The following is a 72,089-nucleotide window of genomic DNA, read 5'->3' on the forward strand; positions in this document are numbered from 1 at the left end:
CTGAGTATGTTCTCGTGCCTAGATAAAATAAGAGTAACTCCATTTAAGTCAAGAGACTTGCATCCTTGTAAAACATGTGAAAGAGGAAAATCAGACCCTATACACACATGCGCGCACATACACACATATACATAAAAGCAAGCCTAACTTTCCCCATATGTTGATTTTTCTAAAATAGCGCATGAAATCTCACTCTTCCAATATGATTTTCGTTGCAATGCCATTGTATATACAACTGCATTATTACAAAAAACTGTACCTGAAGAGCCATTAGAATAGTATGCAGTTGGGAAAAAATGCAAATACTTCAGCTAAGAAAATGTTCCAAGTAATCATTTCATTCATTTTTTTTAGGAAGGATGAACAAAGAACGTGGTGCCCTTCTCAAAGAGTGTTTTCTCAACCTTATTTAATTTAGATTGGCAAAATGAAACAATTTGTACTGTTTTAGAAGAGAAATAGCTCTACTTATTTAAATTAAAATATAATCATAACTTAATTATTAGCTAGCATAACACAAATGCATTATGGCCTTGATTTGGAAAACACTTAAGCACATTGATGTGGAATCTCTCTCCTATGTAAAGATAACAAATATTTCCCACAAGAGCAGAGCTGGCCTCTCAGTCTTCATAGCTTGAATCCATGTTGTCAGGGTATTTTTCCCCCAGTTTGAACTTTAGCATCCGAAAGTGGGGACCTGCATGGACACTTCTAAGCTTAATTCCTATCTTAGATCTGATAGCGCTGCCACCAGCCAAAATATAGTGTTTGGCACACTTTCTGTTCCCCCAAAACCTTCCCTGGGGAACCCAAGACCCAAACCCCTTGGGTCTTAAAACCAGAAGAAATAAACCATCCCCCCTCCTTTCCCCCTCCCTGGGTTACCCTGAGAGGCTACACTGATCCAAACTCCTTGGATCTTAAAACAGAGAGAAATTAACCTTCCCCTCCCTCCTTTCCCCACACCAATCCCTGTGAGTTCAGACCCAATCCCCTTGGGTCTTAAACAAGGGGAAAAAAATCAATCAGGTTCTTAAAAAAGAAAGCTTTTAATTAAAGAAAGTAAAAATTATCTCTGTAAAATCAGGATGGAAAATGTTTACAGGGTATTCAGCTCATATAGACTAGAGGGACTCCTCCCCAGCCTGAGATTCAAGTTACAGCAAACAGAGGTAAAATCCTTCCAGCAAAATACACATTCACACGTGAAGAAAACAAACATAAGACTAATTCGCCTTTTCTAGCTAGTACTTACTATGTTGACCATGAGAGACTGTTTCAGAAAGATTGGAGAAACCTGGGGTGCAGGTCTGGTCCCTCTTAGTCCCAAGAGCGAACAAGGAGCAAAACAAGCAGCACAAACAAAGACTTCCCTCCACCAAGATTTGAAAGTATCTTGTCCCCCCATTGGTCCTCTGGTCAGGTGTCAGCCAGGTTTACTGAGCTTCTTAACCCTTTACAGGAAAGAGAGACATTAACCCTTAACCATCTGTTTATGACATGTGTCTCAGGGTTTGTTTTCATTAACAAATTAAGTTGTGTCAGAACATGATTTTGAGAGGTTATGGTAATTAACATAATAGTAAACATAACATCACTTAGTGTTGACAGGTATTGTTGTGTTTAACATTGTGTCTACTGGTCATTGTTAGAGTTCTTCCTCGAGTTACCCACTACCTGCTGACACAATAATAAACAGTCTGTGTCTACACTGAGTACTAGTTTGTGTTAACTCTGTGGGCTACAATAGATCATGAGGTAATGATCCAACCTGAGCAAAGGCCAGCATGTTGCTGAGCAACCCAGGAAGGAGACTGTGATTTTGCTAACTGGCTTCTGGCCTCCCCATTGCTTCCAGGAGGTAGTAAACTATCCTGTGTCTATATGTGGTGCAGCATACACCTGCTAGTGTACCAGCACTGCTACACTGCACTGCATAAGGGGTAGCAGAGATGTAGCAGCTTTGCGGAACCTTCTTCCCCTCCTGCATTTTGAGTAGTGGTATGTATAGCTGGCACAAGACAGTATGGGAGTTATCACAACTCCTCAAGGTCATATTCTAAGAGGATGAAAGTTCCCAGCGTAGCCAAGACCGCAATGCTTAACATTCTATTAGTTACCATGACTCCTCAAAGTCCTGCTGTAACAAAACCTAATTTACTAGCAAAGAGATACCCTCAGAGAGATTTTCACCAGCAGAGCTCTCCTCAATCTCCCCAGATGGAAAATCTATGTTCTTCTTAGATGGAATTTTGAATTACTTCCTGATATGGGCTGGTCTCATTAGAGATTTCTTATATGAACTAATCAGTTCAAATCACTATTTATCAAAAACCAGCATTGAACAGATACTGTTTTTTTTACAAAAGTAATACAAATATTTGGAATACATGCTAGACCAAGTTGTTGCGAATGAATCCAATAAGCTATTTGTATCAAACAGCATAAATCAAAATACCATGTTATTTTAACCCTCTTGTTTCCTCTTTAGCTATTTGTCTTTTAATTGACTGTGATTTCTTTAAATGGCAATTCAGCAAAAGAGGACTGGTCTAGTTTCAGCCTTTGTATATATTTGATAAATATTTCAGACACAAATAGTGTAGGCCATATTAATTCCATCTTTAGGTATAGAGGGAATAAAAATTGCTGAAAACCCACTAAAATGGGCGAAAATCTGTCTGAAATTGAGTAGCTGCTATGCTTAGCCTATTACATATATTGCTTCTTGGAGACCCTAAGCTGTAAGGACATATTACCTGAATGTCCCGTGAATCCACCATGTACAATCAGTCCTAGTGATATAAAATACATACAGAAGTTACAGTAAATGTTGCTAAATATTAACCACCACCCTTTGGTTTGTTATGAAATATACTGGCGATTCCAAATACCCATGTCAGACAGGTTCATTAATATGGTACAGAAAAACGTTCTAAAGGACTGGTGCTTCCATCAACCTTAATAATCAGGCAATCTACCACGTGCAGCTGTTTTTACTGAGCGCCACTGTCGGACACCCTTCCCCCACGTCCTTGTGTGCTGCTATTTAGCGTTGCTGACCGAGGGGACCAGCTAAATTAGACCATTAATCGCCTCCTTCTGACATAACCCAGGGGCTGAGGGCGGAACGCAGCACAGAGAACGTGCCAGTTTTCGGTGCATCTGGCGTACGGGGTCACCTTATTTACACACTGACTCTCGCTACGTATTTCTACATCCACCGCAAACACGCACTTCTCAGGTGCACACTCGAAACCCTTCGGGCCCCGAAGGCCTGGGAGAGCGAGCGCTGGATGCAACGGGAGCTCAGCTCCCGCGGGTTACACGGCAGGTGGATTTGCCCCTGAGACAGAGAAAGGCGAGAGGCAGCCGAGCGACTCCCTCTATTTCCCGACGGAGAAAAGAGCAGCAGCAGGAGCTCGCGCACCGCCCGTCAAACCGCTAGGAAGGCGCTCGTGCGCACTGTAGCCCGGCCAGGTTCTAACGGCCGCTGAGGACGCTGATTTGAATACGCAAATAACCGTTCTCATGGGCCCGCCCACTCCGCTGTTTGTATGCAGAGACCGTTCTAAGCAGCCGAGTAACTGCTCGGGCTCGCGGCTGCTTCACAGCGAGGTGCTACAGCGCCAGCCAAGGGGGGCTGTGCCCAGCGACAGGGACAGTGCCACGCGACCCCCGCCCCTCCGCAGGGCGCAGCCCTGACACCCCGGTCCCCGGGGCCGCGAGTAGAACCAGCTGCATCGGTGGGGAGAGCGAGTGACACCCCTACCCACCTCGCCTGTGCCATGCAGGTGAAAGCAGAGCCTGACTCGGGGAGGGCAGCCGCCGACACTGCAGGCGGACTGGGGTGCGGGGTGAGCCCAGCTGGAGGTGGGGTGGGAGAGCTGAGCTGAGCTGGGGGGTGGAAAGGGGAGGAGTGAGCGAGCCGGGCTGGTTGGGATGGGGATGGGGGAGGGGTGAGTGGGGGAGAAGGGGGGAGCTAAGGAGTGGGAGCCAGCTGTATGCAGAAGTGAGAGAGGGAGCTGGGGGAAGGGCAGGCCGCATGCACCCACAGGCAGGGTTGCGGGGAAGGTGTGTAATTTCAGGCCAGGGGGTGTCCCACACGCAGCAGTGCTGTGAAGATGCTGTCAGGGAAGCTGGATGAAAAGGGTGACGCTGGAGGCTGCTGAGCAAGATGTGAAGCTGTACAGCCGTATCAGCGGTGTGGGCGGATTTATAAGAGCAGATGTGTGAAGGTTAGGGTGACCAGATAGCAAGCGTGAAAATTGGGACGGGGGTTGGGGGTAATAGCACCTAAATAAGAAAAAGCCCCATAGTATTGGGACTGTCCCTATAAAATTGGGACATCTGGTCACGCTAGCGAAGGTGTGGAAGCTGCAGCCAGAGGTGGGGGAAGCTGGCACTGGGGAGGGAGTGCCACAAAGATGTGGACACTGGTGGGGAGGGAGCTGTAAGAAGGTGTTGAAGCTATGACGGATGGAGGATTTGGGTGTGCTGGTTTTCAGGATACCCAGGACTATGAGTTAGCTTGTTACCCACTGCCTCTAGTTGTAAGGATTCTTGCCTATGGTGACTGGAGGTTAGCTCCCTGATGCCACTCAGTCGCCCTCCTGCAGGCTCTTCCAGCCATGTCTTTGCCTTGCAGGTTAACAAGAGGTGCACCCCAGTCCCTTTGTCTATCTGAAGCATTCCCCTGTGGTTTCCAGCCCTGGTACTGGCTACTCACAGAAATTCCAGATTCTCTGCTCCCAAAGGAGCATTGTACCCTCAGTTTACGAGTTTTATATTAAATCATCATTCCTGTATAACACACTGAACTTTTGAGCACTTACAATAAAATCAAAGAAGGTTTAAGAAAGAACAGAAGTCCCACTGGAAACATGAGTGTGATGGAAACAAATGGTTGCAATACATAGCAAAATAATAAAACAAGAACTAGGATGTATACTTATAGTTAGTTACCTTTCCTATCTAATAAAGCAGCAGTTCTTAACCAGGAGTCTGAGGCTCCCTGGGGGGCCGTGAGCAGAATAGAAAGCTCACGCTCCAAGCCCCAACCCTGCCACACTGGGCTGAAGCAGAAGCCTGAGCAACTTAGCTTTGCAGAGCCCTCTGGGGCATAGAGCCCTGGCCAACTGTCCTGCTTGCTATCCCTTAATGCCGACCCTGGCTTTTATATGGAGAAAAACTGTGTTATGGAACAAGTCGGGCCTGGAGTTTTTATAGCATGTTGGGAGGGGGACGGACACCTCAGAAAGAAAAAGGTTGAGAACCTCTGTAATAAAGAAGGTGTTTACCCCAAAAGTACGGTCTGTGGCAGAGATAATAGATTGGATCCTAGTTAGCTATGCTTGAAACACCCCTGTACTCAACAAGATGGCTCCTTAGTGAAGGGATACAGAGTGTCTTTCTCCACACTGATATATTGAATCTTTATTCACAGACAGGATGATCCTCTGTCTAACATTCCTGTTTTCCTCCAAGTGGATTTGATTGTAGTTGTCATGCTTTTCCATTGACAGTTCTGGGATGGAGCAAGGACAATTGAAGCTTGTGTTACATCACTGGCTGATCAGAAAGGGGTGACAACTCCCTCCCACTTGAAACATATGATTCCATGATAACCAAGTTGTACTTCAGTATCATAAGGCATAGTTTTCAATATAGTTATATTATTCCTCAAATATTACCCATATGCACATCTTGCAATGATTATGCATATTGGTATGTTTTAAGCTTTCAGCAGAGATCTCACATGCTATCCTTCATGGATATATACTGTGAAAATAGTGTATTAGGTGTAGAGAATTTGTCATCTCAGATAGGAGTTGCTTGTAAAGAACAGTTTGCCTGTTTGCACCAATGGGGCTTCTGTGTCACATTGGGTATGTAGGAGCAGGATTTTATAATGTCCCATAAGAATTAATGTATGATTTGATTTCATCCTGTCAGCCACCCTTTTTGAACAGCAGAAAGGAATGACAGACCAGAACAATCCTTATGACCGATTATGGTCACCTTTTTGTTTTAGGATAAGTTATAATGTTTACTATGGTTTCCTATATGTATTACAAATTAGGCACTCTAGTTACATATACATTTATTTGTTTTAAGGTTTTAGTAAGAGACAGGATCTTGTATTGTATCTATGTTAAGGAGATTAGATGAATGTTGAGGGCCTGAAGCCCCAGTGTGAATTGTTTTAGTTATAAGATTTAGCAAGGCTTGATTTACAATGTATTCTGCTAAATATACAATACTGCTGTCTGTATACCTTTGAAGGTTTCTGTAAGAGATTGTTTGTGTGAATGAGGAATGCATGCATCAGGAAAAGATAAGGTGTGAAAGCCATCACAAATGTCCAGATGGTCAAAAAGAAGTGAGAAACTTGGAAAGACCAGAAGGCAATCAGAATACATCCATTGTATCCGATGCTAAACATATTAGCAGCATTGACGACCTCAGAGGTGAGGCAGGCACCCCCAAAGAAGAGACAACAAATAGGAGATAACGATGGGAAGCCCAACAATAACCATCAAATGATAACACCACTTAAGGACTAATGATTATAGGATAACATTGCAAAATGCATGGACTCGAAAGGGAATTTATAACTATAAAGCTGGGGTGTTTTGCTGTGGAACTCTGGATTCAGTCCTGCAAAGCCTCGGAGCATCGGATTGCGACCAACAAGAGCCCAGGTCCACACTCGTGCTCAATCTAACTGGCCATTAGATTGACTCGAGCTACAACAGACTGGTAACTATAAACATCACTGGCAGAACTGTGTGTGTGTGTGTGTGTGTGTGTGTGTGTGTGTGTGTGTGTGTGTGTGTGTGTGTGTGTGTGTGTGTGTGTGTGTGTGTGTGTGTGTGACTGAAAAGCATATGCTAACTGTTGTATTTTCAATAAATGCTGTGTATTTCCCTTCCTCTATAAAGACCCTGTGTGCTTTGTGTAAGCATAACAGGTGAAAGTGTCAACACTGTGGAGTGTGGGAATCCATACAAATGAATCAAACCTGCAGATTGTTTTGTGGGGTGTGAGAGTAGAGGGAGCTGCCTGTATCATGATTAAGGTTAATATTTTGTCATAGGTATTTTTAGTAAAGGTAAGGAACAGATTGCAGGCAATAAACAAAAATTCACAGAAGTGCATGACCCTGACTTTTACTAAAAATACCCAATGGGGGGGGGAAACAAATAGAGTGCTGCTTGGGTGCTTACAGCTGCTCCAGCCCAACTGCTGCTGTTCCTGCAGCAGAGGCTGATCACTGCTGCTCCAGCCCCAGAGGGGCTGACCCAACCCTGGCCAGCTGCTCTGTCGGGCCACCAGCTAGTTGCTCTGTTGGCAGCAGCTCCTGCTCTGCCACTTCTTCTGTGGCAGAGGCTGACCACTACTGCTCCAGCCCCAAAGAGTGCTGACCCAATGTCAACCACTGCTTCAGCCCTGGGGCCACGGCTTCAGTGACCCTGGGGCTGACATCTGCTTCCGCCCTGCCCCAAAAGCAGTCATAGAGTTCCTGGAAAGTCACAGAATCTGTGAACTCTGTGACAGAATCGTATCCTTAATCATGATCAATAGAACTGGAGTCAGAGGGTCAATGTTCCCTGGGGTCAACTGTTGATGGGACACCAGGGGAACTACTGGAGTTAGGCTGGAAGCAACTCAACGACGTGGACAGAGCAGTCCACAGAGTTTAATAAAATTGCACTTATTCAACTTAACCTGCATTCAGCTTCAGTCTTTGGAAATGAAACATGGTGGCAGCACCTGACCAGTGAGTACTCTGAAGTGCAGCAGCTGACCATGTCTGCCCCGGTCGGTCTGAAGCCCTCTGGATTTTGAAGATACAAACCTGCCCCAGCGGTAGGCCCAGTGGATGGAGGAGTTCCAGATGTAGTCCTCCCACATGACCAGCTCTGTGTACAACAGCAGGAAAAGTATAACTAATAAGTTACTTTATTGGGCAAAGAAATCTGCAGCATTCTGAAGCTCACCATTCTTCAAACCTCACAGCAGTCCTATGAACCCTGGGAATCTATTGCTCCACAAAGCAGAAGAAAACTGTGGAGTGACACAAGTTTTTCACTAGAGACCAATCTGAAAGAGTAGGGATAGACCTTCATGTACAGCCTTATGCACACTGACTGCTGCGTGCAGTTTCGGGGGCTTGGCAGACTCTCAGTTTGGAATGTGATAGTGAGTTATGATACTTTTTTGGTCTCTTTTTGATTATATGGTTTAGTAATGTACAGGCCAGACAAGATGATTTAATGGTCCCTTCTGGCTTTACATTTTATGACTTGGAATCATCACCTGTGGGAATGGCTGCACTGGTAAGGGGATCTCACATTAGACAGAAGCTTAGACAATACACATGGTGTTGGAATTATTATCGTCAGTGATACAGGTTATCTCTGACACCAGTATAACCATAAATTAATTTATTACACTTAAAGGCCAAATGATATTCATACAGTTGCTCCAGACGTGCCTCAGCTACCTAAGCAATCATCAGACCCATACAATAAAATGCAGTTATTAGTATTGAGCAGGTACTGACAACAAGACTAGTCCTTGAGTCCTCCAAATATATGTTGACTAGCTGTAAGTTGAACAGGCAGGCAGACACTAGCAAGTGACCCCACCTATTCTTTCCCCTTTTATACCTTTATAATACACCTATGTATCTAACATCAATCAGTTTTAGGTCTCCACTTTTGTCAAAACCAGTCTGAACCATCCCTGACTATTTGGTTGGCAAGTGTCCAGGGACTTCAAAGATTCCTTTCACAATAGTTTACTTATCTTTATCATAGCTGCAGTTGTCCTAGGAACTTTTTCTCCATTATTCATTCCTTTTAATTAGTCCTTGCTAATAAAGGCTCCAAATTTAATTTCTTATTTTACCTAACAAAGCACTCTTTCAAGGTTTCATTTTTTTATTTTTAGCAAAGCAAATTAAACCTGTATATTCCTACACACGGGTGTGCAGTTGAAGCCTCAGAAGAAAGGATGAAAGCTCCAGGAGGGGCAGCACTCTCAGAAATATGTACAGTGAGACAATAGCAAAGGAGAGCAGGTGGCCAGGATTGCATATCCACAGTGAGATGCATTTACTGTGGGAGGCAGTATGAGCAGGTAAAGGAAAAAGGCCCAGCACTAGGACACCACTGCAAGGAATATGGCAGGTTGAACAATATTAGCAGTGCGTGCAAGAACAGACAAAGGTCTCAGAAAGCTTTAGTCAGACTGCACAAGAGGGGAATAACTCATCACAGTGGTGATCGCATCATAACTCTTTCCTTGAGTCCAAGAACATCTGAAGTTCAGTCTTTTGGGCCAGGAAAGCAACAAGGGACAATACCAACCGCTATGTATGCAACAATGTTGATGGGGAAAGGGTCTCTGCGATAGCAGCTGGATAGCGCACCTTCCTGCAGCGTGATTCATTGGGGTTAATTGGCCTTGAACACACCGTTTACAAAGAGCAAGAACAATCTAATAATGTACAATGAGGACACATTGCAGCCCATAGGAAAATGTGATCTCCTGGTGACTAACCTGAAAAATAACAGGTGGTAGGTACCAGCTGAAGTTTGTTGTAGTGGATCATACACACCATGGACCCTTGGCGCATACAGTGGTACAAGCCATGAATGTGATCATGGTGCAGTGTCAGAATTTTATAGTCTGTCTATGGGAAGTGTCCCATAGACAATGGAAACAATTTTAAAAGTAAATGGGATGGTAACAGGTACTTCAAAGGAAAGCTGTGACTGAAAGTAGACCTCACAATGGAACCATAGTGCTTACCATGAAGAAAAATTCCAGTTGCACTACATAATGAAGTATGCAAGGATCTCAGAAGTGTGCAGAGTAGGGATGATATAGCACCTGTAGAGACTAGTCACATCTCGATTAAGCAGCATGATAGTGGTAAAGAAGTCATCAGGCAAATTATGCATCTCCATAGACTCGAAGCCATTGAACTGGGCATTGAAAAGATGCAAATGTTGACTGCTTACAATTAATTACATCTTGGCAGAATGTTCTTAAGCCAGAATTCTTATGATCTGTGATGTGAGGAATGGAGTTTGGCACATAAACTTTGATTAAAAAGTCCAGCATATTGACAACTTTTGCAACACTATTTGTTCACTACAGATGGCTGCACATACCCAGGTGTTCCAGAGAAGACTCACCCAAGGGCTGGAAGGACTTCTGGGGTAAAAATAATTGCAGATGATATCCTCACTGTAGGCAAAGTGAGCAATAAGGCAGAAGCTGAACTAGACGATCACTGAAAACTACAAGATTTTGACCAATGATGCAGGGACAATAACATAACTCAGCCTGGAAAAAATATGACTCAGACAGCATAAGGTGACATATAATGGATATCTGCTCAGAGCAGAGGAACTGAAAGTAGATTCCCAACAAGATCAAGGCAGTCAGAAACATGCCAGCACCAGTGGATGTAAAAGGAGTTCTTCAGAGGAATGGTACATTTTCTCTCCACATCTGATTGCAGTAGCAGAACTCATACATCAGTTCACACGGCAGGATGTTGCGTGGGACTGGGCAGGTCTCCAACAGCAAACATTTGACATGCTGAAGCAAATGATAATGGATGTCACTTGTCCTGAAGTACTACCAGCCAGGAGGGAAACTGACACTCCAATGTGATGAATCAGAGAAAGGATTGGGTGTAACTTTTTTGCAGAAGCTCCAATCACTTGTGCCAGGAGAGCCCTGTCAGAAACTAAACAGGTGTACACCCAAATAGAAAAAGAGCTTCTGGCTTTTCGAGTGGTATGATTTTACCTGTGGCCAGCAAGTAATAGAGCAATCAGACCACAAGTGACCCCTGGAGACAATCATGGCGAAGCCTCTTCGTAGTGCTCCAAAGAGGTTGCAGTGCACAGTGATGCACCTCCAGCACTACCAGGTAGAGATCAGATATTTTCAAAGATGTTAAAGGTTGTTATCTGACACCCTGAGCAGAACAATTGACTCGGCATCAATGAGTTGGGGAAAGGGAATCAGGGAATTGAATCTATTATCATGCTATGCTATTGCCCAATTTTAACAATGAAGCTGATGGAAATCAAAGAGGCTATGGAAAAGAGCACTCAACTACAGGTCAACAAGAGACCGATATTTTCAGGCTGGCCAGAAGACAAAAGTCAAGTTCCTGTAGGAGCAGAACCATATTTTCAAATGAAAGTTTAGCTATGTATGCAGGATAAAATCATGTTTCAAGGACAGAGAGCTGTTGTTCCTGCCTCATTATGTAAGGATGTTATGCAAAAAATAATGCCTCACACCTTAACAATGACAGCTGTCTTAGAGTTTGAGAGTGTTTACTGGTTGGGAATTTTTACTCAACTCTGCTTATTGATAGAAGGGTGTGACATCGGCCAGTTATGTGATAACAGAAAGAGACTCTGTTCCCATGTTAGCTGCCCACCCAACCTTAGGGAAAAGTGGGAGTGGACTTATTTACCTTCAAGGAAAAGCAGCACTTGATTACAGTGGACTTCTATTCACATTTTTGGGAGGTTGATGACCTTCTTGATGCAAGAAGCAAGTCAGTGACTGGTAAACTGAAGGCCCACTTTGCAAGATAGGGCATTGTGGACCCTGTATTCACCTACAGAGGACACGAGTTTGCCTGGGAAGATTTAAAGGGCCCAGAGCTCCTGCCGCTGAGGGGAACCCAAGCCCTTTAAATCCCAGCCCCAGTCCATCCGCGGGAGCCGCAGCCGGGATTTAAAGGGCTCTGTGCGGCCCGCAGGGGGATTCTAAATCCCCCGCACACGGCACTCTGCAGGCAGCCCAGAGCCCTTTGACTCCCAGCCGCAGCTGGGATTTAAAGGGCTCTGGGTTCTCCGTCGCTGTGGGCAGCGCAGAGCCCTTTGATTCTCGGCTGCAGCTGGGATTTAAAGGGATCTGGGCTCCCCGCTGCTACGAGCAGCGCAGAGCCCTTTGATTCCCAGCCACGGCTGGGATTTAAAGGGCTCTGGGCTCCCTGCGGCTGTGGCCAGCCTAGAGCCCTTTGAATCCAGGCCGTGGCTGGGATTTAAAGGGCTCTGGGCTGCCCCCAGAGCACCATGTGCAGGGGATTTAGAATCCCCCCTCGGTCCACACAGTGAGGCTCCGCGGGCCGCATGTTGTGCAGGCCTGGTTTAGAGGGACAATTTTTCTGCATTTCCCTTTACAAATAGATCATCAAGAATGGAAATGGAAATGTGAAATTTTAAGAGTTAACTTGATAGTTAATATGCACCGCAACAACCAAAGGCTATGCTTCTGTTACTAGGGAGTTTGTTTTTTTGTGGGTTGGCACCTTTCTTACAACAGAAATGAACTCAAATTATTACTGAAGATCAGACATGTCATACTGTAAAAATGTCACTTTATTTATTTTACTCAAGATTCCCCATTTAGGATTTAATGTTTTTAAAAAATTGATCCATTATACTTGCATACTATACACTACGCATGTATTGTTATTAAATGCATACAATGCTATGCAATGTTACTTATTCCCTGGCCCAAAGAATTTTGTCATAAGAGTGGTTAATATTTTAAAGTTGCTTAAACTATGTAAGAATGGATTGTTGTAAAGTAGTATTTAAATTGCTCTTGAAGTATCAGTTGGCTTTACATTTTTTAGATTTGAAGTTAATTCATTAAATTAACTAGATAGCTTTAAATTATTCACTCATTAATTTAAATAGTCAAGTCTTTGTGTGAGCGCTGTACTCTCTTGTAAGCGATCCAGTGCCTTTTTAGCTAATGTTTCTTCTCTCAGTTAACAAATCCTCTGAACGCTTCCATTTGTGCTGATTTTCAAAACATGCTTTTGCCTGATTTATAAGAAGCATCTATTTTATATTGGTGTATTCCAGTTTTAACTTTCAGGAGACGGTACATAAATCCTTATTTGAAGAGAGAGAAAACAGGCTATTGCTGTTGATTTAATCATCAGACACCTCAGGGAGCTAGAGGTCATATTCTGAAATTCATCTATGTGTTTATTCTCTGGAATCATAAAGGGTTCTGAATAACTATACATCCCAAAGTGATATATTTACTGTATAAGGCAAGGTTGCCTAACCTATGACCCATGGGCGGTACACGACTCACCAGAGCATTTCATAAGGCCCGCAGCTGCTTCAACACAATATACTAATGGCTGATTCATTAGTGTTTACATCATTTTAGTGTCACCATGTTTACATCATTTTAGTTTAATCAAGTGTGTAACTAGAGAATACTGTACATACTGTTGATATCTAAATACATAGGAAACAAGATGAACTTAAAATATTAAATCAATACAGCTGACTTTAAATCTTATTAAAATACGTAGAATCCATTTGGTCCACATAAGATTGTGCTTAGTTTTATGTAGCCCACCTCTGCAATGAGGTTGGGCACCACTGGTAAAAGGGAATCTTGTTGTAGTTAATTTTGTTTAAAAAAAAAAGTATAGTGAAATTTCTCAGGAGTTTTAGATGCTGACGTTCGGAGTGGATTTGATTTAAATCATGATTTAAATCACTAGTCAGGAAGACTCACTTTAATCATGGATTTCTACATAAAAGTGCATTCTTGTTAGTTATTACTAACCTGAAGATCCTGTATGTTCAGACATGTTCCTTTTGTCATCTTCAGTGCCTCTTCCTCCTGAGAAGGAACACTTCTCATGATGTTGTTTCATTCGAGAAACCAGGCCTTGCATTTCTTTGTTGCACTGTTTGCATTTTGCACACATGCCTGTCTTACCCACAGGTAGAGGAACTTCATTAAAATATTCCCGAACTGGGGCCATGTCTACATCTAAAATTTTGCAGCGCTGGTTGTTACAGCTGTATTAGTACAGCTGTATAGGGCCAGCGCTGCAGAGTGGCCACACTTACAGCAACCAGCGCTGCAAGTGGTGTTAGATGTGGCCACACTGCAGCGCTGTTGGGCGGCTTCAAGGGGTTTCGGGGAACGCGAGAGCAAACCGGGAAAGGAGACCAGCTTCGCCGCGGTTTGCTCTCGCGTTCCGCGAACCACCCTGCAAACCGCAGGGAAGGAGACCTGCTTGCTCGGGTTCGGGGAACGCGAGAGCAAACCGGGGAAGGAGACCAGCTTCGCCGCGGTTTGCTCTCGCGTTCCGCGAACCACCGTGCAAACCGCAGGGAAGGAGACCTGCTTGTTCGGGGAACGCGAGAGCAAACCGCGGCGAAGCTGGTCTCCTTCCCCGGTTTGCTCTCGCGTTCCCCGAACCGCCGAGCAAGCAGGTCTCCTTCCCTGCGGTTTGCAGGGTGGTTCGCGGAACGCGAGAGCAAACCGCGGCGAAGCTGGTCTCCTTCCCCGGTTTGCTCTCGCGTTCCCGGAACCACCCTGCAAACCGCAGGGAAGGAGACCTGCTTGCTCGGGGTTCGGGGAACGCGAGAGCAAGCCGGGGAAGGAGACCAGCTTGATTACCAGAGGCTTCCTCAGGTATGCTGGGATACCTGCTTATTCCACGGAGGTCAAGAAAAGCGCTGGTAAGTGTCTATACTTGATTACCAGCGCTGGATCCTCTACACCCGAGACAAAACGGGAGTACGGCCAGCGCTGCAAACAGGGAGTTGCAGCGCTGGTGGTGCCCTGCAGATGTGTACACCTCCTAAGTTGCAGCGCTGTAACTCCCTCACCAGCGCTGCAACTTTCTGATGTAGACAAGCCCTGGGTCTCTTTTACGGCCTGCTGCCATTATAGGTGTCATAAACAGATAGTTAAGGGTTAATGTCTCTTTTACCTGTAAAGGGTTAAGAAGCTCAGTGAACCTGGCTGATACCTGACCAGAGGACCAATGGGGGGACAAGATACTTTCAAATCTTGGTGGAGGGAAGTCTTTGTTTGTGCTGTTTGTTTTGTTCGGTTGTTCGCTCTTGGGGCTAAGAGGGACCAGACATGCAACCAGATCGTTCTCCAATCTTTCTAAAACAGTCTCTCATATTCAAAATAGTAAGTACTAGCTAGAAAAGGTGGATTAGGCTTATGTTTGTTTTCTTAACTTGTGAACGTGTATTTTGCTGGAAGGATATTTTTACCTCTGTTTGCTGTAACTTGTGTCTTAGGCTAGTGGGGAGGGAGTCCCTCTAGTCTATGTAAGCTGAAGACCCTGTAAATATTTTCCATCTTGATTTTACAGAGATAATTTTTACTTTCTCTTTCTGTAATTAAAAGCTTTCTTTTTTAAGAACCTGATTGGTTTTTTTTTCTTATTTAAGACCCAAGGGGATTGGGTCTGAACTCACCAGGGGATTGGTGGGGGGAAAGGAGGTGGGGGGAAAGTTAATTTCTCTCTGTTTTAAGATCCAAGGAGTTTGGATCAGTGTATCTCTCAGGGTAAACCAGGGAGGGGAAAGTCTGGGAGGGGGAAGGAGGGGGAATGGTTTATTTCTCTCTGTTTTAAGACCCAAGGGGTTTGGGTCTTGGGTCCCCCAGGGAAGGTTTTGCGGGACAGGGAGTGTACCAGACACTGGAATTTCTGGTTGGTGACAGCGCTATCAGATCTAAGCTAGGAATTAAGCTTAGAAGGGTACATGCAGGTCCCCACTTTCTGGACACTAAAGTTCGAAGTGGGAAACATACCTTGACAATAGGTTTTCCCTTCTAGTGAGAGAATGGTATGATAGACCTGACATCAATGAAGGTGTCATAAACAGATAGTTAAGAGTTAATAGAACAGGAGTACTTCATGTCTCTTTTGACTGTAAAGGGTTAACAAGTTCAGTGAGTCTGGCTGTCACCTGACCAGAGGACCAATCAGGGGGCAGGATACTTTCAAATCTTGAGGGAGGGAAGTTTTTGTGTGTGCTGTTAGTGTTTGGTGGTTGTTCTCTCTGGGTTCTGAGAGTGACCAGACGTGCAACCAGGTTTCTCTCCAATCTCCCTGATACAGGTTCTTATAGATTCAAAATAGTAAGTACTAGGTGATAAGGCGAGTATGTTTGTTTTCTTTATTTGCAAATGTGTATTTGGCTGGGAGGAGTTCAAATGTGTATTTGGCTGGAAGGATTTTAATTTGTACTTGTATACTTAGGCTGGGAGAGTATTCCCAGTGTCTATAGCTGAAAGACCCTGTAACATATTCCATCTTACATTTACAAAGATATTTTTACTGTTTTTTCTTTCTTTAATTAAAAGCTTTTCTTGTTTAAGAACCTGATTGTTTTTTTATTCTGATGAGACCCCAGGGGACTGGGTCTGGATCCACCAGGGAATTGGTGGGGAGAAAGGAGGGAAGGGGGAGAGAGAGGTTAATTTTCTCTCTGTGTTAGGATTAGTTTCTCTCTCAGGGAGAGTCTGGGAGGGGGAGAGAGAAGGAGGGGGGAAGGTGGATTTTCCTCTCTGTTTTAAGATTCAAGGAGTTTGAATCACAGTGATCTTCCAGGGTAACCCAGGGAGGGGAAGCCTGGGAGAGGCAACGGAGAGAGGGTTTACTTTCGTTGTGTTAAGATCCAGAGGGTCTGGGTCTTGGGGGTCCCGGCGCAAGGTTTTTGAGGGGATCAGAGTGTACCAGGCACTGGAATTCCTGGTTGGTGGCAGCGCTACAAGTACTAAGCTGGTAATTGAGCTTAGAGGAATTCATGCTGGTACCCCATCTTTTGGACGCTAAGGTTCAGAGTGGGGAATTATACCATGACAGAAGGGTACACTCAGAAAGACCTCAAGACTTCTGGAATATGCTGCTCAAACAGTTTCACTTTTGTTTTTACTGCCTGTCTCTCCCTTCTCACATTTATCTCCAGACTTCTTCTCCTTGTCCATATCTATTCCACCCCCAGTAATCTTCTATTCATTGAGCTTTTTGAAACTTTGCACTTTTAGAGAGAGGTATGGAATTGACTCTGTGTACACAAATTTGCAGAGGGACAATAGGGTTGAAGTCTGTTGTTTCTCAGCTCTGTAAATTATTTAATTATTTATTTCAAAACATTTTTGCTGTTAACAAGCATGTTATCTCTGGAGACACAAATCCACGATTTGAGTACTGCAAAACTAAGCATCTCTGATGGTATCTTCTAGACTAAGCACTGAGTCCCACTGGGAAGATAGAAAGATTACCCTAAATAATTTATGAAGAAGCTCCTGGAACCCCATAAGATTGGGTCCTTAATCTATGAACTATTGGAACTAATTTATAAAACTTTTCTTAAACATTACATGACTGTATTGTCTTATAATATAGAATTAGAATTTATATTCCCTATTCCATGATGAGATATCTTTGAGCTATAATGTATCTTAATTAAAACTATCTTTAGAAAAGTTTTTTCCTTAAAAAGCATTTTATCAAAAAAATCAGATTTTTTTTAATTTAAATCGGATTTTTTTAAAATCATTGTTTTTTTAGCTACCCTGCTGATGTTACATTCTAATGAAGGAAAACACATATTCAATAATTTACCAATTTTTGCCTTGTCTTGGCATAAAAGCCGTATTATCAACTCTAAATGCTCAAAAATCATAACTTAAGACCTTAAAAATAAATTAATAAATAAAACTTGAGTCATTAGGGCTTATGTTTAAGTGAAAACTGAGAGTCTCATTTAATTACACTGCTCTACAGCCAGAATGCTTCTGAAATAAATGTAGTCCAACTTTACTAATTCTGGATCACTGAGAACGAAAATGATGCTTAAAATTGTTGATTGGCTCTAGTTTTCAAGGTATGCTATTGGGTCAGTATATACGACCCTTGACTTGGGAATGGCGGAGGATAAGTGAGTTATAAAGGGAAGGAATCTCAATTTAAACCAGAAATGACTAAAATACATCTTTGACTGGATCTATGAATAAATCTATGACTGGGTTTGGACAGTACTTGCTTTTTAGGCAAAACAATGAATGATGCAATCTGAAGCTGGTATTGTGTCATACATGATATGAATTGCATCATGTTATTCCTAGAAGTCATGGATGATGCAATCATAACAAAGCTTACATCACTCTGCTGAACAAATTGCCCTATATCAGCTGTAGAAATCATACAGTGTCGTGCTCTCTTATTTGTCAGTGTTTGATTTTGCAAAGGGACACATTTCTGTTTAGCCAAAGTGAGCAGAGATGCCTCGTACTTGTGTGAACAGTGCAGATAACTTCTGCTATGTTTGTGGTGAAGTGACTTTTGCATCACAAAAGCGCAGTAGAACTACTATGGTTAAGAAAGCCTATCACCTTTATTTTGGCTGCAAAATTGGAGATCAGGACAAGAGGTGGGCCCCACACATATGCTGCAACACTTGTGCAACAAATCTTCGCTAGTGGTTGAACAGGAAAAGGAAATCTATGCCTTTTGCAGTGCCAATGATTTGGAGAGAGCCAACAGGTCAAACCAGCAATTGTTACTTCTGCATGGTGCCTCCAGTTGGGAAAGGTGTGTCAAAGAAGAAAAAGTGGGCTGTGCATTATCCAAACATTCCATCAGCTATACGCCCAGTACCCCACGGAGAAGGACTGCCGGTTCCTGATGCACCAGAATCATTCTCACTTGAGTCAGATGAGGAAGAGGAAGAGGATGAAACTTCTGATCCTGAACCATCAATGTCACAGGACCCACATTTTCTCCCATCCTCCTCCTCTGAACCACACCTCATAACACAAGGTGAACTGAATGACCTTGTCAGGGATTTGGAACTACCCAAGAGTAAGGCAGAGCTGTTGGGCTCCAGACTACAGCAGTGGAATCTCCTGGCAGGCTATCAGGGCAAATGGAGCCCATCAATGCTTGCAGACTATTGCTGGACAGTGACAAGAGATGCTCCGTTTAATGAATACAAGAGACAAGCCAGAAGCGCCGAGTAGACACTGAATAGGACTAAACTATGTACATAATAGTTTTTTGCCTTTTGTTTCATAATAAATTTTATTTATATAACCCTTTTGCTGATTTTTAAAGTGTTACATAAACAGGACAGGTGAAATATTATCATGTAAAGCAACCATAAACACATGAAAGACCTAGGTTTACAATTTATGATTAAAACTCTGCTATCTACACAATATACATAGACATAAAATGTAAAAACTTAAATATCTTAGAAACAGTAGCCAATCAGTTGTTTTAATTGTCATATTTGAATTCAGCACATCAAAATACATAATAAATATCAAATTTTATCTCTGAAGCAGACGACTTCTCAAAAATTGTAGACCAGTGTTATCTGACTTTGGAAACTGGGACCTTATAAATAGTACCAAATAGTGAGAGTCTTGGCAACACTGCAAAAAGGATTAGTCAAAGTTTGCCTCCTTTGTACCACATACTGGTTGTCTTCATTATAGATTTTGCTTTCCACTTCCAGCAGTTTCTGAAGGTGCAGCATGTAGAGAAATCTGTATGTATATCTGGACATTACTTGAGGCATTACAAAAAAAATGTTCCATGAGCATGGGGAAATGTCATATTGTAGTGCACTGACCTTTGGCTTTTTATTTGTAGTATTTCAGGATTGCTTTTTCAAATCTCCTTTTCAAATGCTATAGAGAAATAAAGTTTCTTCTTTGAGTAATGTCCCAGTGAGTGCTCCACTTCAGGAGATTGTGTGCCTGTGTGCCTCTAGGAGAATTTTGACAGCAGTACCCAGTTGGGCCACACATGCACTTGCCCCGTCTTGTGCCTGTAGCTGCGGTTAATTAGATTTTGTGGCCAACACCCACTCAGTTCCTTCTTAAACACCCTTGGTCCTAGTTGGAGCTCCGGCAGTGCCTCTGCACGACTTACCTTTAGATATAAGATTAGCAATATAGTGCAGTGGATAGAATAGTTAGTTAGAATTTGTTCCCTTTTTTCTCCCCGTTAAAATATATATATCTTATTTTTATTTTTACATTTCATTCACCCCTCTTGGGAACAATTTTACCTGAGAATGCCCAGGTTTCCTGGCTTTAAATGTTGCCTCTCCTGCTGAGAGGCAATTGCAGTCTCACGCCTTGGCTACACTGGCGCTTTACAGCGCTGCAACTTTCTCGCTCAGGGGTGTGAAAAAACACACCCCTGAGCGCAGCAAGTTACAGCGCTGCAAAGCTCCAGTGTAAACAGTGCCCCAGCGCTGGGAGTGCGGCTCCCAGCGCTGCAAGCAAATCCCCACGGGGAGGTGGAGTACCCGCAGGGCTGGGAGAGCTCTCTCCCAGTGCTGGCGCTGCGACCACACTCGCACTTCAAAGCGCTGCCGCGGGAGCGCTCCTGCGGCAGTGCTTTGGAGTTTCAAGTGTAGCCAAGCCCTCAGACAGACATTCCCAGTGTGTCCACTGCTTGGAGGGTAATACATGTACATCAGAAGTGTTTCCATTGCCACAATCTTAAGGCCCATGCCTTAAGCAGGAAAGCGAGGGACCTTAGACTTGAATGATTCCTTATGGAGAAATCTCTCTGCCCAGCCTCTGATCTGGGACCACAAACGCCTCCTGGTCATTGGTTGCCTACTTCAATTTCTGACAGACCTTCCCCACTGACTCTGCATGGGAGGGACCTGTCTCCCAGGAAAAGGGCAAAGAAGAGAGCTACCACTTCTCCTACAAAGGGAGCCTCCAAAAAGAAGTGTTCTTCAACTTTCTCCACATCCTCAGTACTGACTGTGCTGCAACTAAGTATCTATGGGTCGGTTAGATCTTCTGATACAGCTGATACCACTAAAGCCAAAGACCCAAAGTGAGCAGGCTCTCAGAAGGACAGCAGAGACAAGACTGCCCCTTCTACTATATAGCACTGACTGCAGCAGCTAAACACTCAGTACTGAACACCTCTGGAAGTGCGTCAGCTTATGGCACCATCTTCTGGCTCTCTGGCACATAGCGCAGAGACAGTGGTACCAAAGTCTATTTTACCTCCTTTGGTACAGACAGCCTCGGCACTGGTCTTACCAGTGCCACAACAACTCCCAGTTCCACAATAATTATTGCCAATGCCATCTTCAGTACTGAGATCTCTTGGAATACAGCAGTTTCTTTGACGTAAGGACCTAGTAGTTGCTGCAGCATGAGAATCGCCTCTTCTCGGTACCAATATAGCATCGGTACATTCAGCACTGTTACACACACCAACAAACAGATCTTCCCCTCCTTTTTCTAGTGAGGAAGGCAACGATCAGAAAGGAGATGTTTATTCTTCACACCATTCTTCACCCATCCAGGGAATCATCAGACCAGATCTAAAGGAACAGCCGGGGCACTGTTCCAGAGATGACACTCAGGGGTGCTATGGGTATCCATGGATGCCACCACCAATGCCATTCCCACCACAGTGACCATATTGGTACCTGTGGGCAATATATAGGCAACATTATTCCACGCCTCCCAGTATCTCCAGGGAAAGACAGAGAAGCTCCACATCGGCATTAGAGTCGGGACTCTGTGAATCCTCTGAGGAGACTTTTGAGGAAACGGAAGAGGCTCTAGACCAGGATGTCACTCCTGCAACTAACACTTCCTCCTCTTCAGCCAGTTTGTTTACTTTTGCACAGCCACCCGCAGCATCCAGTGGCCGTGGTTTGCTGTTCCTGGCCAATGGGAGCTGCAGGAAGTGGCAGCCAGTACGACTCTCAGGGCCAGTCTTACTATGAGGCCAGCTGAGGCGGCTACCTCGGATGCCAGACTGTGGGGGTGGGGCTCAAAGGACGCTCCCATTCCCCCTTGCTTGGGTCAAAACTTTGAAAGGTCTCAATTCTGCCTCCTTCCTGTTCTACTCCTCTCATGGTACTGCTCTGCTACCTACCCCAATAAAGGAGAACTAACAACTTAAAGTGCCTTGTTCAAAAATTTTAAGTATCACTTAACTTTCAAATGCCTGAAGCCATGGCCTCTCCACTTTGTCACCATTGGGGATTTCACGCCAGTAATGTGTTGGATGGAAACTTCTATTTTCATTGTCTTTGGGGAACATGAAGTTTTTCACTTGCTATGGCCCATGCAATACAAGGAAGTCCCTCAGGCTACTGCTAAAGTGGATCCACAGTCCTGGATCATCTAGACTTAAGGAACTAAACTCAGCAGCAGCTGTTTCTTGCGCCTCCACCACACTCTTCTCTGATCTACACTTTTCTTCAGGAATGCTCATGGTTACATCCATCTGAGATGGAGATATGGATGCTGCAGTAGCTACCAGGTCACCTGCACTCTGATTAACTGGAAGATCAGGCATCTCCTCACCACTCACATCCTCACTGGGGCCGGAAGGCTCACTGTGAACATTTGTGTCTATGTATCTCAGGAGAGCTCCTTCCTGCTTAGATAGAAAAGCTTCCTTTGCTTGCTTTCTTCTTCTGAATGCTGCCCCAGAGGGGCATTTTCTTCTTTCACTCATGACTGCTGTTCTGTGCCCACTATAGTGGCTCTCAACGCTCAGTTGAAGTGGACAAATAAGCAGGCTGGTAGCAGGGCCTGAGTGAGGGAAGATATCAGCATTTTAAGGGCCTAACTGGCTCCTACTACTTCAGTTGAATGCCTGTTCTCCTCAAGTGGGTTCAGGGAAGCAGCAGGAAACAGGAAGCTCCCTGAGAAGCTGGTGTTAATCAGTCCAGGCTCCTGGGGGTGTGAGAGAGTTACATAAGAGGCTCCTCCTCCTTTCTCTCCCTGCAGCTCCTGCTGCTTTCTGTTATTCCCTCTCACTTTTAATCCTGCCTGCCTGTTACGTCTCTTGTGTCCTCCTTCCTCCAGCACAGCACTCCACCATCGAGAGCAGGGAAAATACATATGCACCAGCAGCAGACACAATTTTCTACACCCCACCCCACCCCACAGTCTGGCACCTGAGGCAACCGCCTCAGTTCGCCTCATGACTCTGTAAGGTTCTGTGGAGACTCCCTGTACAGCCTCTCCACTTTCTTCTTCTTGCCTGGTGGTACTGTTGCATTTTCCGTCTTTCTTCGGGGCTTTCTTAGGTATATATTATCCTAAGCGCTAAAGGAATGATTTCACCCTTAGCAGACTTTGAGATATATATATTTTAGCATTTGAGCTGTGGGATTTTAGACTGTGACACCTTTGTGGAATGGTTTATGAGCATTTACCCAAAAAGCAAAAAAATTAAATAGCATTCGTTATGTGGAAGGTCTTGTGTAGTGTTCTTGTTCATAGGTATCGTTTTCCTTCCCTGGGATTGCATGTTGGTTCAAGTGAACAGTCTTTATGAAGCACTTTTTTGTATAACCTTTTGTCTTATATGTTAAAACAGTGCTATTTGTTTCCACCATAAAACTTTGTGGCATTTACAAATAAGGTAGTGTATCAGAGTTAACTGTACATGTTTTGATTAACTACCTAATTTAAAAATCTGTTATGACAATAAGTGAATATTTTCTTGTTGTCCGTATCTGAAGATATACATCAGTTGTCCTACTTGGATATGCCATCATTCCAAAATAAATTGCTATAATAAACAGATGCTGCTGATAGCAAACGAAATCTCAATGAAATAAAAATGTAATTTTGTCAAATTGCAAGCAGTTTGTTTCTGAGTGTCCCATTGATGTTGCTATATATTTTTAGAATTCCACATTCACGTGTTCTATATTATAAAAAGGAACTATTTGTCATAGTATTTACAGTGGCTTCTTGTCATAAACAGATGGTTAAGGGTTAATGCCTCTTGTACCTGTAAAGAGTTAAAAAGTTCACCTAGCCTAGCTAACACTTGACCACAGGAACCAATGGGGGAACAAGATGTTTCAAAAGGAAGGAGGGAAGTTTTTGCTTTGTTTAGAGTTTCAGTTTCAGCCGGAGTGAAAAATATCAAGGAACCAGCCTCTTACCAGAGTAGTAAGTTTTAGAAAGGAATAAATAGGTTCATGTTTATTTCTTGTAACCTGTCTTATGCAATTAGAGGTAGAATCAAATTGGGTATTTTTTTGTGTAACTAAATTTGTGCCCAGGGGAACATCCTCTGTGTTTTGAATCTGTTATCTGTGAGAGTAGCTGGTATGCTAATCTCTCCCAGAGGGTTTTCTTTTACCTTTCTTTTCTTTAATTAAAAGCCTTTTTCTTAATACCTGATTGATTTTTCCTTGTTTCTAGGTCCAAGGGGATTGGATCTGGACTCACCAGGGATTGGTGGGAGAAAGGAGGGGGGATGGTTAATTTCTCCTTGTTTTAAGATCTAAGGGATTGGATCTGGACTCACCAGGGAATTAGAGAAGGAGTCTCTCAAGGCTACCCAGGGAGGGGAAGGTTTTGGGGGGAAAGGGAGTGATCCAGACATTGAAAATTCTGGATGGTGGCAGTGATACCAGATCTAAGCTAGTAATTAAGCTTAGAAGTGTCCATGCAGGTCCCCACATCTGTACCCTAAAGTTCAGAATGGGGAAGGAACCTTGACACTTCTTAATGTTAATACTGATTTAAAAGAGATTTTGTTTTTGTTTTCAATTTTCTAAGCTTGATTTTTAATTTCATATTCATAAATTCAATATTTCCTCCTTATCAATCAATACAGAAGTTGTGATATCAATTCTCTCCTGGATAGAATAGTCCAGAATGTACTGCTGTCTTTTCTCTGTCCAGGCTTGGTTATAATTTTGACCTATTTTATTGTAATGTCATGCCCTTAATTATATGTCAAAGTCCACAAGGGAACATTCTTGTTTAAACAAAAATACAGAAGTAAATTAACCTGTTGATTTTTGTTTTGTTTCATAATTTCAAAATAGGATCCAAATGAAGATACAGAATGGAATGACATATTAAGAGATTTTGGAATTTTACCTCCAAAAGATGAGTCAAAAGATGAAACTGAAGAAATGGTTTTATGTTTACAGAAAGAAGCAGAGGGCAAGTAAAGTTTAAAATGTATGCTCTTAATATAGCAAAGTATGAAGATCTGAGGACTCTTCAGAAACATTTATCATGAACAAAAGTTCTAACGTAATTCCACTCTTAAAAATAGAATACTTTGATTATTTTATTTGGTTGTGTTTTTTAATTTTTAATTTTCATTTATTTGTTTGTTTATTTTGTTCAGTGCAATATACTTGTAAAATAACAGAATAATAGCACAATAAAATATATAGATGTGCTAATGACAAATATTACTGTACATGGTATGTAAAAAGACAAATCAGCAATTCACTATTGGACAAAGAAAACCTACTTTCGGATTTTACCACACAGGGTGGTTGACGTAAGCAATATTAACGTTCAAACAAACTACTGATCAGTTATCTACCCACACAGGCTGGTAAGAATAAAGGGGATCAAATCAGAAAATCAGTCTTCAGAAGGAAAATGTGTCTCAGAAAATTATCTTCTTGGAACTGCTTTCCAGTACTTCAAATTCCCCATGTGTTTTGTGTATCCCACACTGCAAAACAAATTTTTACACAGTGTATGTGACCCAAAATAATAAGGGCAAAGTTTTCAAGAGACCTCTGGATTTGTGTCCACTGCTTGGCACATCAAATATTTTCATTCCCTATTACTTTGGGGCCTAGTTTGCATGCCCACATCTATCATGCAAATGCTTACACATATGTTTAACTATGTGCCAGGAGGTTCAATAAGACTACTCGTTGTGCTGAGTTAAACACATTTTAGTATTTGCAGGATTGGGGCCTAGGTATTTACGCTTATCTAGTCAGCATGTGCACTAAAAGCAAAGATTTAGAGTGCCTCAAAACATCCATGTGCACAACTGCTAGTGCCGATTTAGAGACTACAGGCTCTATTCTGCCCTCTTCCTCAGCCCTGTTTGATGTAGGTTTTGGGGGGCTGTCAGGAAGCTATTTACAGTTCCCTGATTCTGTGCCAGCTATTCCTAGCATGAGTTAAAGCAGTCTAGGGATCTTATCTCAGTGGAGTCAAGTATCAGAGGGTAGCCGTGTTAGTCTGGATCTGTAAAAGCAGCAAAGAATCCTGTGGGAATTTTGCTCCAAAACGTTTTGCTCCAAAACGTCTGTTAGTCTATAAGGTGCCACAGGATTCTTTGCTGCTATCTCAGTGGAGGATTCGTGGAGTGGAGCAGAATTATGTCATGCCCCTGCCTCGTTCCCACTCTGCCTCCTCCAACTCCCAGCATGCCCTTTACATTGGTGGCGAGGATGCAGATAGTGTAAGAGCTAGCTCAAGTTGCTTTATGACACTGGGAGTTTCCCCTGTTGTAAGGGGAATTCTCTGTTGTTCGCTTCTGGCCTAAATCCAAAGACTTTACATTACCAGAAAGATGCAAAATGGCTGGAACAAAATGGGAAATCTGAGGCTCCTATGAAAATTTAACCCCAGTACAGACATAGTTAAATCCACAATTTACCATGTTATGTTGTGTCATGCTGTCTGAGAGCAACATAATATGAAAATGACAAAGCATATAAAGTAACTGATAGCTACTCAAACTTCAGTTATTTTTCTCTTTCTTGCCCAAGGTTGCTCCAGTGTTGACCAAATTTATAGGTGAGACCTGAGATGTTTTTCAAACTGATATTGCTTTCCTGCCTGCATCAAAAAATTCTGCACATAACAATATTGAAATGTACATAGCTTTTTAGTTTACAAAAGCTGACTAATTATTTGGCTTGTTTTTTTAGTGAAACCATTTGAAAGAATGACTCTTAAAGAACTAAATGAAGCTGAAGATGACTTTGATGAGGATGATATGAAAGCTCTTGAAATGTATAGGTACAGTAAGATGTTTCTTGCCATATTCACAGTACATATTGTTATTTAGGGTGTTTCACAGATATGGGATAAAGAAAAATTCCGTTCCCCCCCAAACTGAAAGGAAGAAAACCTACCTACATAGTTATGTATTTGAAAATTAAATATTCAGCTAAAAATTAATGCTATTAATTAGAAAAATATTACTTTACCGTCTGGATGGTATTGGTTTGCAGATAGAGTAAATGATTTAAAGATACATTTTTCTTTATTGCCGGGATATGTGTAGTGTATTTATAATTAAAGATTCAGTGGTACAGTATTTCATTCACACACTGTAATTACTACTTTAGAACCCTTAGCACACATAGACAGTGCATACTATTTAGTATTTGTAAAAGATTTTTAGTACATCTGTTGTTGGTCCCATATATGCAGAACCTTCTTTTTTTGCCCCTTATCTAGTACCCATTCTATTTGGTTTCCTATTTCTTAATTCAGAAGGATGGCTTTATCTAACTAATAAATTGTAAATAGCATTACCATGTTGCAGTACAGTGAACCCTACATGGTGTTTTGTAATAAACAAATTGATGTTGAGGGGTTCTTGGGAATTAAAACGGGCAAGGTGGGGGTTAGAGGCGAACCAGCCAGCTAGTTTCTCTAAGCTTTGTTGTGCTGATGCGTTCCATACTTCTCGGGAGCGTTTAGAAGAGAGAGAGCTTTGTAGGATTTCTAGGTTAAAAATTAGCTGTGCCGGGATATATTGGCGGTGATAATTAAGGAGACCTAATAGCTGCTGAAGCTCTCGTTTATTTTGTGGAGGGGCTTCTGTCCAAGGGTCTAATACACTGGCTGGGGCTTGGGTGTGAGTGGTGGGAGTGAATTGGAGTCCCAAGAATGAGAATTGCTGGCTGGCCTGCAGGTGGCTCTTTGTTTTGTTAATTTGCCACCCATCTGCTTCTAATGCATCAATTATCATTTGGGTGGTACTTTGAACTGCTTGTGGATTGGGCCCACAAATGACAATGTCATCTACATAGGTTAGCACATACACATCCTGTAGGGGTTTTACCTTTTGTAATGTGATGTTGAGATGGGACGATGCAAGTGCAGGAGAATTACAGAACCCCTGTGGGCAAACTTTCCATTTATATTGGACTCCCTTAAAAGCAAAGTTTAAGATTCCTTGTGTGTCCTGGAGTGGGATTTGGTAAAACATATCTTTTAAATCAAGCGTACATGCCCACTGATTACTTGCATCGCTTAGTTGCCGCTGTATTTCGGGAATGGTGGCAGAGCTGGAAAATGCGATAGGCTTTACACGGCTGTTAGCTTGTCTGTAATCAATGACAAGGCGATATTTAGAGGGATCGCCGGCCTTGGGAATACCCCAGCCGGCGGACAGAAAGGTGGATGCAGTGACCCTTTCTATTTTTTTTTCTTCTAGAAGCTGAGTGAGCAAAGCTTCAATAAGGGGAAGCCCTTCGGATTTTGTGGGAATAGGGGAAAATTTCCATGGCTGGGAGTTAACTACTTCGGGGGTATAGGGGGAATGATTGCCTACGGTTATAGGGAGGGCTTGCAGAATTTGATCATGCAGTTTAAATTTTTTAATATCTGAGACACCTAGCAGATTTTTTGATCCCAACAAGGCTTTTATTTTTCTTAGGTATTTTCCGTGGGCAATTTTAACCCAAACCACGGGTTTTTCTTGTACTGCATTGAGACCTTGAACAAACATAAAGGAGCCAGTAGGACAGTGGGAAACGTTGGGCTCAATAACGCTAACTTGAGCTCCAGTGTCTAATAAAAAGGAAGTGGGGGTGTCACCGTTAACTAACAGGGTGGCGTATGGGCGTTCATCGGTGGGATCTTTAATTTAGGCCGGGCAGCATCCGGCCCCTATTCGTTTTTTGTCCTAACATAGTCCTCCCAATTTTTCCAGCCTAGCTGTTCGGCTACATTTTGCTGCTCTTGGTTTGACATTTTACGCAGGGCTTCTTTGGGGATCCCTTAGTTAAGAAGGAAGCCGAATAGTGCCCGTTCAGCTTTAGTTTGCTCAGGATATTTTGAGGGATTAAACTGACTTTTTGGAGGGTTTTTTTGGTGGTGAATCAACTGGGAGAACAACAGGCGGGAGTGGCAGTAACAACTTAATTTTACTAACCACTTCAAATAATGTTAAGATGGGTCTGCGAACGACCGCATGCAAGTGCAGCATGGCACCGGTGTCAGCTCCAGGGGCAGCTTCTAATGCCAAATTAACCGCCTCTGCTGAGACAGGAATTTGGGTGGGATCAGTAACGTGTATAAAGGATGTGGCCACCAATTGCTGTTGAATAGTTAAATTAAGTGGATTTTGTATTGGATCCCACAGGGCTATGGAAGCTCCTGCAATTGCCCATATTAGATCGTGTGGAGTAACTAAAGTTCCCAGAGGGATATATAATCCTTTAAAACTGCCTTTCATTGCTAAAATGGCAGCTGCCGGGGTGGTAAGTGGCCAAATGCGATTATTTAATAAAGCGTGACCCGGGAAGCCTCATGCCCAATTGGCCGTTTTGGCTAAGGTGCCGGCCTCCTCGCGGTCCACCAATTCTGCTCCGTGTTCTAAGGCTAGCCGCCCGACCCAAACCATGGGTGCCTCGTCGGCTTTTCGTTGCGTTTCCTTTAAAAACTCTTTAAGTTCGGCCTTAGTACGTGTTCGCAGTTCAGTAACCTGCGTGGTGTTGCCTGTTTGTGCATTTATTTTAGTTTTAGTTATTGCAATAGGCAAAGCTTCTGCTACGGTTTCAGATTCTGCTAATTCTGGGGCTGTTGGCAGAGCTGGATACAGAGGAGTTTTAGGAGCTTCATATGGGGGTGGCAAAATTTTCAGAGAGGGACTTGGGATGGGGTAATGATGGGCTCTACCTTTTCTGTCTTCTTCTCATTATTACCTTTAGGAGAGCCTGGGGCTGCGTGTTTAGCTGCAAACATTGTGCCTCCATGGAGGACAGAACACAGATCGAGGGCCTTGCATATCATGCTAAACAGGACGGTGGAAACATCCTCAGATTTATATTCATCGGGTCACAATTTTTTGGTTTTCTTAATCAAATTTAATTCTTTTATCATTTGGCATAATAATTTATGTGCCAGATCAGCAGGTATTACCTGACGTGGGGGAATTAATTTGGAAACAGTGCCTCCAGATTTTTTAACAATGCAGCTACATTCTCTCCAAAGTTGAGAGGGATCTGCAGCACCGAGGTTTTCCACAGTCTCCGTGCACTGAGGCTGCAGGGAACAATCGGCTGGCTGACTCCTAAAGCTCGGGTGGCACCGAAGGAGGCATCCCATATCTGCCAGGGTTAATGGTACAGTATAACCTTTTAGAGTTTTGCCCGAGCCAAGAGAACAGATCCATTCTATTTTTGGATTAGTCGAATTTTGGCTAGTAAGAAGGTGAAACTGCAAATGTTGAAACTGTTCAGTTTCATTATCTGCGTGATCTGCAGTGTGCCACGGGCATGTCCCAACCTCCGTGCATCCTGTTCGTGACGCCATGTAGATTGCCACGTACTTTTAGGGGCGAAAGAAAAATGCAGAGCTGTTATTTACCAGGCTGCACGTGGCAATAGACTGTATAGGTAAGAGATGCAAGGAGGGTCTGGGTCATGATGCAAACTGCAGGCACACACACAACTAAAATTAATTAATTAAAAGTTTTATTGGGGATAGTTACAAGGGGTAGGGGAGCAGCGTATGATTAGCTAATAGGGTTAATGGAACTTAAAACATACAATGGCTAAAGTATTTACTATTAAACAATATTTATAAACAAAAATGCAGTAAACAATATTTATAAACACGGATGCAGCATTTAGTAATAACCAATACTCACGAATACAAACCAACTCATAACGACCGGCAAACGTAGAAACTCTGCTTAAAACACGTGAGCTGAGAGAGGCTTCGAGGTGATCAGGCTCGGTTACGGGTGTGCACAAGGTACACAGGATTTGTTTTTCTTTCTCCTCTTCTGCCTGCACATGGCAGACCAGCCTAAAATACCCACTATGACATCATAGAAGTGTCATAGGGGACGGGGCCCAAAAACTGTGTGTGTTCGTTTCTGATTGGTACAAGCAAAGTTTACACCAAGTAGGGGAGCAGGTGCCTGAAAGTCTGGCTTCGCCCCCAAAAGGTGAGGAAATGCATATAGTTCAGAATGCCTTTAACACTGACTGACAAAGGAAGAGGCCAGGGCAATACCGGTATGGGCAAGTCTTTTAGGATGCAGACAGGAACTTATCTTAACAATCTAGTACCCATTCTATTTGGTTTCCTATTTCTTAATTCAGAAGGATGGCTTTATCTAACTAATATTTTATATATACACAGTATTTATTATAAATGATTATATATAATCTCAAATCCCCAATAAACTATTAATATCATTATACAATGCTTTCTTACATACAGTATGATACAGAATCAATATGTCTAAGCACTTTGGCTTCTGGGTCAGAAAATCATAGAAGCTTACACCAAGATTTTTAGAGTATAGTCAATTTAGTCATATTGACCCCGTGTGTATAACAAGTATTTTATAACAATAATTTACAAAGTACTTTTGCCAAGATCTTTGGGTAATACTGTACAATAACTCATAAAAATACAATGTATGACATTGTCACGAGGTTGCTTGCCACTTTAAGGGGGATCTGGGCTCAGGTTATCTGCAACAAACTAATTTAAGGAGTCCATCGAGACAGTTGATTGTATAACAAGTGCTCAGCTCGGTTACAGGGGGGTGCTCACAGAGAGCGACGCTCTCTCAAGACCATCAGAAAAAATCTCCCAGAGACCACCAGCCACAAGGGGAAGGACTGTGTAACCCCTGAGACCAAAGTAAGAGATGTAATTCACATTTATTTTGGATTTAACAAAGTAGAACCAAAGCAGAGGAATTTTGTCTTACATTCATTTGAACTGTGTAGAATTCTTAAAGGGGCCTGAGAGAAGAGAAACTGAGGCAGAGATTACTTGCAACATGACACTAGTTCAGTAGGAGGCATGCCTTGCAACAGACATATACAAAATAAATGTATCAATGTGATAAAACTATCCACTTGAACTAAAAACTAGAACTGGATTTGAACTATGCCCATTATAGTATATTCCTGTACTGTTAGAACTGCTAAAATAGTAGCAATTTAGAAATACTAGACTGGTGTTGATTCCAAGTGTCTACTGCTATTTTATGATAGAAAGAATTTTAAAAGAATGTTCTCATCAGTTGTGCACCTAAATCCTTACACATCATGGTAGGAATATATTAAATTTATTTTGTTTAACACTTTTTAAAAGAAAGTCAGCTGCTGACTTAAAACAATGGCTTTGTTTATTTCAATAAATTTTAATAAAAATTGGCCCTTGGCTGTGAATTTTCTCACTTTCTACATTGTCATTATTTTTATAGATGAAGACTGCCACCTAGTGCTTTTTCATTCAATTTTTCATTACAAAATTGTGCAACAGTAAGGTATTAAACTCTGGGTTGCTTTACTCAATACATTATTTTGTTTTCAGAATCATAAAAACATTTTGACTTTTTTTTGAATTTGTGTTGCTTGCCTTGTCTTCACTGCAGTATCAATATAGACATGTAATATGTTTGTTGCTTTAACTTCCTTTTCCTTAATATTTCATATCCTTAATGTTCCTTGACTGATAGAAGTACATATAGTTTCTCACTAACTAAATGCCAGCACTGAAGCTTTCTAGCACAAAATTATTCCATTAAAACTTAAAGGCAGTCAGATATAGATTATTAAAAAAATTGGCACCACATTTCAAAAACAGTTGCCACTTTTCCAAAATGTACAACAGTATCTATCTAAAAGCAGGATGAAGTACCAAAAGTTGAAAATCATGGTTGTAATATTTCAACCATAAATGATGGTGGGTTTATTCAAAGGAACTAAGAGATACAAAATTGATATTAATGTAAAATAAATTTTAAAAAATTGTATCAAACAATTTTTGTTTCTGAAATAGGCAACAACGATTGCAAGAATGGAAAATTCCTCAGAAAACGCAAAAATATGGGGATCTGAGAGAAATTTCTGGTGAGCAATATGTGAAAGAAGTCACAAATGCTCAGAAGGATGTGTGGGTTGTAATTCATCTATACAGATCAAGGTAATGCTATGATTATATTTTTCAAAACTATTTAAGAATCTAAAACAGTTAGCAAAAAAGATATAAGATGATAAGAAAGATGATATATGCAAAATAGATTATAATGTCATTGTTTACTATATCTCCACTTGAGGGAAAAGAAATCTTATAAAATAAGATTTCTCCTCTGTTGGTCCTCCTTGCTCCATCAGTGCACTGCATAGGATTTCTTCACCTTTGTCTCACATAGAGGTAATGCAAAAGATCTTTCTTGCTAGCTACTGTTGGCAGACATGAATTGTGCTGGAGCGCAAAAGTTCCTCTGTAGCCCTCCTTCAAGATTCTTCTCTAAGGATTTTGCTGCCTTTTTCTTTCTTTCTTTCATTCTCTCCCTTCAACAGATCAGCAGTCTGGTAGGGTGAGAGTCTTTCCCGAAGGCTTTAGGAAGGTTGGGGTTTGGATTTCCCTAATTTAGCAGTTCTCCAAGGAATTCCCTAGTGGTAGCAGTAATTGCATTAAGATTCAGTGGTAAGATCTAAGGACTCCGATGCTGAACTCTGTGGGTGGGGGGGTTATTTTGTTTTTTGTGTTTTTGTTTTGTTTTTTTGAGACAGGACATGGCTTTTTTCTTAGTACATTGGGAGGCAGTTTCAACTATTCATTCAATTGCCATGAAACAAGCCTTCCTTCCAGGATCAAGGATCAGTCAAATGGAAATAAATGCTTTTAAAAATAGGGTGTGGAACCTTCCATACTGTCATAATGGCAGACTCCTTTTGCCCTAAGAATCCCAGAGAGGGGCCAAGTATCAGTGCTCAGTCTCTGTCTTCTGATCACCCATAGACTTTTCAGTTCATTACCCACAAGGCTTCAGCAGAAGTTCCCAGTCCAGGGACAGTCCAGGATGGGTTTTTTTTCTGAATTACAAAGTAAACTATGTATCTTATTTATTCTGTCTTAAAAAGAGTGGATCCAGTTCTGGACACCACAAAAAATTCTCAAGACAAAACTAAAGAAAATAGGAAAAGCAGTCTCCCTCATACACAAATGACTGGAAAAGACAGTGAACTCCAAATGATCCAACCTAGTAAAGAGGAGGGTCATCATTAGGGCATTCCAAAAGTTATACCAAGTTCAACAAAAGGCCACTAAGTTCTTCTCAATTCACAAGATTAACTTCTTCGTTCCTTCCTCTAAACCAAAACTAGTCACTGTAAAGGAAAACTCCATCTGTGTGGATGGAATAGGTGTTCCTAAAGACCAGAAGATTGACAGTTTGCTGAAGAGTGACTTTAAACCTTTCTCCATTGTCTTATTAACATCCCTGGCCTCTGAAATTGAAGCTTGCACAACTGTGTTCATCATTTGCTCATTCCACAGAGAGAGAGACCTTGTAATGATCTGGAGAGAGATTCTAAGTAAAATGAAGTTACATCAAAATAGCACTTATCTTTCTGTATAAAGCAACCTGGGATATTACCAATTTCTTAGCCAGTTTGCTCCTTTGCAATACCTAGCTTTGTCTTGAATATGGCTTTGGGCCTTATATACAGATTCTCTCTCTCGGCAACCTCATCCAAATTGGATGAGACTATTTTGAGAATCTTTCATGAGCATTTAGTATTTTTCAGGCCTAAATAGGATAGGCCAAGATTTTTAACAGAGATTGGTGATTTTAAGTGCCCAAATTGAGACATATTAAAGGAGGCTGTTTCTTTTTCCATAGGATCGATTCTCAGCACTTTCTAAAATAAAAGCCCATTTGAGATATCTCAAGTTGTTGGCTTCAACAATACCAAAGGTACTGGTGTCAGATACATAATATGTAGACAAATATGAGAAGAGAGATGAAAATATGTTTGTGTGTCAGAATTCACTACCATCTGTATTACAAAGGAAGGAAAAAACTGGGGTGTAAAGGATTCAGAAGAGTACAGTGCACATGCTATTTGAAATTTCAAATTGGTGAAATAGTTAGTAAAATCCATTAGTTTTATTAGAAGTGTCTCAATTCTCATGGAGACGCAGCTGAGGTCTAATGTTCCTGAAGTTCAGATGTATGCCTTATTGTGAAATCTGGAAGATTCATTGGAGCTCCTCTTTTTCTCTGTCAAAATTTCAACAACCAATGTTGAGAATATAAGCATTCGGAGGCAACATAAGGCTTCTATCCAACCTTCTGGTGCCAAGCTAATCATTGTTTTGAAGGCTGGAAGTATGCTAATAGTTTTGTGCTGGTAGTTCTGAGTTCACCATCACCCATCCCAGGCAGTTCTTATGGGTTAAAATACTGCATGCAGAATTGCTATAGGGTAAGTTATAGTTGTGATGTTCCCCTCTGGTATTTCTGGACCAGTGATCTGCTAGGTCACACCAATACTTGACTCTGGGAGCCAGCCTTACCTTGCTTCTCTGTGAGAACCTCCACTCCTGGGCTGCTACTTGGATTGTGCAACCAAATGACACTAGCCAATATCTCTGGTCCCAGACACAGCCCTAGGAACCTCCATCTTGCAGTGCCCAGTTATGCTTGCTGGACGCTGCAAGCTTATATAAGTTTGTCAATTTAACAAAGAAATAGATATGTACCAGGTTTGTTATCCCCAGGGGAGTCTCTGACACACTTCAAACCAAATGCACTGCTTCAAGTAGAATAATTAAACAGATTTATTAGCTACAAAGATATCTTTTAAGAGATTATACGTCATAGCATAACAGGTCAGATTTGGTCAAATGAAATAAAAGCAAAATGCATTCTAAGCTGATTTTAACACTTTCAATGCCCTTACAAATTTAGATGCTTCTCACCACAGGGTGTCTGGTTGCCCTTCAGCCAGGCTCTCCCGTTTGACCAGTGCTTCAGTCAGTTGGTGTGGTGTCTGTAGGTGTAGGTGGAAGAGTGAGAGAGCACCACAGCCAAAACGAAGATCTGGGAAATATCAGCTCCCTCCACGATTTCGGCCTCAGCCATACTACCCACAGGAGCAGTTTGACAACCAACGCCGTCGTCACCGACCTCCCAACAGGCACAGACAATCACCTGCACAAGAGACACTGTCCCAAACACCCTCTAATAAGCAGCAAATTTGAAGGTGTGGTCAAGGTCTAGAGAACCTCGTGCCTGCTCCAGTTGCTCCTACCATCTGTAACACCATCTACACACTGACAGTTTGGCAACCACCTAGCTCCATTTTTACTATCTTGGATGCTCATTACCTTAGATGGATGGGTCCTTGAAATAGTAATGGAAGGTTACTCCATCCCCTTCCTAGCTATACCATCCTGCCAACCTTCCTCCCTGTCCCTCTTCAGGCCATCTTGTGGGGGGAGGTTAGACATCTTCTTCAGCTGGGAGCCATAGAAGCAGTCCTTCCACAATACAGAGGATGCGATTTCTACTCGCAGTACTTCCTGATACAAAAGAAGTCTGGTGGTTGGTGCCACCCTAGACCTTCGCAATCTCAACAAGTTTGTCGAACTACAACATTTCAAGATGGTCAACCTATCCACCATCATCCCAGCATTGGAACAGGGGGATTGGTTCTCTGCTCTTGACCTACAGGATGCGTACTTTAATATTGCAGTACACCCTGCTCACAGACTTTTCCTGTGATTGATCGTCAGCCAGGGTCACTGTGAGGTTGCACTCTACATGATTTTATGAAAGTATGCGGATGAGTGTGAATATAATGTAAGTAAAATATGCTTCATGCAAAAGGTCTCTTGTAAGGTATCATTACAAAGTTTATAATCTACTGACTGTGGTCATCCTATTTGTATAAATGTATCACTCTTGTATCTGAAACTAGAGATATGAAATATAACTCTGAAGTCCTACTGTAGTTATGCAAAGTGTGGGCCATTAATATTGGTTTGGAATCTTGATGGCTCCCATTAACCAGAACAATTGACTGTAGATGGCTCTGTTTTACTTGTAAGTCTTCCTGTATACGTGTGTGCTGGCAAGTGGGTAATGAAGTCTTACAGTGACATGTGATCATGATACCTGAACTGGAATCCATCTTTAACCTGGTGCTTTTCCATTGAGAGGGAAGGGTGGGAACCCAGAGAGAGACACAGGATTCCCACCTTATGCAAAAGATATGTAATTGGGTGGAACAGAACGGAGTGGCCATCATGAGAAATCCCCTAGCTACCACCTGAGCTGGAACAAGGGCTGTACCAGGGGAAAGGATTATGCCCAGACTAGGAAGGCATCCCGTCTGTGAAAGAAACTTATTGAAACATCTCTGAAGGTGAGATTTTATCTGTATTCAATTTTATTACTGTACTAGGCTTAGACTTGCGTGTTTTATTTTATTTTGCATGGTAATTCACTTTGTTCTGTCTGCTATTACTTGGAACCACTTAAATCCTACTTTCTGTATTTAATAAGATCACTTTTTACATATTGATTAACCCAGAGTATGTATTAATACAGGGGGGCGGTGGGGAACAGCTGTGCATACTTCTCAACCAGTGTTATGGAGAGCGAACAATTTATGAGTTTACCCTGTATAAGCTTTATACAGAATAAAACAGATTTATTTGGGGTTTGGACCCCATTGGGAGTTGGGCATCTGAGTGTTAAAGACAGGAACACTTCTTAAGCTGCTTTCAGTTTAAGCCTACAGCTGTTAGGGGATGTGGCTCAGACCTGGGTCTGGGTTTGCAGCAGGCTAGTGGGTCTGGCTCAAACCAGGCAGGGCACTGAAGTCCCAAGCTGGGAGGGCAGAGAAAGCAGGGGCAGAAGTAGTCTTGGCACATCAGTTGGCAGTTTCCAAGGGGTTTCTGCAATCCAACCCGTCACAGTGGTGTAGTCGAGCAGGGTCTGTGCACAGCTGATTGCTTTGAGATACTGGTAATGATTTTAAGTGAGTTTTAAGCCTGGTGGCTGGAGGACAGATGACTGCCTTCTCAAAGTGCCACTGAGACTGAAGCGCTCTGAGCAGTCCACAGTACAATGACCCTCTTTAAAAACTGGGCCTTCTTATCAATTTTGAATAGTTCACACTAATGCCAGTGTAAACACTGGAATTCGTTGGCTATACTTGATGCCAATCGGGCAAGATCGTTTTTACCCCCTCACAGGTTCACAGCGATAACACAACAGGGAACCGAGGCCAATGGGAGCTTCGGGGGAGGTATCTGGAGGCGTGACAAGGGCAGCGCGTGGAGCCCTGTGTCCCCCCCAGGGGCAACACAGGGACGTGGTGAGTGGCATGGGGCCAGGGTAGGCGGCCAGGGAGTGCGCCGCTGCAGGTAAGCGGCACTGGGCTGGACCCCGAACCCCTCATGCACCCCGCCCCCCAACTCTCTGCCCTAAACCCTCTGCCTGCACCTTGGACCTATCCTGCACCCCAACCCCCCGCCCTGAGCCCCCTGCCTGCACCCTGTATCCCTTCTGCACCCCAACTCTCTGTCCTGAGCCCTCTGGCTGCACCCCACACCCCTCCTACACACCTGTCCTGAGCCCCCTGCCAAACCCCTCCTGCATCCCTCCCCCCAACTCCCTGCCCTGAGTCCCCTGCCTGCACATCGCTCCCCTCCTGCACCCAACCCCCTGCCCTGAGCCCCCACCGCACCCCACACCTCTGCCCTGAGCCCCCTCATACACCCTACACCCCTCCTCTGCCCCAATCCCTTGCCCTGAGCCGCTTCCTGCACACCGCACTCCCTCCCACTCCCCAACCTTTATGATGTTCACCTTAAAAAAATAAATAAAATCCCTGGGTGTGTACCCTAATGAAATGTGCTGCGCACGCTATGCACATGGAGCTTATATAGCAGTAATAGCCAACAGTATATGTATCATGACATTCATGTAAATATTTTAGGTTTTTATTTCAACAGCCTTTTTCCATAAGACTCCTTGTAGGAGAAGCCAGAGAAGAAAGGTGTAGTGGAAGTCCCATTATAGAGCACAGTAGAAGCATACTGACTCCATGTAAAAACTCTATTCTTGAAAGGTTATTTGTATGGATTCTAGTATTTTCTTGCATGTTTCAAACTGTTGTGTCAAAACTTTCATCAAACCTATCCAATTTTTTCTAGCATCCCACTATGCTTACTAGTTAACCAGCATCTCAGCCTGCTAGCCAGAAAGTTTCCAGAAATCAAGTTTATCAAAGCCATTGTGAACAGCTGTATTCAAAACTACCATGACAGATGTTTACCCACAATTTTTGTGTACAGAAATGGTCAGATAAAGGGCAGGTTCATTGGAGTTACTGAATGTGGAGGGACAAATCTTAAACTAGAAGGTAATATAACAAATATGTTCAAAATAATTCTAAAGTAATCTAATGTAATTAATAATCATAAATTCTTAAGATCACTTCTTGGGGTAGAACAGTCTTGTATAGTGTTTTTGTACCATAAACAGGAAATGTTATTAATTAACTGTTAACAGAAGCTTCTGCATTTCTACTGCAGCACAAATATTAGTACATGTTGATAGCTTGCAATGCTATAGATAAGGTAGGTGTGGGGGGGATGGCACCTGTGTAACAACATCTGATCTTTCCTATGGGGGAGGATTTGATCTAAAAAAGGTATACATTCCCTCTTAAGTGTGAGTCCACAACCCAGTTCCATGGGACCAGGCTACGCAGGATCCTTTTCCATATGCCCCCCATTCCACACTGGGCTGCGTGACACCTACTAGCAGAAAACCTCATTAACTATCTGATGGTCACTTGACACGCATTTTTGTCTTTTCCTAAACTATCCAAGTTCCAGTTCCATTAATATATATTCTGCAGCTATTGCAACACTATTCTATCTCTATATTGTAGGTACTTACATGGGCCCCATTACCATAATATCTGAGCAAATCACAATCTTTTTAATGTACTTATCCTCACAACACCGATTTGAGATAACAAAATACTATCATCTCCATTTTGGAGGGAGGAGACTGAGACACAGAAAGATGAAATGACTTGCTCAAGGTCACAAAGGAAGTCTGTGGGAGAGAAGGGTTGTGTTATGTGTGCAGTGGATCACTTTTGTGTGAGTAAGTCCAGGTTCCTAAAAACAATGGGAAAAACTGAACCTATTGTTTCGATTTCTTGTTCCTGTCCTTAAATATAGTTCTTGATGTTCTAACAGCACCTCTCTTTGAGACCCTTATGAGAATCTCTGTTTACTTGAACCCAGGCTCATATCCTATGAAGCACATTGGACCTCAGTTATGCAGCAGAGATCCTGGAATCATGCAGCATGGATTCTCTCTCTCATGCAGTTTAATCACTGTAGTGTTTTGTTTAACTTTTTTATGTTAAATTGAATTTTATTTATACTGCCCAAACTGCTGAACTACCCATATGCTGCACATTTTTGAACTGATGAAGATCTCCATTGTAGAACTTGTCAGGAGAAACCTGGAGGTTTTGACAGCTGTGAATGAGACAGTTAGTTCTTAGCTCCCCAGAAGACATGGGTACTAGTTTGGTTTTGAAGAAGCAGTGGAGGCTTTTGGAACCAGGGAGGGGATGCATCTGCAACTTCCCACTTTTCAGCAGGGGCAAAAGTTACTTTAAGCTTTTGGGATGGATGGAGCCTTGAAGTCCTTATTCCTCACTCAGCAACTTCCACTCCACAGTCTTTAATATCAGCAGCACAAAGGGAAGCAGTTTAAACCACTTCCTCATCATCTTCTGCTCCTACAACTTCTATTCCTGAGGGCATTCTGTGCTAAAACATTACAAATTCTGCAAATTGTATTTGTCAAATAAATGTGGAGGCTCCAGCATGGCATTGGGGAGCACAGACTACTGGCTGCACAGAGGTGGGAGATCAGTGTGCAGCTTCCCCTGGGACATGGATTCAGCAGTGGGGCTGCACCCAACCCTGACACAGTGCCAGGACTGGGCCTACCATAGAAACACTCCAAGGCCCTGATGCTCCATTTGGGAAGGCAGGCTCAGCAAGGCAGGATCCAAGTGTAGAGGGGCTTAGCGGGGGGGATCCAGGTGTGGCTTGAGAGGGTTTTGTGTGGGGCAGACTGGGTATGGCTGGCTCAAGGGGATCTGGATGCACAGGGGCTTGTTGAGGGGTTCTGGGTGCAACAGTAATGGAACTCTGCAGTGGGACTGAGGTGAAGGTGGTTGGGTTCAGCAGGTGGCATCTGGGTGTAGGGGGTATAGAGCTCAGCAGGGAAGTCTGGGTGTGGGGGGCTCAGTGGGGGTCCAGATGCTGGGGAAATGGTATTGGGGATCCAGGTGTGAGTGGGTTGTAAGGGTGGTCCAGGTGCAGCGGGAAGTGGGACTCATCAGAGGGGGTTCTGAGTGTAGGGGGGTGAGGCTTGGCATGGGAGTCTGGGTCTGAGAGAGTCTGGATGCATTGTGGTTGGGTGGATTGGGGAGCAGCTCCTTGTATAGGGATCCTTCCCCCTGCAGCTGACAAGTGACGGGTGGAGGAAGTGGGGGTGGGGGAAGCTTTCAGAGCTTCCTGCAGCGGGGGGAGAAATCTGGTGGTGGGTCTGACCTGGCCCTGGATGCCATGCAGGGGAAGAGAAAGTCCTGTTCTCAGCCCAACTGTGGCAAGCAGTTGAGCCTGGCACAAGGTAGGAGCCACCAGCTGGGTTTTCCCCAGTCCCGCCTCCTGCCCCAAAGTGATTTACCTCTCTTCCGGCTGCCTTGGGCACCCGAAACATATTGCTGGAGAGGGTCGCATAACCACTCTTGTGGCTTCCCTTTACTTCCCCATCAGAAAGTCAGTTTTCTGCAGAGAAGCAAAGAAATCTGCGGGGGACATAAATTCTGCACATCTGCAGTGGCCCAGAATTCCCCCAGGAGTATCTTCTAGTGAATAGATTTGGTATGATGCCTGATACTCCAGTCCCAGGCTTGCTTTCTAAACCTTTCCCTTTCCAGTAGGAAGACTACATAGATCATTTCTTTGCAAAATGGAGTGGAATTTCCATGGATCACTGGGTTTTAGAGAGAACCAACTTGGAGAATGTGATTCACTTCCTCTTTGTATTGAATACCAACTTCCATTTCCCCATCCAATTTTAGGGTCATGAGCAAAGATATTCTAAAGTGGCAAGTGTTTTTTGTGTTCTTTGATTTTTGGGTACACAACTTGGGACATTCTATGTGGGCCTGATTTTCCAAAAGTTCTGAGCCATCCACCCTGTGAAAATTGAACTTATTTAAGGTGTTATGTTAGGCACCTAAAGTGAGGCACCCAGAATCACTTGTCACTTTAGAGGATCATGTCTCCTGTTCATGACAGGATGCTTAAAGAAGAGATTCTCTTTGTGACTAGGAACCACAGTAGTGGTATTTTGTTAGTTTCAAGGCAAGGAGTTCTACTCCCACTATTTTCTTATTCCAAAAAGAAAAGGTAATCTGTGTCCCATCTTGGGCTTGAGACGACTAAAATATATCAAAATATTTATGGTCCAGGTAGCAACAGTAGCCTCTATCTCTGCCTTATGTGTTCAAAGCTCATTTGGGTTTCTTGTTTTAAAGAATGCACACCCATATTTCCATCAAGGATGCTTATGAGAAAATAACTTGGTTTATATGTGACAAGCAATCATGTTCACTACAGCTTTTTAGAAGGACACTATCAGTTTCAGCCACATATGAACAACTATGTTAAGGTGGACACTTCAGCTACTCAGGCACACATGAATGGGGTTAAAAAACTGATTCTTTATTCACAGTAGCTATATTCAGTTTCCTGCTTGCCTGCTACTGTAACGCATAGATTGGAGTAGTGGTTGTATGCTACTGTTTTCCCTTTATACAAATTTGTAGAGATTTTTCAGTTCTTCGAGTGATTGCTCATATGCATTCCAGTTAGGTGTGCGCACGCCGCGTGCACGTTCATCGGAAGACTTTTTTACCCTAGCAACACTCAGCGGGTCGGCTGGGCACCCGCTGGAGTGGCGCCGCTATGGCACCGTATATATATCCCAGCCTACCCGGCCACCCTTCAGTTCCTTCTTACTGCCCATGTTGGTCCTTGGAACAGTGGAGTGCGGCTTAGCTGACCTCCACCTTCCCTAGCTACTCGTAGTTTCTCGTTGTTATCATGTACATAGTTATTGTTCTTGTATATAGATAGATAGATAGGTTTAGTTGTAAGTTCGTACATTAATAGTATAGTTAGTTTAGTACTACTTAGTCGGGTTCGGGGAGTAGCCCCTTCCCCACACCCGGCGCTGGAGCTCATGCCCGGCTCACCGGCTTTCAAACCGTGCTCGGCCTGTTACAGGCCGATGCCAACAGGAGACCCACACGACTCCTGTTTAAAGTGCCTTGTAGCGAGGCGGTGTGGCTCCCCTCCCCCTCAGGGAGGGTTGAGCCCCATCAGTCATCCATGGGGACGGGGCCGCTGGGCGGAAGTCTCGCCCCTCAGAGGGTCAGGCGGCAACCCGGAAGAATAAAAGCCGGGCCCCAGCCTTCAGTTGCGGCTCGGCCACCGGCAGGAGCAGACATGCCCGCCGACCCCCGTGACTGGGAGGCTGCCCGAGGCAGAGGCAGGGACCAGGAGCTGCCAGAGCTGCCTCGGCCCTACTACGACGAGGAGCCGCCAGAACTGCCTCGGCCCTACTACGACGAGGGGCCGCCAGAACTGCCTCGCCCCTACTACGGCCCCGAGAGCCCCCAGACCGGGCTTGGCCCGCATTCCCCAAAACTTTACCGGACCTGCTGTCCAGCCCAGATTGGGAGGAACCGATGGTCCTGGACGTCCCCGGAACAGAGGCCCCGGACCAGGTAGGAGTAGAGGGGGAATTAGGAAGTAGCCCGGGGGCAGCTGACTTCAGTCAGGCTGCAGAGCTACCTTTGCCCATGTCAGTGTGTTTCGGTCAGGACCCCACTGACCACCGTTAGCGGTGACAGCAGCTACCAGCGCCCTGGGCTGGAACGCAGAGGAGTGGGCGGGCCTGCGTTCCCCCTGCCACCCATAACCAGGTGGCAGATTCCCCCCTCTTCCCAGTTGAAGAGGCTAGAGCTGCTTATAACTGTGTTTGGTGCCCCGCCCGAACCAAGGGCTGAGCCCCCTTTGACTTTGCCACAACTCTGCCCTGCTCCAAAGGGCCAGAGCTGCTTGTTACTGTGTTTGGTGCCCCGCCCGAACCAAGGGCTGGCCCCCTTTTGACTCTGCCACTGCTCTGCCCTGCTTCAAAGGGCCAGAGCTGCTTGTTATTGTGTTTGGTGCCCCGCCCGAACCAAGGGCTGGGCCCCTTTCGACTCTGCCACTGCTCTGCCCTGCTCCAAAGGGCCAGAGCTGTTGATAACTGTGTTTGGCGCCCCGCCCGAACCAAGGGCTGGGCCCCTTTTGACTTTGCCACTGCTCTGACCTGCCGAAAGGCCAGAGCGGATTGTAATTGCAGGGACGACAGTGAGGCCGGTGTGGCTCCCCTCCCCCTCAGGGAGGGTCGAGCCCCGGCGGAACCCGTCTACATGCCTCGGGGAATCGCACTTAACAGCTAAGTGCCCTATTTGCAAAGCTTTCAAGTCGCGAACTAAAATGGAGCGGGACACCAGACTAAAACAGCTCCTCATGGAGGCGGCCTTGACACCGGCACTGAGCGCCAGTCAGTCGGTAAACAGAGGCAACCCTACGGCACTGGATCGCACTGGCACGCCTAAGGACTCTCGGCACCGGCCGACACCGGCACCGAAGACAACTCCGCGTTGCTCCCTCTCCCCGAGCTCGAAGAAAGCCAAGACCTCTGCTGCCTTGGCTCCAACTACGCCGCAGCCAGAGAGCGCGCCCAGTTCGGACTGCCCGGCACCGATACCCGCCGCGGCACCGACTAAATCAGCACCGTTGATTCCGGTCTCACAAGGGCCATTGAGTCCGGCGCCTCATTGCTCCCTGGTGCGTGCCGCGGTAGAGCTCACCATGCTATCCACACCAGAGGTGTATTTGGCGGCGAGAGACTTAATCGCCTTGACGGACTCGGCACTGCCTCTACCCCTGGCACCGCCGGTGCGGGTAGTCCAATCTCGGGGCAAGCCGACCCTGCCTAGACCACCGTCCGTCGGCACAGCGGACCGGCACCACTCAAGATTGCGGTCCCATAGACGCTCCAGGTCAAGACGACGCTCGCGCTCTTGACGACGCTCGCAGTCCTGGCACCGTTCCCCTACACGGCACTGGTCAGACTCACGGCACTGGTCGGACTCTCGCTCTCCACCTCACTATCTGCGGCACCGCTCCAGTTCTCGGCGCCGATCCAGGCACCGTACCTCTCAGAGCCGTTCACACCACAGAGACTCGAGATCTCGGTCAACCTCCCGGCACTGGTCTGGTCACAGGTCCCGATCTTGATCCCGGTACTGCTACGAATACCGGCACTGGTCCCCGTTAAAGAAGGGAGTGAGGTCCATCAGAACCTCAGCCCAAGGTTTCTCTGCTCCTCCATGGCCATCCAGACAGTCGTCAGTGTCCTCTCACGCGGACAGTTATTACGACCAGGAGCGAGATATGGAGGTGCCTTCCGGGGTCTTCCAGGAGGTCCGGTCTCAGGACCCGGGTCCTCACCAGTGGTCCTTTTGGACACCCTGGGCGTACCATCAGGCCCAGGGTGCCCCATTGCTCCAGACCCGCTCCGCTTCCTCAGAGCATCGAGCTCCAGAGGCCACCATTAGCCGTCCCTCTCCAGCTGGGACAGAGGAGCTGATAACCCATCTACCAGGTTCCCCGGTACCACTGGAGCAGGAGCCGACCCAGGAGCAAGAGGCCATCCAGGACCCCCTCATCCCTGGTGTATCGTCCTCTTCCTCCCCAGACGAGGCGGTGGCAGCGACCTCATCATCAGGGCTCCCGCCGATAGACTTCAGAGCCCATCAGGACCTCCTTAGGAGGGTGGCGCTCAACATCAATCTTTCCATAGAGGAAGTCCTGGAGGTTGAGGACCCAGTAGTCAGCATCCTTTTGGCAGATACCCCCACTAGAGTGGCTTTGCCTTTCATCAAAACCATCCAGGCCACTGCTGACACCTTATGGCAGTCCCCAGCCTCCATTCCCCCTACGGCAAAGGGAGTTGAGAGAAAATACATGGTGCCCTCTCTGGGGTACGAATACCTGTATGTTCATCCTCCTCCCTCCTCATTAGTTGTCCAATCGGTCAACGAGAGGGAACGCCACAGCCAACAGGCGCCAGTCCCCAAATCAAAGGAGGCTAGGCAGATGGACCTACTGGGCCGCATTCGGCAGGTGCCCTGCAGCTCCGGGTGGCCAACCAGCAGGCTCTCCTGAGCTGTTACAATTACAACTCCTGGGCGGAGGTGGGTAGATTCACAGTCTTCTACCCCCGGACTCTCGCCAGGAATTTGCCACATTCCTTGAAGAAGGAAAGAAGGTGGCTAGAACCTCCCTCCAGGCTTCTCTCGATGCGGCCGACTCAGCAGCCAGAACTCTGGCCTCAGGAATCACCATGAGGCGTATCTCATGGCTACAGGTCTCCAACTTGCCACCTGAGCTCCAATACACCATCCAGGACTTACCCTTTGATGGCAAGGGTCTGTTCTCTGAAAAGATTGACCCCAGGTTGCAGAGTTTAAAGGACATACGCCTGTGACCCAACGCAGACCCTTCCGGCCCCAACCTCACCGGCCTTACTTTGTGCCCCGGCACAGACAAGACTTCTGCAGAAGCACGGGGGGGTGGCCATAGACGCCAGTCCGGACCCCAAGGGGGTCAAAACAACGGCCCCTCAAAAGCACCTCCGGGGCCTAAGTCTACCTTTTGAAGGTACACACGAGGACGGCGTAACAGTTTCAGGACAGGATCCTTCTCCTCCCTTCTCTAACCACCTCTCCTACTTCCTCCCGGCGTGGTCCCAATTGACCTCAGACATCTGGGTCCTACGGACGGTGAAACAAGGATACCACCTCCAATTTGTTTCATCCCCGCCTTCCCACCCCCCAACCCAGTCCCTCTTCAGGGACCCCTCTCACGAGCAAGTCCTCTTACAAGAGGTGCAGTCTCTCCTCGCCGCAGGAGCAATAGAGGAGGTACCACCAGACGAGAAGGGAAAAGGGTTTTACTCCCCCTACTTTCTGATCCCCAAGTCCAAGAGAGGCCTCAGGCCCATCCTAGACCTGCGTGGCCTCAACAAGTTTATGGTCAAGTTGAAGTTCCTCATGGTCTCCCTGGAGACTATTATCCCATCCTTGGATCCTGGAGACTGGTATGCCGACCTCGATATGAAGGACGCGTACTTCCATATTGCCATCTTCCCTCCACACAGGAGGTATCTTTGCTTTGTAGCAAGTCACCGGCACTTCCAATTCATGGTCCTCCCCTTCAGCCTCTCTACAGCCCCAAGGGTATTTACGAAGTGTATGGCCGTCGTCGCCACCCACCTCCGCCGGCGGCAAATACATGTATTCCCGTACCTGGACGACTGGCTCGTCAAGGGAACCTCCCAGACTCAGGTCAGACAGCACGTGCACATAATCACGGACCTATTCTCCTGGTTGGGGCTGCTCCTCAATGCCGAAAAGTCCACACTGGTTCCCACACAAAGGCTAGACTTAATAGGGGCAACCCTGGACTCCACTCAAGCCAGGGCCTACCTATCTCAGCCACGTTTCCAGACACTCACGGCGATCATTCGAGGTCTGCAGAACTCCCCGGTCACCTTGGCTCGCACATGTCTTGGCCTACTAGGCCACATGGCCGCCTGCACTTATGTGACAAAATATGCCAGGCTCCGCCTCCGGCCCCTTCAAACGTGGCTCACCTCGGTCTACAGTCTGGGCAGGGACCCAATAGACACTCTGGTGACCGTTCCCCCGAGCACCTTACGCTCCCTGGACTGGTGGCTGACTCCCTCCCTGATGTGTGCAGGGCTACCATTCCATCCACCACAGCCCTCGCTGTCCCTAATGACAGATGCGTCATCTCTCGGGTGGGGGGCTCACCTAGGTCACCTTCGTACCCAGGGCCTTTGGACATCACAGGAGCTGTCGCTCCACATAAACGTCCGGGAGCTGAGAGCAGTCCGCCTCACGTGCCAGGCGTTTCAGCAACGTCTTCATGGCCGTTGTGTCTCGGTGTTTACGGACAACACAACGGCCATGTATTATATCAACAAACAGGGAGGGACTCGCTCTTCTCCCCTGTGTCAAGAGGCCATTCGACTCTGGGACTTCAGCATAGCCCACACGATAGACCTGGTAGCGTCCTTTCTCCCAGGGGTTCGGAACACTCTCGCGGATCAGCTGAGCAGATCCTTCCTCTGTCACGAATGGTCGATAAGACCAGACGTTATTCATTCCATCTTCCAGAGGTGGGGTTTTCCCCTCATAGACCTGTTCACCTCTCGCACGAACAGGAAATGCCAAGCGTTCTGCTCCTTCCAGGGTCTTTCACTGGGTTTGATCACGGACGCATTCCTCCTGTCGTGGGAGCACCACCTGCTCTATGCCTTTCCACCGTTCCCTCTGGTTCACAAAGTCCTAATAAAACTCCGCAGGGACAGAGTGCATCTAATCCTGATCGCGCCAGCATGGCTCAGACAGCATTGGTACACCACACTCCTCAACCTGTCCCTGGACAACCCGATTACCCTACCACTCCTTCCAGACCTCATAACGCAGGACCACGGCAGTCTTCGCCACCCGGACCTGCAGGCCTTTCACCTCACAGCATCGCTCCTGCATGGCTGAACAGATTGGAGTTACGCTGTGCCACCGGTACAGCGTGTTCTACTAAGCAGCAGAAAGCCTTCCACTCTGTCTACGTACCTGGCCAAGTGGAAACGTTTCTCCTGCTGGTGTGCATTGCAAGATGTTACTCCTTCTGACGTCTCAATCCCCACTGTTTTAGACTACCTTTGGTCTCTTAAACAACAGGGCCTGGCGATATCTTCTCTGAGGGTGCACTTGGCAGCTATCTCCACATTCCATCTTGGAGAAAGTGGCCACTCCGTGTTTTCCCACCCCTTAGTTACTAGATTTCTTAAGGGCCTGGAATGCCTCTGCCCCCCAGTACGCTGCCCTGCCCCCACCTGGGACCTCAACTTAGTCCTAGACTTATGCATCTGCCCTTTGAGCCATTGGCGACTTGCTCACTCCTGTACATGTCGTGGAAGACAGTCTTCCTGGTGGCCATCACATCGGCCAGAAGGGTCTCCGAACTTCGAGCGCTTATGGTGGACCCACCGTATACTGTCTTCCACAAGGATAAGGTACAGTTGCGACCTCATCCGGCGTTCCTCCCTAAGGCAGTGTCGGCTTTCCATACCAACCAGGACATCTTCCTCCCGGTCTTCTTTCCGAAGCCTCACTCTTCTTGACGGGAGCAACAGTTGCACTCCTTAGATGTCCATAGGGCGCTCGCTTTTTATACCGAGCGGACAAAGCCCTTCCGAAAATCCCCCCAGCTGTTCGTGGCAGTCGCTGAACGGATGAAAGGTCTACCCATCTCCTCCCAGAGGATCTCCTCCTGGGTAACGGCGTGCATACGCACGTGCTATGACCTGGCTCATGTCCCCTCGGGCCATCTCACGGCGCATTCTACCAGAGCTCAGGCTTCATCAGCCGCCTTCCTGGCCCACGTGCCAATCCAGGAGATATGTCGTGCAGCGACCTGGTCCTCGGTCCACACCTTTGCTTCGCACTATGCTCTGGTCCAACAGTCTAGAGATGATGCAGCCTTTGGCTCAGCGGTTCTGCACGCTGCCACATCTCACTCCGATCCCTCCGCCTTGGTAAGGCTTGGGAATCACCTAACTGGAATGCATATGAGCAATCACTCGAAGAAGAAAAGACGGTTACTCACCTTTGTAACTGTTGTTCTTTGAGATGTATTGCTCATATCCATTCCAAACCCACCCTCCTTCCCCACTGTCCGAGTAGCCGGCAAGAAGGAACTGAAAGGTGGCTGGGTCGGCTGGGGTATATATATGGTGCCATAGCGGCGCCACTCCAGGGGGCGCCCAGCCAACCCGCCGAGTGTTGCTAGGGTAAAAAAGTCTTCTGACGAATGTGCATGCAGCGCGCGCACACCTAACTGGAATGGATATGAGCAACATATCTCGAAGAACAACAGTTACAAAGGTGAGTAACCATCTTTTCATGAACCCACAGGCCATGCTCCTGTCCCAACACTATTATCCTGCTAATACCCTTCGCTTCCAGAAAATGAGGGGTATGTCTACACTATGGGATTATTCCAATTTTACAGAAACCAGTTTTTTAAAACAGATTGTACAAAGTTGATTGCATGCGGCCACACTAAGCACATTAATTCGGCGGTGTGCGTCCATGTACCGAGGCTAGCGTCAATTTCCAGAGCGTTGCACTGTGGGTAGCTATCCCATAGCTATCCCATAGTTCCCGCAGTCTCCCCCACCCATTGGAATTCTGGGTTGAGATCACAATGCATGATGGAGCAAAAACAGTGTCGTGGGTGATTCTGGGTAAATGTCATCACTCAATCCTTCCTCCGTGAAAGCAACGGCAGACAATCATTTTGTGCCCTTTTTCTCTGGATTGCCCTGGCAGACGCCATAGCATGGTAACCATGTAGCCCGTTTAGCCTTTTTTCCCTGTCACCATATGTGTACTGGATGCTGCTGACAGACGCGGTACTGCAGTGCTACACAGCAGCATTCATTTGCCTTTGCAAGGTAGCAGAGACGGTTACCAACCTTGTTGCACTGTCTGCTGCTTTGGAAATTGGCGATGACGGTTACCAGTCATTGTACCGTCTGCTGCTGTCATGGGTGCTCCTGGCTGGCCTCGCTGAGGTCGGCTGGGGGCGCATGGACAAAAATGGGAATGACTTCCCAGGTCATTCCCTTCTTTATGTTTTGTCTAAAAATAGAGTCAGTCCTGTCTAGAATATGGGGCAAGTCTACTAGAGAACCAGAGAACACAGCCGCTCCGGGTCAGAGCCCCAGATATCCCGCAGAAATGATGAGCTGCATGCTGTTCTAGGGGGTGCCCCTGCAACAACCCCACCTGTTGCTTCCCTCCTCCCCCAACACTCCTGGGCTACCGTGGCAGTGTCCCCCCATTTGTGTGATGAAGTAATAAAGAATGCAGGAATAAGAAACACTGAGTTTTTAGTGAGATAAAATGAGGGGGAGGCAGACTCCAGCCGCTATGATATTCCAGGCAGGACATCTCCATTACTCATTAAAGGGTGGTGGGGGGGAGGAGCACAGCCTCCCGCTGCTATGATAGTCCAGAATCTCCATTAGACGTGAAAGGGCGCGGGGAGAGGAGCTCAGCCTTCAGCTGCTATGATGAGGACGGTTACTAGCCCCATTGCACCATCTGCCAGGACTGAATCTCCAGGACAGAAAGCTTAAAGAAGGGAATGACCGGGAGTCATTCCCATTTTTGCCCAGGCGCCCCCAGCCAACCTCACTGAGGCCAGTCAGGAGCACTCACAGGATGATGACGAGGACGGGTATCAGTCACATTGTACTGTACCCTCTGTCACCGGGGAGGGGAGGGGAGAGGATGCTGCTGTTTAGCACTGCAGCACCCCGTCTACCAGCGGCGTCCAATAGACATATGGTGACATTGAAAAGAGGCGAGATACGATTTTTTTCCATTTTCTTGGGGGGGGGGTAAATTGATGACATATTCCCTGAACCACTGGTGACAATGTTTTTGACTCTTCAGGCATTTTGAGCTCAGCCAAGAATGCAAATGCTTTTCGGAGACTGCAGGAACTGTGGGATAGCTTGAGTCCTCAGTCCCCCATCCCTCCCTCCATGAGCGTCCATTTGATTCTTTGGCTTTCCGTTTCGCTTGTCACACAGCACTGTGTTGAGTCCCTGCTCTTGCCTCTGTCTATCATAGCCTGGAGATTTTTTCAAATGTTTTGGCATTTTGTCTTCTGTAACTGAGCTCTGATAGAACAGATTTGTCTCCCCATACAGCGATCAGATCCAGTATCTCCCGTACGGTCCATGCTGGAGCTCTTTTTGGATTTGGGACTGCATGGCCACCCGTGCTGATCAGCGCTCCACGCTGGGTAAACAGGAAATGAAATTCAAAAGTTCGCCGGGCTTTTCCTGTCTACCTGGCCAGTGCATCCGAGTTCAGATCGCTTTCCAGGTCGGTCACAATGGTGCGCTGTGGGATACAGCCCGGAGGCGAATACCGTCGAATTGCGGCCACACTAACCCTAATCCGACATGCAATACCGATTTCGCCGCTACTCCTCTCGTTGGAGAGGAGTACAGAAATCAATTTTAAGAGCCCTTTATATCCATATAAAGGGCTTCGTTGTGTGGACAGGTGCAGGGTTAAATTGGTTTAACGCTACTAAATTCAGTGTAAACGTGTAGTGTAAACCAGAACTGAGCTATTGTAGAGCTTGGCTTTGTGACTTGTGGAGGCCTGTGAAATCATGCTGTGTGCCCTCTTTGTAGTCAAGCCCCACTGTGAAGCATAATTGTGGTGGTTCTGCTCTGTTGTGTGTTGTCTATAGCTCTCAAGATTTTGCCCTACACTTGTGCAAAAATTTGTTGGTGGAAATATTTCAGTTTTTCTAAATATCTATATTAACAGTTTATCCACAATTCAAATAAATCTCAGTTTGGATAGAGGTACTGAGAAGCGATATTGGATTGCCAGTACTAAAATCTTTTACGCAATTTGTTTGCTGCACTAATAATGTTTTTAATACTGGATGTTCGGTGGTTCAGTGCCTGACTCTACATTTCAGATTTGTGCTCAGTAGAATTGTTGGTTTGTAAGAAATGACAAAATAGGAAAATATTTAGTTTCTTGGCCAATCCTTGATCGATCTTCCATCGAATGGAAGGGTTAAATGATGTCCTGGAGTAATCCAGTTTGGACAAGGGCTGTTTTCCAAACAACTGTACTAATATAGACTGTCACCCCAGCAAGGTTCTATCATAGTTTAACATGGCTTTTAATAGTTGGATGTAAACACACACCAACTCTCTCTGTGCTCTGAACAAGGAGTATATCAATGGAACTATAAATGTAAAGTTGGTGGAAGACAGGAATCAAGCCCACAAATCCTGTTACAATAGTAAGTGTGTTTGAAAAGGATCTTCTTCAGCTATCCCTCCATGCAAGGATGTCGTCTGCCAAGGGGGTTCATTGGTGAGTTTTTAAGTGGCTGAGACCAATTCTTGCCCTGCAGATTTTCCCACAGAAGTGACAGGTGTAATCTTGGAGGAGACATAGCTGTTGGCTGAAGTGTTGTGCCCTTTCTTTCCTCCACTGTCACTTCTCTGTCTCATGAGCACATCAGTTCTCCTCAGAGTGAGCTGTGGCTTGGTGTATGAGTGGTGCCACTGCGTTCTGTTCTGCACCAAGTCCTCCCAGTTTGTTGGATTGATGCCTCCCTTTTTAAGGTGTACTTTCAGTATGTCTTTGAAATGCTTCTGCTGCCTTCTGTGAGCCCTTCTTCCCTGACTTAACTGAGGGAAGAGTACTTGCTTCGGGAGGCGATTGTCAGGCATATGTACACAGTGGCCAGTTCAGCAGAGTTGGTATTTCATGACCTGCGCTTCTATACTGCTGATGTTGGCTGCAAAGAGAACGCTGATGTTAGTGCATTGGTCTTCCCAGCTGTTCCTGAGAATCCTCCTGGGACAGCACTGCTGGAACCACTCCAGCCGCCTGAGATGTCATCTGTAGGTTACCCAGGTCTCACACCCATAGAGAAGGGTGGGGGTGACAACTGCCTTGTAAACGAAGATCTTGGTACCTGTTTGTAGATCCCTATCATTGAAGACTCATTTAAGTAGTCTTCTAACAGATGTGCTGGCACAGGAGATCCTGTATTCAACTTCTGTGTCAATGCTGGCTATTTGGGAGAAGTGGCAGTCAAGGTACGGAAAATAGTCCACATTTTCCAGGGTTTCTCTGCTGATGGTGATTTGTGGAGTTCAAAGAGTAGTTTGTGCAGGTGAGGGCTGATAGAGTACCTTTGGTTTTCCCAGCGTTGAGAGAAAGACCCTGACTGTGATAGGCATCTGCAAAAAGATTTAGGGACAAGAATCAAGCTCAACAATCCTGTTACAATAATAACTGTGTTTGAAAAGGATATCTAGGTGGTAGAATGCCTTTTTCAAAGTAGAGCTTCTATTTTAAGAGGAAACAAAATACTCAAAAGGCGCGTAGGTACCCAACTCCATATAATAGCTACTTTTAACATGGTTTTACATGTATGTTTCATGTGTTATAATTCATCTAATCTATTTTTTGATTGTCTGCTTTGAAAATTCAATTATCAGTCTGGTCCATTGTTAAAAAGCTTTTAACAATTTGCAAATTGTATGTATAAATGCATTTTATTACAATATCTTATTTTTTTCAATTCTCTGTTTTAAGTCATTATTTGTTGTTACAGAGCTTGAATGGAAGTTAGCACAAGTTGGAGCAATAGAAACTGACTTAGAAGAAAGCCCCAAACAAAACATTACCGATATGATGATGTCTTCCGTTCGAAGTGCTTCTGTTCATGACACCAGCTGTGCTAGTAGGGACAATGATGAGACCAAATGTTACTCATATAGGAATTTTTAATGCTAGTACTCTGCACTGATGTTTTTATGTTTGGTCAACATATGCATGTTTATTACTGGTTTCATAAATCTGAAGCAATGCAGAGATTTGTTTTATATTTATACTTGCAGTTTAAACTTCTAGAAAATAATTAATATACTGTCTAAAGGCCAAATTCTACCCTTGGATATACATTCATGGCTCGTATTGACCTGGAAGGGCCTTGATTCTCCACTTCATCTAGGTTCCACTCAACTGGAATGGAGAGGTGAGGTCACAGGGAGCTAACCGTTGCATTCTGATTCAGGGCTGCCTGGCATCAGGGCAAGATGGGATGCACAGGGGTAATACTAGTGTCACTGATTAACGATTGAGTGTAACTGAACTCCACTGTGCCAAACCTTTTCCCCTTTTCTCCCATCAAGAATCTAGCCCAAAGGATATTATAGGCACACCCATCTAGGAGCAGGATTTAGTCCTTAATCTGTTGAATAATGCAGTTTTTTAGTACCTGAGAACTGCATTTAGTAATCTTCTCCACTGTCAAGGATAATTCTCCAACTGTTTCTAATACTGACAATTAGTGTCAGTTTTCTTGAAGAGGAACTGATGCTTACTTCAAAGTAGTGCAGTACAGTCATGGATGAACAAAGCCTAAAGTTATGGATGTAAATGAGGGGAAACATGTCCTGATTCGGCATTATTAGGTATTGTGGTTATATTTCAGATAATATAATGATGTACTTTCATCATGCTCTCCTCATGTCCTCAACTGAAAAAGTCTCACTGCACTAATGAAGACCTCTATATAGAGTCTACTCAGGACATGTCTACACTTAAAATGCTGGATCGGCGCAGCTTTATCAATACAGCTGTGCTGCTGAAGAGCTTTAATAAAGATGCTCTAAGCCAACTGGAGAGCACTCTCCTGTCATCTTAGTTAATCCACCTCACTGAGAGGTGGGTTAGGTCGGTATAACTACATCACTCGGGGATGTGGACCAATATAGGTCTGTAGCGTAAATCTAAGATGGTTCATGGACTATATATGTGAAAACATCCAGCATTCAGTTCACACTCATTACATGTATGTTCAGCTATATGACTAAGCAAAAACATAACAGGGTGGGCAGCTTTCTACTGGCCATTTTCTAAAGATCAATAGATTCAAGAATTCAATAATAGTTTTGCTCATAGTAATCTAAATAATTTTACATTGGATCTGCTCATACATTCCATGCACTGAAGCTCATAGTACTGTCAATGCAAGCAACTAAGAACTATCCATTGGCACCTGGAGTATTACTGCCTTATCTCACTCACTCCAAGGTAGGAGTACTTGTGGCACCTTAGAGACTAACACATTATTTGAGCATAAGCTTTCGTGGGCTACAACCCACTTCATCAGATCCATAGAATGGAACATATAATAAGCAGATATATGTACATACAGAGAACAATGGGAGCTGGTCGGAGGAGGTGCCTGTGGGCAAGAGCTGTGTGGAACTGCTTGCGTGCCTCTTCCTAGGAGCCGGACCTACTGCTGGCCACTTCCAGGGCGCAGCGCAGTTTGCAGTGCCAAGACAGGCAGGAAGCCTGCCTCTGCACCCCGGCTGCACTGCTGACCGCGCTGCAACCCTGTGCCCCAATCCTCTGCTCCAGCCCTGAGCCCCCACAACCCAGAACCCCTTCCTGCACCACAAACCCCCATCCCACCCCACCCCAGAGCCTGCACCCCCAGCCCAGAGCCCCCTCCTATACCCTGAACCCCTCATTCCCGGCCCCATCCTGCAGCCTTCACGCCCAACCCTCTACCCCAGCCCTGAGCCCCTCCTACACCCGAAACCTCTCATCCCCAGCTCCATTGAGTCACGAGCATCAACAATTTTATTCAGCTGGATCCCCAGAAAAAAAGTTTGAAATTCACTGTTCTAGATGATTACTAACTGAGTTGAACTGTCTTTCATCAACTCTGCCTTCAGTTCTTTCCAGAAAAGTGTTTTTCAGTTTGCTTTGGAATTGGTCTCCAAGATGACTACTGTATTCCTCCTCAACTAACCCATTTTTCTTCCTTTCTGGCCAAAGCAGGTGCCTCATACCCCCATGGCAAGAAACTGTTTTTATTAGATGTTAGTTATGTTCTCAAATTTAATCCCTCTCATTCTCAAGCATTTAGAAAGTCAGAGATGTCTGTTTTGAGGGCTGCAGCAAGAGCAATGGCTTGGTTTAAGACTCTGTTACTAGATGGGTCATCTGAGACTGCATTCTTGGAGGCTAATACGTATTGTACTGAGCTTGACAAATGCTATCTGACTAGAGAAGCCTCCACTTAATTGGTAATGAGGGTCAAAGTGTTCCAAGATATGTAAGTTAGTGATTTAGTTGTCTCCTCCCACTTACACATAGTCATCCATTTGACTTCTTCATTCTCATGATGCCTCCTGCTAACCATTTTTTTTTTTAGGGGGGGTCTACACTTGAGACAGCACAAGGTTATATGTGCGTTATGGTACCGTAGCGTCCCTGTTGTCAATATCTGAAGCTCTGAAGCACGTTTCTGAACGACAGTCTAGCGTGTGAAAGCTAGCACACATGGGGGGTGTGGGTCTGTACCTTGGAAGAAGTCCTGGAGAAAGGCCTAGGAGACACAGAGAATGAGCATGTAATTCTGCACCTCTACCCAGATAACAAATCCCCCCCACACACACACACACACACACCCTGAGCCACTACAGGAAAGACAATCCAATGCTGGTAAGTGCTTTTTTTATACAATGGACCTCCACATTCCCTAAGAATACCCCTGTTGCTCTGCTGCTATGTGCCTCATCCCCCCAGCACACCCTACTGCTGCTTTTCCCCAATGTCCCAGAGCAACATAGCTGTAAATCAATGATTTTATTAAAATCCCATGAACTAATATATAAACAGGGCCTGAAAATGTTTTTTAAATCATTTACAAAAATAAGTTAGTCGTCTTTCTTTTTTAGTACTGTACTTTGTTTGACCAAATGTTTAACAAATGAATAAGTTTTTTAAGAACACTGTTAGAACATTTCCTACTAATAAATACTTAATAAGCTCTTACTGCTTAACAGTGCACTTTCAAGGCACAGTAGAAAACACTAGACAAGAGCCTTTGAGGGAAATGCAATAGCACATTTGTGCAGCCCTATTATCCTGTATTTCGATCTTGTCAGATATCAAAACTCAAGCTGGATCAAGATGTGAAGACCTTCAAAAATAGCAGGTACTGCAAGGAACATTGGTAGTTCAGTAGGTGTTGCTGTTCCCTTCATGTCAGAATTACAATAATACATCTGCATAGTGTGAAGGGGCACTTTGCTACTTGAGGTGCCATCTTTTTCAGAACATTCTTGATTATTAGAGACCTTATGGCAAATTTCATGTGTCTGGGCTGGTGTTAACCTTTGTTTCCTGAGCACATTCCCATGTAGATAATACATATGGTATGTCTACACTACGAAATCAGGTCAAATTTATAGAAGTTGATTTTTTAGAAATTGATTTTACAGTCAATTGTGTGTGTCCCCACTTAAGACTATTATCTCGGTGGAGTGCATCCACAGTACCAAGGCTAGCGTCGACTTCCGGAGCATTGCACAGTTCCTGCAGTTTCCACCACCCCTTGGAATTCTGGGTTGAGCTCCCAATGCCTGATGGGGCAAAAACATTGTCACTGGTGGTTCTGGGTAAATGTCATCAGGCCCCACCCCTGTGAAAGCAACAGCAATAAATCATTTCTTGCCTTTTTTCCTGGGTTACCTGTGCAGACGACATACCAGGGCAAGCATGGAGCCTGCTCAGCTCCCTGTCACCGTATGTCTCCTGGGTGCTGCCAGACGTGGTACTGCATTGCTACACAGCAGCAGCTCATTGCCTTTTGGCAGTAGACGGTGCATTACGATTGGTAGCCATAGTCGTTATCGCCTGGGTGCTCTTTTAGCTGATGTGGGTGAAGTCAGTTGGGGGTACCTAGGCAGATATGTGTGATCCTGGCTGGCTTCGGTGAGATTGGCTGGGGGCGCCTGGACATAAATGGGAGATGACGATGGCTAGCAGTTGTACTGCACCATCTGCTGCCAGCCTAAGACGTATAAGAGAGATGGAGTGGATCAAAACACTAAAGAGACCAGATTTGTTCTGTGTTCATTTGCTCCCCCCCTCCTTCCCTAAATAGTGGGGGGAAGGATAGCTGAGTGGTTTGACCATTGGCCTGCTAAACCCAGGATTGTGAGCTCAGTCCTTGAGGGGGCCACTCTGTGTGACAACCCTGTAAGCCAACCCTGTAAGCCATGTCATCAGTTGCCCCTCCCTCCGTCAGAGCAACAGCAGACAATCATTTCACACCTTTTTTCAGTGCAGATGCCATAGCACGGCAAGCATGGAGCCCTCTCAGATCACTGCCGCAGTCATGAGCACTGTAAACACCATGCACATTATCCTGTAGTATATGCAGAACCAGAACCTACAAAAGCAAAAACAGGTGAGGAGGCAATGGCAATGCGGTGATGAGGACATGCACACAGACTTCTCTTGAAGTACGGGCCCCAGCAGTGTGGACCTCATGATGTTAATGGGGCAGGTTCATGTCATGGAAGGCCGATTCTGGGCCCAGGAAACAAGCACAGATTGGTGGGACTGCATAGTGTTGCATGTCTGGGTTAATTCCCAGTGGCTGCAAAACTTTCGCATGCATGAGGGCACTTTCTTGGAACTTGTGACTTGCTTTCCCCTGCCATGAATCGCAAGAATACCAAGATGAGGGCAGCCCTCACAGTTCACAAGCAAGTGGCAATAGCCCTGTGGAAGCTTGCAACGCCAGACAGCTATCGGTCAGTCAGGCATCAATTTGGAGTGGGCAAATCTACTGTGGGAGCTGCTGTGTGCCAAGTAGCTAACGCAATTAAAGAGCTGCTGCTATCAAGGGTAGTGACTCTGGGAAATGTGCAGGTCATAGTGGATGGCTTTGCTGCAATGGGTTTCCCTAACTGGTGGAGCGATAAATGGACAGCATATCCCTATCTTGGGACTGGAGCACCAAGGCAGCTTTCTGTTGCTTGAGCAGTCCTCTGTGTGGAGTGGTTGGGTGCCCGAAGGCCTCTCCACCGCATTCTTGGGCGTCTAGGAGCTATTTCAGCATATGTATGACTTACTAAAAGACAAATCTTAAGCAGAACTGTATCCTAAACTGCATTATGGTGTTGTACCCAAACATTGCATTTCAATGGGGGATTCAACTTCCTTTATAGGAACAGACTCCTAAAACACCAGTCCACAAAAGTGGTCCATAGTCACGCAAATAGTCCCATTGTCTTCAATGGGATTGATCAAATGATTAAGGGTTTACAGTACTAGGTTCCAAGTTTGTAAATTGTTCTGGATGAAACTGACAATACCTGAGCTGTCAGATAAATAGGTGCTTCATTTGAATAAAGGTGGGCAGATGTGTGATAAGTCTGAGCTCCATTGCTAAGGTGAGGAACATATTTTCAGCAAAGTTCTTGGCAGATTCCTGAGGCAGCTGGCTGATTTAAGGCTGTCAGTGTCCAACATTATAATCTTCACTTATAGTTCTCTCACCCACAAAGCTGGAAAATGAGGCATTTGTTTTCTTTGTTTTGCTGCTCCAGTTCCAGTTAACAAAATGCATGTTAGACTAGTTTGTCTGCAAAGAATTATAGGTAGACTGAGGACAACACCTGATTCCGTTTAGGCTCAGAACTGGGCTGACATCACAAATCTTGTTTAAGTTTGTTGGCATATATATTGTGCTGTTAAAGCAATATAAAGAATGAATGTCTTCCCTAGCTGTGTTTTGCTCCTTTAAGGAGTAGAGTGCAGCCCCCACTGCAGCCCCAAGAATAAAAAGCCTTACACAACTGGTGAAAAACTGGTTCTCCCAGCTGCAATTGACAGTTGCAGGACGATGCTTGGTGACAGTGTGGCAGAGAAGTTAAAGATGATCCTGGTATCAGACAACACAGTTAGCCACTAAATCTCTGACATGTCAGAAAATATCAAGGCACAGCTGATCTCTCGATTGCAGTCCAGTTTATTTGCAATCTGGTTAGAAGAAACATACCCCATACCCCAGTCAAAAGCTCGTGATTTATATTAGTGTCTTTGGATTTTCAAGGTGTTTAGCAAGGGGATTTGTGGTCACTCCTTCCTTTCAGGCCCAATCCAACATTCTCCATGCACTCAGAACTCCCATACATTTCAACAGGAGTCTTGGTTCCACAACAAATACAGGATCAGGCCCCTGATTTTCTTCTCAAGATGGAAGCCAAGAGAATTTGATTTTCTCATATTATTACATGCTGAGAAAAACTCTTAAAACTAGCAGAGGCGGCTAAAAAGTACAACAGTAAAAATATCCTGAGACTCCATATAATCTGGACACTGAAATGCAGAAATATGACTTGACATGCAAAACAACCACAAGTGGCAAATGAATTTTGGGTTATGCCCCATCTGATCCCTTCTTGTTCAACTCGTTCAGGTTACCTTTATGGAAGGGGGCCTATACAGTCTGAAAAAAAACCCTTCTGGTATTAGGAAGGTAGCTTCTGGAGGCTCCAGCTAGATGAGGGCCCATTGTGTTAGTAAGAGACAGTCCCCTCAGTGCAGACAGACAGAGGATGGAGTATTATCCCCATTTTACAGACAGGGAACTGAGGCCCAGAGAGATTAAGTGACTCATCCAAGGTCCCCCCAGGGAGTCTGTGGCAGAGGCAGGAACTGACCCTTCATCTCCCAAGACCCAGTCTGTTGCCTTATCTAGAAGCCCATCCCCTAAGCTGCAGATGCCCCCTAAAGAATAGGAAATGCTCCACAGTTCATGTCTGCACCCCATGCTTTCCACGATGGCAGCTGAGTTTTCTCTAGCAGCAGCAGGATTGGCTGCTTTAAATGCTATATTTACAATATTCCCTGCCACAGAGATTATACCCTGGACCTGTAGCCCCACAAGTACCAACCCCCTTGAGCCAAGGGAACTACCTGATTGGCTGTGATTAAGTGGGAACCAGCCACTAGGGGGCACCACAGTCCCACAGCCTACCCAATGGTTACACCCATAGATGAGTGAATCTGATTTCCCCCACCCCACTAAAAAATACATCTAGGATCAGCCTCCTCCCCCACGCCAGCACAGAAGATGGCCTGGTCCACACTGAATCCCTCTCACATATCATGCAGTCCCCCTGCATATCTGGGTTGCTGGGGTGCTCCCCAGCACCCCTCGCCACAGGTTCTTTCATGCACAATGTAGGCTCCAGCAATAAAACCCAGACGCCTAATCCAATGTCTCAGGCATCTCTCTTGTCTCTCTGCATTAAGCCTTCAGCCACTTGGAATTGCTCACCTCCTTCCCAAATGGGTTTGTAGTTGATATTCTGCACGTCACTGGTAATACCTTTGTCTGATCTTTTGAAGACATTTTGCTGCAGTAAATGGGACTTGGGAGGGGTTTTTTTTTGTTTTGGGTTTTTTTTGGACAGAATGGTGCACTGGAGAGAGGTGCTGGGTTGATGGCTCTGGTACCTAGAGTCACCTCTGTTCCTGTAGAACAGGAGAGCGGAGGACCAGCCAGCCAGCCCCCCTGATAATTCCCCAATGATGGGCTTCTGTAGATAAATCTCTGATTTTTACATTGTGCCTCGTCATATAACCTTGTAGTGGGTCTACCGACGTGTGACCTCCATTTTCATGAAACTTTGTATCAAAGCCTCATATAGAAGCCTTGTACTGATGAGCCTTAATATATGAAAACTTTGTATCAAAGCCTCATGTAGAAACCTTGCATTGCCCTTGGAATAACGTTATAGACCCTAAGGATAGAATAAGATAGAAAAAAAATGTCTCTTTGCTAAGAATAGATTAAGCTATCCCCCGACCCCTTAATCAATTGCCCCGTTGAATGAATGAGGTGTGAAAGAGGAAGGCGTGAAAGACAAGCACCTCCAGACAACTGCAATAGCTGGAGAAGGGATGGAAGCCAGACCCAAGGACAATAAAACTTGTCAAGTGAGCTCACATACTTGATCATAGAACATAATATCATTCTTGTGTTTTTATTTAAAGTACAAATAAATATGTATAAGGAATTTAAAAGTATGTAGTCTGTAATTTGATATGTCGGGTGGTGCCTTTTTCTATGTGTTCACTCCCCCAGATGTTAGAACCTGGCTATGCCAGTGATCTCCCTAGGACCCCCCCCCCCCAGGGGGGGTGTACACCCCCCTGAATTTCCCCAACACCCCCCCTAGTTTTGTGAGCTAGTTATGTACCAATTTAGTGACTGTTTGGAAATCTGAATTTAAACTGAAACATTAATACACACTTAAAAGCTTATACAGTGTATGATAAAATACGTGTATCTGAAAAAGTATACTAGATTTGAAAAGTATGAACATAGACTAGCTTCCTTGCTTCCTTATACAGCTGTTGTTTTTTTTTATGTCAGTCCATTCATTTCGGTGATGTTGGCCAACCTAATAATTTCAAATGATGATTTGTAAGCAAAGTCTAAATGAACTCTCCCTGACAGCTAGTGATGAGCTGGGGCTGTGGGGCCAGATTATATTTACATTCACACCTAATCTACCTAGGTATCCAGCAAACAGAGCTGTGTTGTCCAAGTGATAGATTTTGGCTGTGGTTGGGTTACAAACCACTTGAATGTGGGGGGAATGGGGGATGAAATGTTGTTCTTATTGTATGAGTAAAGGGCAGTAGAACTGTACTTAGCCTGTGGTGATCTGAAGGCATCAAGAGATAGGGGGGGGACCTGTCCCTCTCCACTGTTTAAAGACAGAGCTGATTAGGCTCCATAGAGAGTCTTTTGTTCTGTTAAGTGACCACTGCAGCTGAAATCACTGACAATCAGGTCTAAGTGCTTAGTCCTGTTGTGGGGACACTGTTCCTGTGGGTACAATGTTTTTGTGTACAAGACAGCCCAGACTGCACTAGCAGTGAGCGAGGTTCCCACACTGAGAGCTCAGCTGAAATCACTGAGAGCTGGTGGAACCTCAAGAGACCAACTCGCAGAGGTCACAGTGGCAGGTGGCAGCAGAAGGTGACTGCGCAGGGCCACTGGCAACAGAGTGGTGGAGTGAACGGTGGCACAGCGAACAGACGTGGCCAGAGCGAACAGTGAGCAGCTGGAGGAACAAGCAAGGTGCCTTCTTGTCCCCCACCTGGGAGGTGAACTCACATGAAAGCACCTCTGAACCCTGAGTTTCCACTGACCAAGGACAACACCGGTGAGTGGAGTGCGGTGGAGGGAAAACTGAGGGGCATGTTAATTAAACGTTTGTTGGACTATATTTTAGTCATTTTGCTCCAGAATGCTAGATTTGTTACTGAGAATGGAAACTTATATAAATATGTTTCCTAGTAGGCCAAGATTTTTAAAAGGCATTATTTGCCAAGGTTGTTATCTCACATTGTTGCTATCTTGGGAGGTCATTATGTTGGGGAGTTTCTGTACTAAACATTTTTTATTATTATAATTAATTTTTACATAAGAATGGTCATACTGGGTCAGACCAATGGTCCATATAGCCCAGTACCCTGTCTTTCAACAGTGGTCAAGGCCAGGTGCTTCAGAGGGAATGAACAGAACAGGGAATCATCAAGTGACCATCCTCTGTTGCCCATTCCCAGCAGGCTAGGGACACTCAGAGCATGGTATTGCATCCCTCCCGATCCTAACTAATAGCCACTGATGAACCTATTCTCCAGGAATTTATCTAGTTCTTTTTAAAATTTTGTTATAGTTTTGGTCTTCACAGCATCCCCTGGCAAAGAGTTCTCTGGGTTGACTTTATATTGTGTGAAGAAGTACTTCCTTTTGTTTTTTTAAAACCTGCCATCTATTAATTTCATTGGGTGACTGCTAGTTCTTCTGTTATGTGAAGGATTAATTAACATTTCCTTATTCACTTTCTTCACACCAGTCAAGGTTTTGTAGACCTCTATCATATCCCCATTAGTAATCTCTTTTCTAAGCTGAAAATTCCCAGTCATTTTAATCTCTCCTCCTGTTTCACACCCCTGATCATTTTAGTTGCTCATCTCTGTACCTTTTGCATTTCCAGTATGTCTCTTTTAGGATAGGTGACCAGATCTGCACACACTATTCAAGGTGTGCATGTACTATGGATTTATATAGAGGCAATATGATATTTTCTGTCTTATTATCTATCCCTTTCTTAATGATTCCCAACATTGTTTGCTTTTGTGACTGCTGCTGCACGTTGAGTGGATGTTTTCAGAGAACTATCCACAATGACTCCAAGATTTCTTTTTTGAGTGGTGACAGCTAATTCTGATGCCATCATTTTGTATATATAGTTGAGATTGTTTTCCAATGTGCATTACTTTGCATTTATCAACATTGAATTTCATTTGCCATTTTGTTGCCCAGTCACCCACTTTTGTGAGATCCCATCGTAGCTCTTCGCAGTCTGCCTCGGACTTAACTATCTTGAATAGTTTTGTATCATCTGCAAATTTTGCCACCTCACTATTAACTCATTTTTCCAGATCATTTATGAATATGTTGAACAGTAATAGTCCCAGTACTGACCCCTCAGGGATACCACTATTTATCTCTCTCCATTCTGACAACTGGTAATTTATTCCTACCCTTTGTTTCCCATCTTTTAACCATTTACTGATCCATGAGAGAGGACTTTCCTCTTACCCCATGATGGCTTACTTTTCTAAAGTCAATTTAAATTAAATACTTTTTTAAAAAAATGTGTATATTTTTAGAAATCTAGACCTGTTATGTGTTTTGGTGTAACTTGCATTATTCTTATGTTAAATTTGCATAATCCTAACAAAACATTTACTTTATTCATATCTTTTTTATTTATCTCATTGGTCCTGACACCCCCCCAAATTTCAATTCCTGGGGAAACCACTGGGATACCACCCTATTTGCACCCCCAGCTGTGCCAGCCAGCATAGCTCTGCTGGTGGGCCCTTCTCACAGCAGTGCCTGAGTGATCATGCATCCCTCCAGACATTCTGAGGACAAGGCTATACAAGGGAATATGGAACCCTCTGCCACCTCAGTTCCTTACATTGCTCCCCCAGTCAAAATTAGGAACTTGAGGAAATAAGAAGGTGGCCAGGAGTTTAAATAGGCAGAGTCCATCTCGAAGAACTCCAGTTCCAGGTATGTAGCCATCATTTGGGTGGTGAAGATTCCAGGGGTCAGGTGTATGGAATTCAATTCCCTACTCTGCCATAAATTTTCTGATTGTGGCCAAGCAAGTCGCTTAAGCCTCAGCCTAGACACAGAAATTGTGTTGGTACACTGAAAGCTGTACGACTCCCTGCTGCTTCCCACTATGCACTTAGTTATAAACTGTGTAAAGTTATGTTATATTGATGTAGTTATTCTGTAGGGAAAAATAATCACCTGCAGTATAAAACACCTTTATATGAGTTATGAGTAGGCAGAGTAACTGGGCGATCAACTCAGTAAAAAACTCCTCTCCTTGCTGAACATGCGCAGCCTCGTATCCGGTGCAGGCTGTGATTTTTCCCTTCGACTCCTCCTCCCTGCAGTGGCGCTGCGGGCTGCGCAGCGGGGCTCTGGCTTGCCCCTGCCCTTCTGTATAACACGAGGCTTGTTTCCCAGGGGCGATGTGGGGGGAGGGGCATTAACGGGAGCGAAGCACCCAGCTAGCACAGGGAGGGCAGCGTAGGAGGCAGGACTGCAGTGATCGGCTAAGGGCTTTCAAACGACTCTACGCGCTGTGCCCGGCTGGTCTCTGCCAGCGGTTCCCTCGGGCTGTGCGACGTCCCCCTTTCCTCCTCCCACCGAGATGCGCGCAGCTGCTGAGGCGCTGGGGATTTTACCAACCCTCCCGGGGTGCAGAGCGGGGCAGTCCCTGAGGCAGGGTTAACAAGGCTCACAGGGACTCCGCGGTCAGACCCCCAGGGTCTCCCACACCCGCTGCCTCCGGGGACCCGCCCCTAAAGGAGCTAGTGGCGCTGGGCAGGGTGAGGTAACTGCTTTGAGACCCGCGAAGGCGGGGAGAGCCCACAGCTACTGCCCCTGTCGCCGCGCCGGCAGCTCAGCCCGGCGGAAAGGCGCCATTTTCTGCTCACGGAGCCACGGCGTCTCTAGCGGGGTGCTCTGAGGTCAGGGAGCCCGCCCGGGTCTCGCTTACGTAGCTGCTCCGCGCGCCACAGCTGGGAGGCGCTCCCGGAAAGAAAGCACAAGCCGCGGTGGGAGGCCGCGCATGCCCCTTAGCGGCCAAGGCAAATCACTGGCCCAGCCGCGGCTGCCTGGCGCACGCGCACTGCCGCGGGGTTTAGCCAGTCTGGTGGCTGCTGTTGCCGGTAGGCTCTGGCGGCGCATGCGCAGTGCTGGCGGTGAGGGAATCGCAGGCCTGGCTGCTGCTGGAGGAGAATCTGGGCTGTCGGTGGGTTTGGGACTAAGCGCAGGAAGCGGCTTCGCACGCTGCGAGGAGCCCGGGGTGGCCAGGCGGCGTGGGGAGCCGGGTAAGGTGCGCGCTGCAAGGGTAGGCGGGGCGGCTGTGGCCGGGCGAAATCCCCCGGATCCCGGCCGGGCGCTTGGGGAGCCATTAAAGTTTGACAGTCCTGGCGGGGCTCCTGTCTCCCGGGCAGCGGCTGCCCGTAGGGCCGGGGCTGGGCGCGGGCTGCGGCTCCCGGCGGGGCAGGGCAGGATCTGTTTCACAAGGGACCCGCTAGGCCTTGTGACCCACTTTACTCCTGTCACAACTCCCAGCACGTTTGGAGCCCTGCCCGGCTGGCCCCGCGCCCGGCCGGGTTCCGCCCGCTCTCACCGCCCCCAGGGCGGGGGTGGGACCCTAGAGCCGCCAGCTCCCACCTGCTCGGGCGCGGGTGGGAGCTGGCGCTGCGGCGGGGACCCTGTTTGTTTTTTTTCTCGCGCCTGGAACTGTAGGCGGCGTCTCGTCCGGTCTGTGCAGCCGGGAGCGGCGCTCCCCCCGCTGTCAGAGGGGCTCTCCCGGCTGCCCGAGCTCGTTGTGTACCGCCTGGGCTGCGCCTCGCGGTTACCGTGCCGGCTCCGCGCCAAGCGTGTGCGCCGCAGCCGTAGAGCCAGGAGCGGTCCTGACTGCGATACACGGTGGACAGTAGTACAACCAGGCGGCGTGATAGCCCCTGGCCTGTCGTTGGCAGGGCGGGGTGTTCCTAGCGTTACTGTTCAACTGGAATGAAATTCAGTGGCGTGAGAAGTTATAGGACAACTGACGTTTGCAGCCAGGGTGACCAGACCGCAAGTGTGGAAAATCGGGACAGGGGGTGGGGGGTAATAGGAGCCTATATAAGAAAAAGACCCCAAAATCAGGGTTGTCCCTATAAATTTGGGGCATCTGGGTACCCTATTTGCAACTGCCCAAGTTATTTGCCCAAGTGCTGTCCTGTGGAAACCAACAGTCCTGCTGACCTGCTGGAAGGTTTGTAAACTCAGACACGTCCCTTTCATAGGGCCCCAAGGCGTCCACTTGCCTTGATCAGTTTCCAGGATCTATCTCTAAATCTCAAAATGATTCACATCATTAGTAATTATAATAGCTAATGTTTGTACAGCGATTTCAGTATAGAAATAGTTGCTTAAATTCTGTTGTAGCAGAGAGACTGAAGTTAAGGGTACAGTGAAACATTAAACATTTTGTTGAATGAAAACATTTTACTTTGCTTTTATGTAACACTTTTTCAGCATCATGTCTAAGCAGTGTTTATTAGTAACACTTTAAATTATTAGAAGTGAAGATTTTACAGGTAAGTGCCAGCAGGACTCATGAATATATGTACATGCTTAATTTCAAGCATGTAAGTAGCCTCTCTGATTTTAGTAGAATGGCATGCAGTGCATACATACAGTTAAGCATGTGCATTGTAGGATTGGGATCCTAAATTACTTGGCATTCTTCTTGTGTTTCTCTCAACCTGGAAATTGCAACTCCGTGAAGTTTATAGTCAGTCTAATTTTCAGGTTCTCATTGTTCCCTTACTGGAGTTTTAGATACAGTAAGGAGAATGTTTGTTTAAAAGCTATTTTGATTGGTGATTTTTGTTTAATAGTGGAAACATTTTGTTTTTCTGAGGTCTCTTAGCATTATGGAGATTCCAAGAAAAATAACACGTCTCAAATAGATTTATTTTATAATACCAGGTGTTCTTGTTAAAGTGTGACTATTGTGCATCTTGGAGCTGATTTTAAACTATAGACAAACTTTTTGAAAGAGAAACAGTTATTCAACCTAGTAGTGCAATATTTTCCTGAATAAATTACTTTGCATTATTACAGAATAGCATGAACAAAACAATTATTTTTCCGGCCTGTGTTTAGCAGCCAGACTCAAACATTATACAGCTGCTTCTCACTTACTGCTCGTTTCAGTTTCTTTACATGTGCACTTAAAGAAGGATGAATGTTTTCTTTGAGGTCTGTCATTTTATGCATATTTTGTGTGTTACTTTTTGTAAATTGTTTTGTTTATATTTTTAAGACTACTTGAACTCCGTTTGGTGGCTAATTTAACATATAATTTAAGACTGTCAAAGAGTGGTTATTTGCCCATGTAAGTAGACTGATCTCCCTGTGAAGTGCCTCATTGAGGTCAGTGGGGCTCCACATCAGGGCCCACCTGTGAATGACAAGTTACAGGTAGAACTCAATGGGAGGGAGGTACCTTAGGTAATAGGTGATTACTGTAGTTATAATGATTGAGGCCCCAGGGGCTGTGAGGATCTTCAAGTTTCACCTGATCTGGCTGCCCTCTCTGAATGTCAAGTGTTTATTTTTGGATTGTTTAAACAGATTCTTCTTCTTGATTGTATGGTACTAATATATATTTTTCTCTCTACCATCTTTTCCATCTTATTTTTTCACATATTTAAGTCCCCTTTTTACGCCCTCATGTTACCTTCCATGCTGGAAATTTCCTTCCCACTCCTTTCGAATATGCACTGGGAAGCAACACTCTGCCCCTGGGTTATATAACTTTTGCTGCTTTGATATTCTAGAACTGTATGCTGCTCAGAAAAATTTGCAATTTCTCATTTATTTGCAAAGTGACTTTATATTTTATCTGATATATTTTAACAAGGATGGTTCTGATAATTAAATATGTCTCCTGCAATATAAAGGATTTTAATAACGCAAAGAAAAAAATATATTCAGTGCTTTAAAAAAAAAAATGTTGACATTGCTGTTCTCCAGGAAACACCTTTGACAGAATTTGAAGCTTGTAAACTGAATAGAGATTGCGTATGCCTCTCAATTTCTAGTTGCTTTAGTTCTTAAGCGAGGGACATTGGTATACTAACACATAAAAAGTTGAATTTTAATATTCTGAGCACAGCATCTGACATTGAGGGCAGATTTACTATCCTCAAGTCTGAAATTGACAATTCTAAAATCCAGTTTGCCAATAGGTACTGGGCAACCCAGGATGACCCAATTTTGTCTTAATTTTTTTGAGTATAAATTACGTGGGCCACCATCCTGTTATCATAGCTGGAGACTTTAACAAAACTCCTGACCCAACCCTTGATAAAATCTTCTCCCTCTCCATATAAAAACATGAATACTCATGTATTTCATACATATATAGCAGATTTAGGCTAAAAAAGTATGGAGATTGGGTAGTCTTATGACCAGAGACGATATCTTTTTTTCTGCAGCTCATTCGGTGTATTCAAGATTGGACTGTTTCTTAGTGTCACAAAACCCGATCAATTCTGTCACTGATTATACCATTGGTACTATTGTTATATCTGACCATGCTCGTATACATATGTCTTTTAGGCCCCCAGGGTATGCACCCCCAACTAAAATGTGAAGATTAAATACCTCTCTTTTCTTTTATACAACATTTATTAACTTTGTCCAGCAAGAGTTGGAACTTTTCTTTAAAACAAATAGCTCCATCGCTTCATCAGTTATCACACTTTGGGAAGCCTTTAAAACTTTCATCAAAGGCCATATGATCTTTTATGCCACATTTAAAAAGAAACGGAGAGAGCATAGAATTGATACCCTTGTGAAGAAAATTAAGGCCTTGGATGTAGACTGTGCTTCTAACTCCTCCCCAGAGAAATTCTGAACTCTCATCAGTTTAAAATATGAAATCAATAACCTTCTGTCCCAAAAGGCTGAGTTTGCTTTATTCTTTTTGAAACAAAACTACTGGGAATCTGGCAAGAGAGACAGCCTCAAGCAAAAGGCTAACAGAAGTAAGATTGCTGCTATTCGTGATAGTAGCAATAAATTATATACAACTGTCATAGTATAATTCCCAATTCTGAACCTTAGCGTCCAAAATATGGGTACTAGCATGAATTCCCCTAAGCTTAATTACCAGCTTAGATCCTGTAGTGCTGCCACCAATCAGGACTTAGGGTAGAGTGCCTGATAAACTCTGGTCTCCCCCAAAACCTTCCCTGGGGACCCCCAAGACCCAAATTCCTTGAGTCTCACAACAAAGGGGAATAAACCATTTTCCTTCCCCCTCTGCCCTTCCAGGTGTTCCCTCTCTGGGCTTGTGGAGAGAGATACAGATTCAAGCTCCGTGAATCTAAACAAAGGGATTCCCCCTTCTCCTTTCTTCCTCCCAGATCTTTCCCGCTCTGGGTACACTAGGAGATCACCATGATTCAAACTCCTCGAATCACAACACAGAGAATTCAGGTGGGTTCCCTCCCTTTCTCTTTTCCCCTCACCCAGGGGCACTACAGATTCAAACTCTGTGAATCTAAAACAAAGGGATTCCACCCTTCTCCTTCCCTGTTAAGTACAGACTCAATTCCCTTGAGCCTCAACAAGGGGAAAATCAGACAGGTCTTAAAAGCAAAACTTTTAATAAAAGAAAAAAAGAATAAAGAAAATCACTGTAAATTCAAGATGGAATATTACAGGGTCTGTCAGCTTATAGACACTAGAAAGAAGCCTCCCCCCAGCAAAATACAATTTAAAATACTTACAGCAAACTACACATTTGCAAATACAGAAACAATCAAAAGACTATAACTGCCTTTCTTACTAAAATACTCACTATAAAAGACTGTAGCAGGGGGATTGACAAGAAAACTGGTTGCCCGTCTAGTCCCTTCCAGGACCCAGAGAGAACAAAGCAAAACCCAAAAAACACAAACAAAGGCTTCCCTCCACCGAGATTTGAAAGTATCTTGTCCCTGATTGGTCTCCTGGTCAGTGTTTGGTTCCTGGTTTGTTAACCCTTTACAGGTAAAAGAGACATTAACCCTTAACTATCTGTTTATGACAACAACAATCAGATATTAATAAACAGTTTCAACAATTTTATTCAAAACTATATTTAGCTGAAGATGGAATCACTAAAGATGCCCTAGATAACTTTTTAGTGGATTGTCTCTGCTGCAAATCTCTGACTCTGATGGAACTTTTAGACACCTGTTTAGAAATCACAGATATAAAAATATGATGGTCAGAAAGACTCCTGGTGCAGATGGGTTCCCAGTTGAATTTTACAAAAAGTTCTCTGAAACTTTAACACCTGGGTTATTGAATATGTTCAATGAGACCAAGAATGAGCAAACTCTTCTGCCTACTCTATGAGAAGCTGTAATTTCAGTTATTCCTAAACCTGGGACAGATCTTGAACAACACCTCTACCCCGATATAACGCGATCCGTTATAACACGAATTCTGATATACCACTGTAAAGCAGTGCTCCGGGTGGGCAGGGCTGTGCACTCTAGCAGATCAAAGCA

At 45.0% G+C, this 72,089-nt stretch overlaps 2 protein-coding genes across 6 annotated transcripts in view; both read left to right on the plus strand.

The window, feature by feature from the left end:
• Positions 1-11,160: 11,160 nt before the first annotated feature.
• PDCL2 (phosducin like 2) lies at positions 11,161-55,375 on the plus strand. Its single transcript, XM_050948135.1, has 6 exons — positions 11,161-11,286; positions 24,705-24,825; positions 26,574-26,664; positions 32,692-32,835; positions 38,869-39,077; positions 54,145-55,375. Exons 1-6 carry the CDS (start codon positions 11,251-11,253, stop codon positions 54,318-54,320), a joined length of 777 nt encoding a protein of 258 aa, XP_050804092.1. The 5' UTR covers positions 11,161-11,250; the 3' UTR covers positions 54,321-55,375.
• An 11,347-nt stretch (positions 55,376-66,722) lies between these two features.
• The window catches only part of CLOCK (clock circadian regulator), a 134,205-nt gene continuing 128,838 nt past the window's right edge, over positions 66,723-72,089 (plus strand). For 3 of the 5 annotated variants that reach the window (XM_050947526.1, XM_050947524.1, XM_050947531.1), the window contains exon 1: positions 66,723-66,851. The gene's annotated coding sequence lies outside the window, so the exon portion shown is untranslated. Of the gene's footprint in view, positions 66,857-72,089 lie in introns of all 5 variants that reach the window. The other 2 variants (XM_050947525.1, XM_050947528.1) reach the window with 2 other exon arrangements.

The sequence above is a fragment of the Gopherus flavomarginatus genome, chromosome 3 (genome assembly GCF_025201925.1).
Source record: "Gopherus flavomarginatus isolate rGopFla2 chromosome 3, rGopFla2.mat.asm, whole genome shotgun sequence".
NCBI classification, from domain to species: Eukaryota; Metazoa; Chordata; order Testudines; family Testudinidae; genus Gopherus; species Gopherus flavomarginatus.

Excerpts from the sequence above, each read along its gene's own strand:
- PDCL2 (XM_050948135.1), top strand. The coding sequence starts at position 11,251 with ATGCAGGATAAAATCATGTTTCAAGGACAGAGAGCT. Across the intron at positions 11,287-24,704 it reads TGTTTCAAGGACAGAGAGCT|GATCCAAATGAAGATACAGA; the intron begins GTTGTTCCTGCC and ends ATTTCAAAATAG. Across the intron at positions 26,665-32,691 it reads AAAGCTCTTGAAATGTATAG|GCAACAACGATTGCAAGAAT; the intron begins GTACAGTAAGAT and ends TTTCTGAAATAG.